This window comes from Neophocaena asiaeorientalis, unplaced genomic scaffold (genome assembly GCF_003031525.2).
Source record: "Neophocaena asiaeorientalis asiaeorientalis breed wild unplaced genomic scaffold, Neophocaena_asiaeorientalis_V1.1 scaffold82, whole genome shotgun sequence".
Classification (NCBI taxonomy): Eukaryota; Metazoa; Chordata; class Mammalia; order Artiodactyla; family Phocoenidae; genus Neophocaena; species Neophocaena asiaeorientalis.
In genome coordinates, this window is record NW_020173068.1 from 3100789 (window position 1) to 3171662 (window position 70874).

A 70874-nucleotide genomic window follows, 5' to 3' on the forward strand; every position below is an offset into this window, starting at 1 on the left:
AAAGTCTCAAAAGGACACATACTGCATGATTCTATTATATAACATAAGAGTAACAACATCATTATAGAAATGGAGAACAGATTAGTGGTTGTTAGGGTTTAGGGTGGAGGGGAGGGAGTGGGTGGGATCCTAAAGGAAAGCACGAGAGAGCAAGTCTTGTGATGGTCCAGTTAGGCATCTTGATGTGGTAGTGGCTACATGAAACTATACATGAGATAACATTGCATCCCAGGAAACTCTTCAATCCCTGGCAAACCAGGAAAGTTGGTCACTCTAGCAGGGGCCATCCAGCAGCCCCTGTAGCTCTGAGGAGGAGTTTGCGCTTCACCTGGAAGAAAAGCCAGGTCCTCTTGGCTGCTTAGGAAGAAGAGCTTGTAGGGGCCAGAACTGACACAGCCAGGAGCTACTACATCAATGGGGCCAGAGTGGCAGACTGGCCAGATGTTCACCAAATGTTTGTTTTCCCCCTGAGCACATGGCTAGACTATATTTCCCAGACACCTTTGCAGACAGATGTGGCACATGACTGAGTTCTGGCCAGTGAGATGCGGGGGGACATGATCTTCGCCTCCAATATGTGGTCCTCCATGCCCTGCCCCTTCCTCAGTGAGCTTTAAGCCATGTACCAGAGAGCAGAGCACAAGCTGGAAGGAACCTCGGTCCTGGCTGTCCCACAGAGAAGGATCTGCTGATCAGGAGCCCACACTGTGAGCATAATGCATTGCAGCCATCATACCCATCTTCATTTATTTGTGACGGTGTCCGGTAGGTCCTTAACTGATGGCCCCTGGTGTGTACACCTCCTATTCTGCCATCAGCACCACCGGTCTTGATGTCCTCCCTGTGTACCTATGTTGGGGGAAGGCGACTGGATGGCAGGCTGGGATTCCCAGACAGCCCTCTACAGCTACAGAGAACCCAAGACCCTCTGAGCAGCTCAAGGTTGGGTGGGGGCCTGAGTTCTGGCTCTTAGAACCCTGGAAATACCAAATTCTGAAAGGATTGGAAGGGCCCTTGGAGAACACAAAATCCCATCCGTACCACTGAATGAATGGGGAAACTGAGGCCCTGAGAGAGAATAGGAGGTAGTTGATGTCCCACAATGAATGAAGGGATGAGTGAACATTCATTCATTCTTTTATTCATTCCACAGATATTTATTTAGCACTTTATGTGTCAGGCACAAGGATAAAACAGAAGATTTCTGCCCTCATGGAATTCACAAACAGGCAAATTACAAACATGAACAGACCTGGTGGTGCTCGGTACTATGGACAATAAAGCAGGACCAGGGGATAAAGGGCCCAGGCATCCATTTTGTCTGGAGTGATCAGAGAGGGCCCCTCAGAGGAGGTAACCTTGAGTGGAGACAGGCCCTGAGGATATGTGAGGAAGAATTTTCCAAGCAGAGGTAACAGCAAAAAGCCGTGCTGGGGACACATGGCAGAGTTTGAGAAGCAGAAAAAAAAGCTGCAGAGCTCTGTGGCTACTAAGTGGCCCCAGCCTCTGCCAAACTCCTATGCACTCTGCCCTTCCCCAGCCCTGCTCACCTGGGGGATGGCCTGCTCTGGACTCTGGAGACTTCAGGACCGGTAGTGGCTGGGTAGGGGCTGACTTTCAAACTTCTTAAAGTTTGAACTTCTAGGGTCACCTCATTTCTCCAAGTACCCAAATTCCCTGTATAAGCTGGGAGACTCCTGCATCTGGAGAACTCATTCATTCATTCATTCTACAAACATGTTGCATACCTGCTCTGTGTCCAGCATGAGCTAGGCTCCAGGCATCCCAATATGACCTCATCTCTGGCCTTAAAGAGTTGACAGTTCAGAGGAAGGGACAGACAAATCCATAGTTACCACCTGCTGTGATACAAGCTGTAATAAAGAGACTGTGGGAGCCCAGAGGAGACACTGGACCTGGCCTGAGAATCAGGGAAGGCTTTCTGGATGAGGGGCATATTCAGGACTGGGTCCTGAATGAGTCAGTGGGGATGGGGATGGGATGTAGACCTACATTCCATGGAGAGGCCACTCATGAAAGGCTCAGGGGTGTGAGAGGCTTGGAGGTGTCTGTGAAATACTGCAAGGAGTTGAGATCTGGGATTAAAGGGGTGAAAGGTGGGGTAGAGGGGAAGACAGAGATCAAAGAAGTCAGAACAAGAGGGCTTTGTAGGGTCTGGTGGATGGGGACCATGCTGGGACACCTGGGTGCCCATCCCACCTCTGCCTTAGACTTGCTGGGCTGCCTGAGCTAGGCACCTCCAATCCCGAGGTCTCAGTAGCCCCATCTGTGGAATGGAGCCATTTTGGGGGGGTGGCTCTGACATTCCACCAAGACCCCTAGGATGTTGTTTGTCAGTATTCGTGGAGCCCTACAGAAGAACAGCCAGGGCAGAGCTGCCTCACTCTCTGTGTTTCCCTCCCCCGACATGTCCTCAAATGTCCTCATTATACTGGGGACCTTACTAAGGATGAGGTCAAGGGGCTGGAGAAGGAGATGCCGGCATTTACCTCCCTTTTTTTTTTAAATCAAACTACACACACAGGATAAAGGAAGGATAATTAGTCAGCAAGAGACTGTCAAGGGTAAGTTCCTCTGTGCCCCAAGCAGTGGCTAAAAGGGTGGACACTGGACCCAGACAAACCACTGACTTGCTGTGTGGCCTTAGGCAAGTCACTTGGCCACTCTGAGCTTCCCTTTCCTCCCCTGTAAAGTGGAGCTAATCAGAATAGAACCTCGCTGGGTTATTTTGAAGATTATATTATGTGTAAAGTGCTTAGAACACCACCAAGCACATAGGCCTCAAAGTGATAGGCAGTATTATTCTTACTCTTACTGTTTTTAGTGGGCAAGGTGGCCGGAGGCAGGAGTGCACCGTTTGTTGGGGAGAAGGAGGGATTTGTCTCTGAAAGCGTTAAAATTGTACCAGCTGCTCCCATCCTGTAGACAAGGCTGGAGGAAACACAGTTCAGGTCCTGGGCCCCTTCACTGGCTAATTTATCAGGTGCTGGTCACTTCGGGGCTTAGGAGAAAGAGGAAACAGACAAAGCGGAAAAAGAAAATCCGAGGCGGAGAGTGGGGTGGAGGGAGATGCTGAGAGGAGGGGATCACCTGGCGTCCGCGCGTCTGTACCTCTGTGTGTGGCGTGGAGGACCGTACCTGTGTATGCCACGGGACAGTGCCGGGCGCGGGAACGACGCCAGAGCGCGCACGGCGTGACAGACCGACCTGGCCGGGCGACCCCCTCCAACCCCACCGCGCGCCTTCCCCAAGCGGGTTAATGCACCGCCCCCGCCTCGCTGGCTCCTCCCCGCCCGCCCCTCCCAGCCCCGCCGACGCCCTCACTAGACCTGGAGGTCGGCCCCTGGGCTGACTGCGGGTCCCTGGCGGCGGGACCGACCCCGCACTCGCGGATGCTCCCGGCGCGCCCCGAGCAAACCCCGCGCCCGCTGTGCCGCCGCCGCCGCCGGTAGCCGCTGGGCCGTCGGGCCTCCCAGGGAGCCCCGCGCCCCCGCCCAGACCAGGCTGCCCAGATGCGGGCGCCACTCTGCCTGTTGCTGCTCGTCGCCCACGCCGTGGACATGCTCCCCCTGAACCGAAGGAAGAAGCAAGGTAGGAGGGGCAGCCGGCAGGGTGGCCGGGAAGACGCCGCGGGATAGTCAGGGGGGTCGCCCTTGGGGCATCTGCCTGCTGCCCGACGCCCGGGGCTGTTAACTCTTCCAGACTGCTGTCAATCCCACTTTACAGATGGGGAAACTGAGGCCCCAGGGCACCCGTGGGGCAAGCTGGACCAAAAGGCTCTCCAGGGAGGGAAGGAGCTGCCAGGGCTCTCTCATTGCCCCGCTCCCTATAATCACAGCATTGCTGGGCGAGGGGTGGGGGGAGTGACTTTTGCAGAGACAGGAAGCCTCAGGTGGCAGGCTAGAGGTTGCAGGGCCTAAGGGACAGAGTTAGTGGCTCAGAAATCATCCCAAGCATCCATACTGAGCCAGGAGGTGACATAAAGGGTCCTGAGCTGGGAGTCCAGATGCCCTGGTCTCAGCCCCATTATAGACCCTGATCCCCCACATCACTTTCAAGAAGCCAGTAATTTTTGGTGGGTTCCCCTCTGGTGAGGGCATGAGCTGCATGAGCTCAGAGAGACCTGAGCTTGAAGACATTTATTCTGGGATGACCTGGAAGACGTCCAGCCCCTCTAAGACCCTCAGTTTTTCCATCTTGACCTCCTAGGGCCACTAGGAGGATGTACCAAGGTTCAGACCATAAATGTACCTGGGGCACAAAGCCAGGGGCTCCTTGCACTCTCACCTCGGGGGTCCTGTGCCACAGCCCCTCCCTGAAGGAGTCAAAACATCCTCAGGAGGTGGATTTGAGGCTGTCCCTGCAGAGCCAGGGTTGGAAGAGCCTGGGGGACCGAGGAAGGTGAGCGAGTCCCATACCTGAGCCGGCAGCCCTTTGGCCTCCGGGTGGCAGTCTGAGAATCAACAGCCAGCCACTGTGCCCAGGGTTTTCTACTCACGGAGGGAATCCCCACTACATCCTCATGACGTAGGGCTTATCCCATTCTAAAATCCAGGTGCCAAGGCTCAGACAGGCTAAGTAACTTTGCTAAGTTGACCAGCAGGTGAATGAAGACCCTGTGTCTTCTTTCTTTGCAGCTCTGGTGTGAGGTCTGAGCTTGTATACGTGCGAAAGAGAACGAGGGTCTTCCCTCTGGGGGATTCTAGTCCACCTGAGTGAAAAAGCCCTAAATGGACACAGTCACTCCTGGAGTGAAACAGGAGGCAGAGAGAGGCTGTGGGAGAATTGGGGCTGGGATTGGGTGGGACAGAGAGACTGTGGCGTGAAGGACTCCGGCTCCAGGTGTGACTGGACAGAGGGATCCAGGGAGAGGAGAGGTGGGTGGGCTTCACATGAGCTGGGGGGCATCTGGGACCTCATGGGGACACTGTTCTGTGAATGGCCCTTGTATAGTAGTTACGGTCATGGGCTCTGGAGTCAGCCTGCCTTGTTAAAATCCCTGCTTCCCCAGTTACCAGCTGAGTGACCTTGGGGAAGTCACTTTGCCTCTCTGAGCCTCAGTTTACCCATCTGACTGTCTTTTAGAAGCTCTCTAAGATCTTTCTCAGTTCTTAAAAAGACCAAAAAAAATAGATAAATAAAAACTGTCTCCTCAGCGACTCCTCTTTAAAATAGAAATAATAATCTTCAGTATCCAACTCACAGGGCAGATGTGGGTAAGACTGGATGAGTTAGTGTGTATGTTACATGAGTAGTCAAGTACAATAGTCATTCTCCTTTCCTGTCCATTGCGTCCTTTGCCTCTCATAACAGCCTAGTGGGGCTGGGGGGATGCTTATTTCCTAGAAAAGGAAACAGAGATTCAGAGAGGAAAATTGATTTGTCCAGCGTTGCACAGAGGGTTAGTAGCAAAGCAGGCTTGAATCTCAATCCGTCTGACATGACGCTGAGAAGATATCTCCTGAGCTGTGTTGGTCTTCTCTTCTCAGAGCCTCACTTTCCCCATCTGAAGAGGAGCTGGTTTAGAAGATCTTTAAGATGCTTCTCAGTCAGTTCTAAAAGACACACACACACAAAGAATAAAGAAAAAGAAAACTTCCAGTCCCTCCCCCCATCCCCAGTTGCTCAGTGAGGTCGGGCATGGCTGCGCCTTACCCATTTGGTGAGGGGGCTCTTGGCACCCCTCCCCACGGCAGGTGATCTCTTGCGTCTGGGACACATGCATGTCCAGCGCCGCATCTTCAGAAAGAGGCTTGTGGCTCCATTTATCAGTCAGGTGCAATGGAGATAGCCTTGGATTTCAGTCCAACCGCCAACCCCTTTGGGTAAGTGGATTCCCCACCACCACCTGCCCGCTGCCCACAGCCTTGGTTTCCCCATTGGCACTGGGGTGGAGGTGGGGGAGGGGTAGCAGAAGGCTTCCTGTAGCATCTTCTGCAAGGTGGTCATAGGAGTCCTGGCCAAATAGGTATGAGAGATGCTGGCTTTAGCAGATTTCTTAACTGTGGGACTTATCAGAGGATTCATAGTGAAGAGGCTGAGGGTAGAAAGTGGGACCTTTCCCAAACCAGTTACAGATTAGAGACCATTTTCCTAAGACAGCTGCTTGGAGAATTGCACATGAGACCCCTGAGGGTCTTACCAGGTTTGACATTCTGGTCTAACTGCGGCAGGAGAATGTGTTCTGAAGGCACCTATGTATTGGCAGTGTCTTTTCCTTCCTTTCCTTTCCTTTTCTTTTCTTTTTTCTCCCTCCCTTCCCCCTTCCTTCCTTCCTTCTCTCCCTTCCTCCCTTCCTTTCTCTCTCCCTCTTCCCCTTGTTCATTCAACAAGCATTACAGGGCAGACCGTGCGCCGGGCTCTGTGCTGGGAACTTTGGGAGTGCCAAGGTGAACAGACCTGGGGCCTGTCCTTGAGGAGCTGCCAGTGTGGAGAGATGCCCTTCCCTGGCCCTCTCCTACCTCCCCTGCGTGCCCGAGTGCTTGGCCCAGCCTTTGGCCTCCTCTTCAAGGTCAAGAGGAACACTCGCTGGGCCCAGCAGCCGCCCAGGCTGAGCTGTCACACTCGGGGCCTGGTTCCCACAGACCCATGCTTCCTCAAGCTCCAGCATCACTGTTTTTTGATGAAACCTAATTTTTCTGTTTCCAAGACAAGAAAGACTAAAAGAAAAGGCTTGAGAACGGTTCTTGGATCTCAAGTGACTCTTACAAAACAACATGTTGATTTATTAAGTATAAATGAATCAGAACCAGATGAGGACGTTTCTCTTGAAACATGCTGGGGTGTCCCCGCAATAGGACAGTCGGGCAGGGTGAGGGGGCCCTGGTCTGTACCCCTACCTCAATACGGAGCTTCATTTAGGCAATGAGGAGAGGACAGGCCATGACTGACTTTCCCAGCGTCCAAGGCCTTCTGGGGAGGGGGCTCGGTGGAGGCAATTGTCACCCACATTCACATGGTGCCTTTAGATCCTTCTAGACCTGAGGCAGCAAAGGGCAGAGGGAGGAGCTCTGAAATTCAGGGCCCTCTCCTTCTCTGGATGTGTGATTTGGGGCAGTCCGTGTACCTTCTGCATTGGTTCCACATCTGTGAAATGGGAACAGTTGTACCTACGTCTTTGGCGTTTGGGACGCTTCACCACAGCCCCAGAGGGAAGGTGTCCAAAGGCATAGAGTAGGTGCTTCATGAGGACTCAGCCACTCCCCCCTCCCATTTTACAGCAGAGCTGGATGCTCCCTGGGCTGGGGGAGGGGAGTTTCATGCAGGTTGAATCTCACCTCTGCCCTTCTCCCCTCTCTGAGCCTCTTTTTCTTTATCTGTAAAAGGACTGTGGCAGCGCCCACTCCAGAGTCCTGTTAGGGGGACTGAATATAATAATTCTCTGTAAACTGAAAAGCCCTATGCGGATGGCCAGGCCAGCAGCACCGTCCCCTGTACACAGACAGAGAAGCTGAGACACGGCAAGCAAGTACCTGAGGCAGGGGTGGCGATCGGGGACGACCCAGGTTTCTAGTCTCCAGGTCAGGGCCATGGCTGGGCCCAGAACAAGGTGTATCCCACAGACCACCCCACCCCTGCCCAGCCACCAGAGGAGACCCTTGAGGCCACTTGGGGCCAGCCACGTGCCGGGGGCTCTGTATGTGTGTTTCGACATCTGACTGACTATGGCGCTACCTGTGTTACACCTATTTCCTAGACAAGGGGTCTGAGGCTCCAAAAGGGGCAGGGACCTGCCCAGGACCTCCCAGAAGCTGAGCTGGTACGTGGACCCAGAGTTTTGGAGGCTCCAAAGCCTGTGCATAGAAAAATAAATGAATTCTGCTAGAGACTTGCCAGGGGCTGCGAGGAGGAGGCATCTGAGAAGAGCCCCATCAGAGGGCTGCAGAGGTGGCAGCCGCATAGGAGCTGGGGACTCTGGCAGGAGGAGGGGAGGGTCTGGCCGGATGGGAAGGGCCGAAGGGGCTGTGTGGCAGAGGGGGTGGAGGTCCGATGGCAGACAGGCCAGAGCCCAGCATCTCCTAGGGATGTCAGGAATGGATCCATCAGAAAAACTGACATGGACAGGATCCCTCAGCGCAGCCTAGAGAGACTGGTCAGCGGCAGTCCTGGTCTCAGCTGAGGAATCTGAGACTCAGAGGTGGGACGTTACTTGGCTGAGGTGTCACAGGATAAGGGGACCTTCTTCCCTTTGTTCCCCTGCCTCCTCTAGTCCATCTGTCAGTCCACTGTCTCTTCATCCATCTTTCCATCCTTTCATCTAGTGAAAAAACTGAAGCTCACGTCGATGCAGAGTTTTTCCATCAGCAGATGAGGGAGATAAATTTAGTAAATGCAGCTAGCGTTTAGAATGCCGAGAGGGAGTAGAATGGATAAAACAGAACAGAACAGTATAGAGGGGTCGGCAAACTGGTTTTGCAAGAGGCCAGATAGTTACTATTCTAGACTTCATGGGATATATTCTTCCTGTTTCGTTTGTTTTTTACAAGCCTTTAAAAATATTAAACCAGGGCTTCCCTGGTGGCGCAGTGGTTGAGAGTCCGCCTGCCGATGCAGGGGACGCGGGTTCATGCCCCGGTCTGGGAAGATCCCACATGCCGCGGAGCGGCTGGGCCCGTGAGCCATGGCCGCCGAGCCTGCGCGTCCAGAGCCTGTGCTCCGCAACGGGAGAGGCCACAACAGTGAGAGGCCCGCGTACCGCAAAAAAATAAATAAATACATAAATAAATAAAAGAAGATTTATTAAAAAAAAAAATATATTAAACCATTCTTAGCCTACAGGCCATACAAAAAGAGGCCATAGCCCAAAGTTAGCCCATGGGCCATAGTTTGCCATCCCCCTTTTTAGACGATATCAGAGTGCATTGCAAGTGTTAAGATTAATTATCATTTTGGGAAATGGGTTTCGGCTTACATATGTATGTGAATGTATGAGTGGGTGCATGTGTGTGCACATGGATGTGGGTGTGTGTGGGAGTGTGTGAATGAATGTGTGTGTACTCCGTGTACTGTGTGTGTACTGATGTAAAAATGTAATTTTTACCATTCCCCCAAAAGTGCGGAACTTTTGGCCGAGCCCAATGCAGTGCTCCTGACAGCTCCGAGAGGCGGGTTCCAGGGGATCCCAGTATTGCAGATGGGGAGACGAAGTCCCCATGCGTCACACAGCCATAGGCGTGTGAACCCAGAGAGTCTGGCTCTGGAGCCCCAAACAGGACACCGAACTGCCTTTATAAGTAGCAACTACCCTCGACACATTTTGCAAACCTCTGTTTCTTATGCTTGTTTCTAAAGGCCCAGGATCTGGCAGCCGCGTCCTTCCCAAGGTGTTTTCTTTTCCCAAGGTAGATTTTAGCCGTAGGACCCATTGGGGGCCTAAGTATCCCTCCTGCATTAGACACCCTCAAGCAGCCAGTGAGCACCGGACATTACATGCTCCTTTCTCACCGACCCTCCCCCAACCCTGCCAGGTGGATGTGGTTGCCTCTCTTCCTTTACAGAAGAAGCAGGCTGGTTCAGAGAGAGAAACTGGCTCGTCCAAGGTCACGTAGCCAGTGTTCCTGATTCCAGAACCACAGGAGCAAATCCCGCCTACTATAGACTGCTCCAGAAAGTCCATCTAATGCTGCCATTAACCATCCTGTCATTTATATAGCACTTTATTGTTTGCAGAGCAGTTCAACTTTCATTTTCTCTCTGGAGTTCTGGAGCACGTAGAATAATGGAATGTTAGGACTGAAAAGGCCAGCTGAGACCTTTGAGACCCACGCTTGTAAAAATGGAGCCTCAAGTGAGGAAGTACCTCGCCCAGGATCATCTAGCCAGGAGTGGAGGTGAGGATGCAGGAAGGCGAACGGGGGTGGTGAGGGTGGCCTTGGATAGGCAGAGGAAGGCAGCTTACTCCAGGGCCTGGAATCTGGTTTAGAGCCTCAGTTTCCCCTGTGTGACTTGGCCATACTCAGTCTGCTTTGCCTTTCTCCCAAGCCTAGAAGAAATGCTAGATGAGAGGACGGAACCAAGAGGGCTTTCACAGCTTGAAGGCTGTCTGCAGAGGTTTCTTAACCAGAGGCCAGCCTGTGGTCCAGGAGCCTCGTAAGGGCCTCCAGAGTTACCTGAGTGCCACATGGGATCTGTGGCCTGGCTGTGTGGTTCCATAAGAGGGACCTGGTGGAGGCCTGGGCCCCACACAGAGCCACCATGGCCTGGAGGGCAGTCCTTCCATCAGAGCCCCAGGCTGTGGACACTGTCAGGACGTAGATCAGCCCCAGACCCTGTGGACACCCAGGAGCATACGCCTCACGTATATATCCACACACATATATGTTCCTAAAAACATTTATTTGTTTTTTTTAAAGTACTTAATTTTCACTGGCACCAAAGGTTTAGAAAAGTCTCCTTTTGATTTAGTTTTATGGTTGAGCATTTACTCTATGCCAGATGTTACCTGTGTTGTTTTATTTTATTTGTCAATGTCAGGTACTATGCATATAAACTGACTAAATTCTCCTAATAAACCTGTGATGTGGGTACTATTATTATCCCTGTTTTACATATGAGAAAACCGAGGCACAGAGGGGTTAAGTGACTTTCCCCAGGACACACAGCCAAGTTCAAATCCTTCCTAGTCCCAGAGCCAAGCTCCAACTACTGAGCTCAGTTGCCTCCCACCCTTATTTAGTCCTCAGATCAACTTGCGAAGGGACTGTTATTATCCACATTTTACAGAAGAGGAAACTGAATTAGGAAGAGAGGAGCATTAGTTGAAGTATGTGAAACTGCCATTTCTGTAGGTTGAAAACAGCCAAATATTAGCGATTTCATATGTTCCCAGTAGCTTGGCAAGTAAGTTTGGCAAAGTCAGGATTTAAACCCAGACAATTGATTCCAAAGGTCGGGTGCATAGCCGTCCTGCCTGGCCTCCTCCCAATTCATCCAGGTGATAGCCCACGAGGTGATTTGATCCTTTTATTCTCCAGAGGCCGTCCAAGCGTAGAGAGGGCAATCGACTTGCCAGGGTCACACAGCCGGGATGGGGAGAGGTTGGAATGTGCCCCCCAGGTCTCCATAGCCAGAACCTCCTTTTCTCAACCCTGTGCAGCAGTCAGCGCCACTCGGGACACATGAGCCCTCGGCCCCACCCCTGGGGATTCCTCCAGGGTCCCGAAGGGAATGGTTTGTTCCCATTGCCTGGGTGAAGCTCACTCATCTTGAGCACTGCTGCCTCAGGCTAGGCCACTACTGCCTGCCCCTGGGATGGTTTCTTGTAATGCCGCGTGACTCATAGGGCCCCTGCTCTGTGTCCCGTGGTGGGGACTCCTCTGTGCTGCTGTGGGTGGGGGGTTCTGTTTCAGCAGCTCAGAAGAAAGGCATTCTCAAGCCTGGGGGACCCAGACTACATAGAGAAACCACTCCCTTTCCCTGCAGCCTGACTGCAGTACCCACATCCGCAGGGGTGGAGACACCCAGAAAGGAATGTCACAACTGCCCTTCTGCAGCCTGCTCTGGTGTTGGCAGGCAGGCACAGCTGTCTCTAGCAAGTGCCAGATGAGCAGTGGGAGGCTGGCTGGCTGTCACGAAGGCCACGGCCTCTACTGCTCACCAGCTGAGTGACCTTGAGCAGGTCACCTCTCCCCTCTGGGCCTCAGCTGGCTAAATTGCAAAATGGGGCATGAAACGCATCCCTAGCACATAGTGAGTGCTCAGTTAGTGACTATGAAGAGTGTCCAGTGCCAGGCAGTGGGTGTGGGATTTGGGCTGTGACAGGCCTGGGCTCACCTCCCAGCTCTGCTACTGCCGTGATTGGGTGAAAATATTTCACTCCTGAATCTCATTGTTGTCTTTCGATACAATGGGGACGATAATAGCATCTACATCATAGGATTGCCTTGAAGGTTAAAATTGTGCATATAACCCACCCGGGAGACAGTAGATGCTAATAAATGGTGATCACAGTAATGCGTCATAGGAAGGTTGGCTCCTTCTAGCATCCAGGACATTCCAGCCTGATGTCAGACGTGCCCCCGCCTGTGTCTAAAAGTCCTCTGTAGACCTAACTCTCCAAAAGGAGGTTATTTTGGGGAGCCCAGATTCAGAGGATAGGGAGGTCCTAGGTGCTCTGTGTCTATGGCACAGTGACTCACCCTCTCTGAGCCTCTGTTCACTCCTCTGTGAAAGGGAACCTCAGAGAACAGCAGTGAGGATGGAAGGATGTGTGTGTGTGTGTGTGTGTGTTGCTGGCACATTATAAGTGTATAAATGATGTGATGGCTGTTTGCGGATGAGGCCATGATGGGGCCTGACATCCTGCCCTCTGCCCATATGGCAGGCTGGAAAAACCCAATCAAATGCTGTCTTTCAGACCCGATTTTCCTTCCTCCTCCCCTCTTGCCCCGCTTCTGACAGGCATCTGAGTCAATCAGACTTAATTCATAGCACATTATCAGCATCAGCCGAGCTGAGTGTACTCTTGTATTATTTTATTTCTCTTTCCTTATTTTTTAAATGGTTACACATTGACAATTTTTAATTTTACTCAAAATTTATTTCACTTATTTAAAATTTTTTCATTTTTATTTTATTTAAAAATTTTATTTTTAAAGTTTCAATTTTTATTAATTTTAATGTAATTTATTTAAATTTACTTTAAAATGTATTTTTATTTTATTCTTACATTTTATTTTTCTAAGTGTTTTTATTTTATCATTTAGTTTTAAAATGCCATTTTATTTTAAATTTTTTATTAATTTTAGTTTTGTCTTTTTTGTTTGTTTTGCGGTACGCGGGCCTCTCACTGTTGTGGCCTCTCCCGTTGCGGAGCACAGGCTCCAGACGCGCAGGCTCAGCGGCCATGGTTCACGGGCCCAGCCTCTCCGCGGCATGTGGGATCTTCCCGGACCGGGGCACGAACCCGTGTCCCCTGCATCGACAGGCGGACTCTCAACCACTGCGCCATCAGGGAAGCCCAATTTTAGTTACTTTTTATTTTAAATCTTTTAATTTTACTTTTTGGGTTTTTTTCATTTTAAAATTTTTGTTGTATTTTTATGTGCCCACTTTTTTATTGGGTTTCCTGAATTTTTCTTGTCAGTTTATAGGACTTCTTTGTATTACCTACATATTAATCCCCTGTTGGTTTTGACATGAAGATATGTTTCTTCGATCTGATACCCAGCTGCTGACTTTGTATGTCCTTTGGAGAGCAGAAATTGTTACTTATACGGTTCATGTGATCAATCCCTTGAAGGTTTTTAGGTAGGAGGGCGTTGCTTCTGCCGTATGTTCTGAGCTTTTTGCTTTTACAGAAAGTCCTCATAAGATGGTCTCACGAGAAGGGTGTGAGCCCCCGATTCTGTATCCCTTGAGCGGATCACCCTTCCCGCAAGTGATTCTTCCCTGACAAGTGTTGACAGTCCTGATGCAGCAGCCCTCAGCCCTTCCTGAGTACATTCCTGGAACTCAAATTCAGGTGACGCTTCTCTGTCCACCCTCATTCCTGGATGTCCCCTGAGTCATCGCATTTCAGCCAGCACACGTCTGCTGAACACTTGCTGTCAGCTGGCCCCTGTCCTTGAGGGCCCCAGACTGATGAAGGTGGCAGTCCCAATAGAGTGAATAGCAGAGGTGTCAGCTGGAGACCCCCGCCCCTGGGACAGGGGACGTTGGCTTGACGTCCTCCCTGAGAGCAGAGCATCCTCACAATGGCTGCCGTTCCCCCAGGGCTGCTTTGGCTGAATAGCTTCAGTGTGTAGACCATCTTATTCCCCTACATCAATAACCCTCCCTCCAACCACACCTCCCCCATTAAAAGAAAAAGAAAAAAACAGAGCACTCAGGACATTTCTGGGTAACAGACTTTATTGAAGGTCTGGGGATGCTGCTAAGGGCTCCATGGTTTCAGACTTAAGACCACTGGGTTGTTCCTGCAGCCTCCCCTCTTCTCCTCCTGTCTGACCCTGCACACAGCTCGGGGCCCCTCTTTGGCCCTGAGAGACGTATGACTTTCAGTGGCACTCCTCTGCCTTTGGAGAGCCACTGGGCATTAGGCAGCAGGGAGGGGCTGAGAGGCCATCAGGGAGGCATGGCTCCCAGCAGTTAGGAGCTAGGACTCTGGTTTGCATCCCACCTGACTCTTCACTGTGGGTTCTTGGGTTAACCACTAACCCTAACCCTAACCCTAACCCTAACATCTCTGAGCCCTAGTTTTCTCATCCATGAAAATGTGTAAATGTAACCCAGCTTTGCAGGGCTGTGATGGGTTTGCAGTGATTTAACACCGGACCTGGTAGCTCAGGATCCTGCATGCTGCAGACGGCATCAGCCTGGTTCTGCCCATCTGCAGACCTGGTCCCTCAGAGGATCTACAGGAGCTCACAGAGACCAGCACCTCTGGCTGTGGCTGCTCATCTTGGTTCCAGCCCTTAATCCTGGTTCTAACTGGGCAAGAAGGATTACGGTTCCCATTTTGCACATGAGGAAACTGGGATCCACTGACAGTGGTTGTAGAATTTCCAGGCCCTGCAAGCCTAGGTCCCTCCAGCTGGCTGGGTTTCGGTGTGGTGGAGACAGTGCCCCAGGACCACGAGAGGTTTCCAAGGTAGAGCCCCACCACATACTGTGCCTGTGTCCCCTTCTTCCATTCAGCTCCTCCCTACTGGCATCACACCATTTCTTGAGCACCTACTATGTGCCGGGTGATTTTTGTGTGCATTAGTTACCCACAACCTTCGAAGATAGGACCCATTTAACAGAAGAGGAAAGTAGAATCCGGATAGGTGAAGCCACTTGCCCAGGTTTCCACAGCCCCCATACAGTCTGGGTTGGAAGCCAAGCTGGGGCTCCGAAACCAGAGCTGTTTTTCACTGTGCCAGGAATTGGTGAGCAGAACCCAGGGCAGAGCATAAGGACAAAGTTGGCTCCCATTTGATGTCCTTGGCATATGAGCTGGGCACAGAGCCAGGGGCTCTGCAGGTTATTACCTCCCTTTATCCTCCGGGCACCCCTTCGATAGCATCATTCTCTTTTGCAGCTGAAGTGTGGGGCTCAGAGAGGTGAAAGAGACTTCCCAGAGTCAAGGTGGCAGAGCTGGGATTCATACCCAAATGTGTGTGACCTGGACTCCCGCCTGCCCAGCGCTGCCTCCCTCCCATCTCCCATTTCCCGGGCAGTTGGTCTGGGGACCTGGCCCGGGCAGATGTCACTGTGACTCACCACTTATTCTCACCTTCGAGAATGACTTAGGGAACCATCCAGACAGGGCCTCGGGTTTCAGTCCAGCTTGGGGGCGGCGGTATACAGCTGGTTTAGGGAGCCACTGAACAGCAAGGCGGCTTAAAGCAACCAGAGGGAACCTTGAATGAGACCTTGTCCTGGTGGCCTGCGAAAGTCGAGAGGACACAGCAGGTCAAAGAGGCACAACCCGAGCCAGTGGCAGGGAGGAGCAGAAGTGATTCAGGCATCTCTGGAGGAGGCTGCGGGGCAGACACAGTCATGGGATTCTTGGGTTAGGTCCCCTGATTGCTGAGGACGGGTAGCTGAGGTCTGCTCACACCAGCTACCTGCTGCACCATGGGCTAGGCCACTTACCTTTTAATTCTCATAATACCCCACAAGCAAGACTTGTCCATCTGCTGCTCACAGCCAGCAGCCTGGTCCAGACCCCCTAGGTGGTCACAGGCCTCCGCCCTGGGCTCCCAGCTCCTGCCCGCTACTGTTCATTGTGCTCAGCCCCAGAGGGAGCTTTCAAGATGGCAGACACTCCTTGGCCTACACCACGCAGGGCCTTCTCATCTTGCTTCCAGGAAAACCCAGCGCCTTCCACACTCCTTCTGAGCTTACCACCCAGGTCTGGGCTGATTTGCCTTTCCGACCAGTCCCTGTGCTCTGGCCTCACTGCTCTCTTGCATGCTAAACCCCTGGACCTTTGTACCTGCTGGTCCCTCTGCCAAGAACGCTTTCCTTATATGTCTCAGCGAGTCCTGTCTTGTGGCCGGGACCCTCCTCTCCTCTCCTCACTCTGTTTACTGTCATTCACTCACTGTCACTATCTCAAATGACCTCTCTCTCCTTTAGGGTGCAAACTCCCTGAGGGGAAGGGCTGTCTTGTCCACTGATGTATCCCCAGTGCCTACAACAGTTCTTGGCACATAGTAGGCCCTCGAGCACATTTGTGAAAGGAACAAGCTTTCCAGTGAGTGGGTGATTGCCTCTCTCTTACATATGAGCAAACCGAGGTTCAATAACGGGCCCAGGGAGTGAAGTGTGGAGCTGGGATTTGAAGGCGGGGTTGTCTGATCCCAAGCCTTAGGTTCCCACCTCTACTCTTTATGCCTCACTGCTGAGCAAGACTGATTGGGAGCCTCATCTATTGTGGGGAAGGGGTGACGATAGTTGTGTCACCTGGAACAGCAAGAGCCCAGCCATCCTCAGTCCCAAAGCAGGTGCAGCAGTGGGTATAGCAGGCCTGGCCGCCCCAGTCAGAGGCCAGGGACCAGGCTGTTCACAAGGCCAGACAGGGAGAGCCAGCTGGCTGGAGATAAAAAGCCAAAGGCACCCATCCAGAGACCAGGGTTCCAGCCCTGCCTTCCAGTGACCCACTGTGTGGCTCTGAACAAGTGCCTGCCCCTCTCTGAGCCTCAGGGCACCATTTGTAAAATAATACTACTATCCGTATACTACAGAGTTCAAACTTTAATAGACACTGCCCAAATCCTTTTTAAAAGTAAGCACTGGATGTTGTCAGTCTTTTAGTTTGCCTTTCTGGTAGATCACAAGTAATATTTTGTTCTTATTCTAAACATCATTTTGAAAATTATTAGTGCAATATAGTAGCTCTTCCTGAGGTTACTGGTCCATTTGTCTTTCTTTTTTGAATTACTTGTAATATTTTTGCCCATTTCACAACCTTGGGTCGTTGCTGTTTTTCTTCTTCTTGATTTCTAAGAGCTCTTTGTATATTAAGGATGGTAATCCTTGGCCTTCTTTTGTGAGGCATAATGATCAGAGTGGACATGTAACAGAGGATCACAAACATGACATTTGCTTTTTTTCTCTCTCTCTCTCTAATTCTATTATATCTCTAAAACCCAATCCTTAATAACTTTGGGTAGATCTCAGAGTTTCTGGTATTAAAAAGCTCAGTTTGGTGCTAAATTTTTAAAAACACAGGTCTAATTCAACGCTGTCTCCTTCCCCATCACTGACGTGGCTCCTGACTCCACTGATCTGCCCTGTGGGGAGATGTGTCGTCCTCCCTCCGTTCCTCCCCTGTGTGCCGGGGAGCAGAAGAGGGATGGGGACAGGGACAGCTGTGTCTTACTTCTCTGGTGCTGCTGTGGCCTCACAAGTCCCAGCAGTGAGAAAACTCAGGGCCGCATCACCAGTGAGCACAAGGAAGCGGATGGGTCTAAACGTTCCTATGCCTCCCTCCATACCCTCCGTGTGTGGCAGGTGCCCTACCTGTGGCACGGCTGTGACTTATTAGGGGAGGAGCATGGCCTCGACCTCTTCGCATATTCCCAGCTCCCTCATATGGGTACCCCATGGTACCCCTACAGCACCTTTGGGTTGGAAATTTTGGATCAAGTTCAACAGCCTCCTTCAGTGTCCACGTGATCCGGACGGAGAATTGGCCCTCCCCTTCTGCATCTCTCATTCATTCTCCCCCCTCCCCCAATAGACATGGGAAGGATCAGCAAGTGTGTGTCCAGTCAGGGGATGAAATGCCCATTTCCATGTCTTATCGGGTTCCCTCCAAACTGTGAGTGATTCTCTTGCCACCCCACCTGGCTTTAGGGAATTGGGGAAGTGCCGTGCCCCGCCGCAGCCCCTGCTAGACAATCCTTCCTGGATCCTCTTCAGACCTCGGTTTACACCAGCTGGTAGGCAGTGGAGGGGGAGAGGATGGAGGGTGCAAAGATATCTGGCCTCCCCCTTGCTAAGTTCTGAAGGGGGTGTCGGGCTCCAATTCCATACTCACGAGGCAGCTTTCTTTAGAACACAGGGGTAAGGGGAGGGGAGGACTCAGACTTTGTTTCCACCCTTAGTCACGGGTTTTGGAGCAGCCAGATACATCTTGTTCCTTCGTTCACCCAATGGACATTTACAGAGCACCCAGTGTACCCCGGCACTGTGCATGGCACTGGGAGGCGTGGGTGAACAAGACAAGGTGCCTGGGAAATTTCCCTTCCTGATCTAGTATCATTTTGCTCATCTTTCTAAAATGTTTCCACAGGTCTGTGATTTGTCTTTTAACTTTGTCCAATAAATCAAATAAAAGAAAAAAGGTTTTGTTTCTTGTTTTCACTGGAGTCTAGACAAGGGCCTGGTATATTGTAGGCATTCAAGAAACACCTACTGAATGGATGGATGGATGGGTGGATGGATGGCTATTGGGCCCTTAGAAACACTGAGTTTAACCATCCATTTGACAGATGGAGAAACTGAGGCCCAAAGACAGGGAGGGACTTGGCTGAGGACCCACAGAACTGGGAAAAGAGTCCATATCTGGTGCTCTCTCCCTTCTACAAGGTTTTGAAAGGGGGAGGGAGCCTGTGGGGAGAGACCAGACTCAGAATAGGGTCCCTAAAGATGTTCACCCCATGTCTGGAGGTTCAAACTGGATTCCCAACTCTTTGTCACTGCTCGGAACCTCCAGTTACCCCGGGTGCTGGATGAGAGGGGCTGGGGCTGTCCCTGGAACACCGAGAGGGTCCAGTGCTGAGGCCCAGCCCCATTCCCTGATACTCACTGGCGGCAGAGCCCCAGGTTTTCTCTGCACTGGGAGCTGATAGTATATCCAAAGCTTCCTTAGGGCTTAATTGTAAGAGGCAATGAGGGTGTTTACATGGGACATATTCTAGGGGCTAGGTTCTCCGCAGTACTTAATAATAGCTACCAGTTACTAAGATTCCCTGGCTTTAAATCCCAGCTTGCCACTATGTGATCCTTAGCAAATTACTTACCTTCTCTGTGCCTTAACTTCCTTGTCTGTAAGAGGAGATAATAATACCTTGTAGGGTTGTTGCAACAGAGTCTGGCCTTGTAAGAGCTCCACACTGCTCACAGCTACCCCATTGTCGTGCACCTGCCATCTGCCAAACCCTGTTCTGAGCATGTCAGACACACCAACGTCCTGAACCTTCTCAGCAATGCATGAGGACGATGATTATGCCCATTTTACAGATGGGAAAACTGAGGCTTAGTTTGTGATTTAGACCCAGGCTGTCTGCTTGCTACACCATGCTCTACTGCCTCTCCTGCCATTGGTGCTGAGGGACTTCGGGGTCTGAAAGTCGTTAGAGATTATCCATGCCCTTAGGGGATGCCCCCTGAGGTGAGCAGACAAAGCCAAGAGGACTGGCTCAAGATCCTCCCCCTCACCCTATGCAAGCCTCAGCCAAAGCAGCTCAACTCTTAGCTGCCCTATTAACCGAACTCCCAGATCACATCCTATCTCGGGAAAAAGAAAGCTTCCTTGGCTGAAAAAAGTTAGAAAGTCCTCTGTCAAGACCAATCCCTTGTTTTTCTGCTGGGGACACTGAGGCTGCCAAGGTCACACAGTGAGCCTGAGTCCCAGCCGAGACGGGAAGCACGGTCCTGGCTCCTAGCCCCGAGCTCCGTTCATTGCGGGTCTTCAGCATGGTGGGGTGAAGGGGTCATTTGTGGAGCAAACTGCGAGACCTGGTACCTCTCAGTCGTGTGCATGTTAGGAATCCTGTGCTCTCAGTTCCTCTTAGGAAGTTCCCCCACCTTCCCTGGAATCCTGGCACTCATCCTCCCCACGGCTCGTGGGGGGCTCCTGGACTGGATTAGTGGGCACCATCCCCCCTACCCCCGGCCTGTGGCATCAGGTCTCCAGATTGGCTGGACATGTCCCACCAGGTCCTGACTGCTGCAGCATCCTCCCCCTCGGCCGAAGCTGAAGCTTTCACCGCCTCCCAAAGAGCCACGGGAGGCCTCCACAGCCATAGAGCGCCCAGGAACCGTGAACTCCCCACAGAGGGAAAGGGAATTAGCAGCTAGTGTTTCCTGTCCCCAGTATTGCCAGGTGCTTTATACACAGCTCTTGGGGCACTTTATAGCACCCAAGGCAGGCTCAGAGAGAGAATCAGAGAAGCAAGAGACCTGTCCGACGCCACACGGCCAGACAGCCCCACCATAGGCAAAGCCAAAACCTGTCTGAGTCCACTCCCCAGCCCACAAGTTCTCACTGAGCACCCACTGTGTATCAGGTACCGGTGCTACAGACATGAACAAGTCAGAAACACCTGCCTCAGAGAGATTCCGTGTGTGTGTGTGTGTGTGTGTGTGTGTGTGTGTGTGTGTGTGTGTGTGGTGTAGCAGGGTCTCTTGAGCACCTACTATGTGCCAGGCACTGTTTTGAGCATAATGCATTTTATCTGCAAAATAGCCCTGTAAAAGTCACTAGAAGAAGAAACTGAGGCACAGAGTATTTCTGCAACTTGTTCAAGGTCACGCACACAGCAAACCTATTCTTCTAACGCAAAAAGAAAAGGAACTGTCCTCTCCGTATTTTTTCAGAATAGCAACTGCACGTACCCAACACTTCATGACAGTTTTACGTGTAGGACAATTGCAAGACAATTCCTTACGCAATTTCACATACTTGACACTTTCACACGCAAGAGAGTTTTGTGACAATTCCACAGATAGATGGATTTTGCGACAGGTTCGCACTCCGGGCAGATTCGTGACAATTCTGTTCATGGATAATGGCGTGCCGAGCTCTGGGGGCGTGGATGCCGGGGAAGCCAGCTGGGGGTGTGTGACTGCCTCCCCTGGTCCTGGTCTCAGCCGCTGCTCCTACCCGCCCCCTCACCCACTGTGCAGCTTGCCGAATGATGAGGAATCCAGTAACAGTTCTTTTTTATTTTTTTTTGAATTTTATTTTATTTATTTTTTTATACAGCAGGTTTTTATTAGTCATCAAAGATTTGTTATAGTTCTGTAAAAACTGCCATTGGTAATTTGATAGGGGTTGCATAGAATCTGTAGATTGCTTTGGGTACTATAGTCATTCTCACAATATTGATTCTTCCAATCCAAGAACATGGTATATCTCATCAGTTTTTCACAATTGAGAATGATGTTTTCTGTGGGTGTGTCATATATGGCCTTTATTATGTTGAGGTAGGTTCCCTCTGTGCCCACTTTCTGCAGAGTTTTTATCATAAATGGGTGTTGAATTTTGTTGAAAGCTTTTTCTGCATCTATTGAGATGATCATGTGGTTTAGTTTGTTCTTTAATTCTTCTAGGTCTTTGTTAAACATTTCTTGCATCTTCTCGATCTTTGCCTCCATTCTTTTTCCGAGGTCCTGGATCATCTTCACTATCATTATTCTGAATTCTTTTTCTGGAAGGTTGCCTATCTCCACTTCATTTAGTTGTTTTTCTGGGGCTTTATCTTGTTCCTTCATCTGGTATATAGCCCTCTGCCTTTTCATCCTGTCTGTCTTTCTGTGAATGTGGTTTTTGTTCCACAGGCTGCAGGATTGTAGTTCTTCTTGCTTCTGCTGTCTGCCAACAATTCTTTTTTAAAGCAGCGAAGATTTTCTGAAGGTCTCTGGCAGCTGCTTTGGGCTGCTCAGGGCCCTCAGTGCTCCCATCAGGAACACAAGTGTGACCTCCCTTAATGAATAGCTAATGAAGGCAGACCATATCTTGTGGATCCAGGGTGGGTCGTTAAGGGTTAAGGAAGCAGATATTTGGGTTGATGCGGGGAGGTATTCCAGGCACAAGCAGCCCGCTCTGGACTGTCCACCCTCCCCCGCCCAGCAGGAGGGCTGGGCAGTGGTAGCACAGCCAAGGCCTTCTCCATGCTTCAACCTCCAGGCACTAGAATCCTTTTGGTATGGGTCTCATCTGTCCACACACACCTGCCACTGTCTCAGAGACACACACATGCTCAGGGCACACGAACCCAGCCCCTCTTCTTGACATGCTGGGCTTGGCAGGGACTGTCCTCAACTTGGGCCACTTGGGAAAATATCCCTCCTATGAGTGGTAAGAGGGGCCAAGTTGCCCCTTCCAAATATCAGCCCAACCTCTCATCCATCGTCACGCCAGCAGGGACAGGCACTGTGACACAGTAGAGTTTGGGGGCTCTGTCTAACTCTGTGACTTATAGTTGTTGACCTTTGAGCCTTAGTTTGCTCCTCAGTAAAGTAAGAAGTAATAACAGCACCTGCCGTCTTGCTTCTTTTTTGGGGGTGGGGGGGTACGCGGGCCTCTCACTGCTGTGGCCCCTCCCGTTGCGGAGCAACAGGCTCCGGACGCGCAGGCTCAGTGGCCATGGCTCACGGGCCCAGCCGCTCCACGGCATGTGGGATCTTCCCGGACCGGGGCACGAACTCGTATCCCCTGCATCCGCAGGCGGACTCTCAACCACTGCGCCACCAGGGAAGCCCCGTCTTGCTTCTTAAAATGAGGTCTGGGGACCAGCACGATCAGCATCCCCCAGGAGCATCGTACAAAAGCAGAATCTCAGGCCCCAGCCCAGACCTTTAGCATCAAAATCTACACTTGAACCCAAGGTCCCTGGGCACTCTGTGTGCTCCTTAGAGTTTGGGACGCCCTGGCTGACCTCACAGAGTGGTTTCTGAAAATCACGCGAGTTCATACACATATGACCCCAGGCACACCAGTGTACACGTTAAACCAACAGCATATATCGAGGGATGGAGGTGTCTCTGCTTTTAATAAGCAGCCCCAAGTGATTCTGATGTGGATTTAAATCTCAGGATCACCACTGGCTGGGAAACAGCAGATGTGGGTATGAACCCTGGCTCCACTTCCAGCCTCCATCTCCCCACCTCCCCAGCCCATGGAAGTCGATGTCTGAAAAGGATTCTATGTGGATTTCAAGCAGGGGCTGGGGCAGGGCACTTCCCCACCTCCCCAGGCCTAGGTAGGTGGCAAGAGAATCACTTGTAGAGAGCTTAGAGGGGACCTGAAGGACGGGGAAATAGGCATGTCACCCCTGATTGAACACGCAGGTACTGATCTGCCCCACATCATGGAAATGAGGGGAGATGAGTACGGGATGAGGAGAAAATGAATGAGAGATGCAGAAGAGGCAGGGTCTGTCCTGCGAACACATGTACTGCCACTGTTTGGCTAATTTCCTGTCTCAGTCAAGGTCAAATGGACATTGAAGGAGGCAGTAGCCTTAGCACAGCACTGGGAACCTAGCAAGGCCTTAGCAAGGGGACCTGTTATTCTGTGTGGAGGATTAAAGGAGGTGCTGGGATACACTGGCAGCTGGGAGGCCGTGTGGCCTCGAGATGAAGCCTTCAGGTTCTGCAGCCACACTGCCTGGGTCCTCTTACTAAGTGACCTCAGGCAAGCAGCAGCCCTGCCCTGGACCTCAGTTTCCTCCTCTCTGAAATAGATATAATAAGTATACCTAAATTAATTTTGCAGCATCTCTATATGGAATGGTAAGCAGCTATAAAAAAAGCATGAGTCAGTGATGTACAACATTCGCCAGGGTAATTTAAGTGAGCAAAGCATGGTGCTAAAGAGTCTGTGGAGTGTGCTGCGGTTTATCCCTGCCCTCCTGGAGCTCACCTTTCAGTGGTGGGAAAGAGACACCAAAAATTCAAACAAACACATCACATATCAGGTGGGGATAAATGCCAAAGAAAAACAAAGCAGGGTGAGACAAGGATGCAGGGATGGGTGCTACTTCAGGCGAGGTGGTCAGGGAGGTCTCACAGAGAAGGGGACGTTCCAGCAGAGACCTGAAGTGGAGTAAGCCCTGAGGATGTATGTGGGGAGGGCATTCCAGGCAGAGGGAGGGGCAAGTGCAAAGGCCTTGAGGAGGGAGTGGTCTTGGCATGTTTGAGGAACGGCAAGGATGAGGCCAGCATGACTGGAGCAGGGCAAGCGATGATTGGGAGGGAAGGGGGAAAACGTGTTGGTGCAGACCAATTTCTGATAGATTCCATGTGGGGCAGGAAGGAAAGAAAAGAGGCAGGGTGACTCCAAGATTTCTGACCATGAGTGGAGTAGCCATTCACCCAGATGGACAGGAGAGGCAGGTTTGTGGGGAAGGAGGGGAAAGGATTACAAGTTTCCATTTTGGATGTGTGCCTATTGTTACTATATTCTGAGGGTCCTACGCATTAACCCCTTGGTGTCATGCAGACACCTTAGCAAGGATTCACTGTCTGCTCCTTGCCCAAGCTCCCTCCCTGCCACCAACTTATATACTGTCATGTACTCACCTCTCTTAAAAACCTTTCTTTCTCCCACACAGACTAGCCCTGCTCTCGTCCCCACATCTGCCTCTCCAGAAAATCATCCCTGATGACTGCAGTCTGTGCCCAGCCGCTGGCTCTGAGCTCTGCTGGGCAGACATCATCAGCTTTCTTTGCAATGTATGAGCCTAGTTCTCCCAACTAGACTGCAGCCTCCCTGAGAACAGTTTTTGAGAACTTTTATTAAGCCATCATTCATTCATTCATGCATTATTCTTTCTTTTAAGAAATAGTGGGCACCTACAATGGGCAAGACTGGAAATTTGAAGGAGAATGAGCCAGGCTGGGCCCCAGCCCTCAAGTGAGCACCTCAGGGTGCCTCTCGTGTATCTCCCATGAAGCAAGTTATGACGTAATGCTCATTCATCAGCCATGAGCTGTGCTAAGTACTTTGCATGGACGAGCTCACAAGTGCCTGGGAGGTGCTTGCTACTACCATTGTCCCCATTTTGCAGAAGAGGAGACTGAGGTTTAGAATAGTGAAGCCACTTCCCTAAGATCACCCAGCCAGAAAATGGTGTTTTGTCATGCTGCAAAGCTGAGATCGTCTCAATGTCCCCACACCTGCAGGAGTCTCCAAACCTGGAGTCATCTCTAGGGCCCGTGCCTTGCTGACGATGGTGCAATCTGCCCCAGAGGCAGGAATGTGCCTGGGGCCTCTGAGCCAGCCTCCAGTGGCAGTGACTGCCTCCCATATGTGGCGGTCTGAGCAGGCGGACGGGAGCCCAGACGTTGTTTATTTCCTCTGGTTATCGGTGACATGCATCCCACACTGCCAGGCAGGGATCCGAGAAGGCACTGCCCATCACTCTCTGCATGGGGCCCCCCTACATGGTTCTGGATCCTTCTCAAGGACATAGCAGGGCCCAGGGCAGGGCCTGGCCCTCCTCAGGTTGCACTGCCTTGGGGCAGGGAGCAGCGGTCTCTTTTTCTTCTTCCCCATCTTCCTCACCCACAGGGAGTCCTTCGGGACAGCTGTGTCAAATCCTTTAGTCCACCATGACACACAATGTTCTCATGCAAAACACACTTCCCTGGGCACATCCCAATTATGAAGAAACTCTACCCCAAAAATGTTGACATCAAATTAAAAGTTCTGCACTGATTGCCAAAGCAAGTCCAAGATCACAAACACCAATGGAGGTGTGGCAGGTGGCGACAGTAACATTACTGAGACCCTCGTTAAGTGTCAAGCCTGCTCAGGTCCTCAAGGTTCTGTAAGGTTGGCCAGTGTGATTTCTATTTTACAGATGGGAAAACTGAAGCACAGAGAGATTAAGGCACTAGCTTAGGTCACATGGGCAAGGATAAAGGGTAGAGCTGGGATTTGAACTCGAGCAGTCTGGCTCTTAACCCAACTCCACTTTAAAGTGGAAACCTGTTAGCAGTGCAAATTCTCAGCCTCCCCGCTGCCCAACCCCAGACTTACTGGATCAGCAGCTCTGGGGGAAGGCCCAGCAATCTGTGTTTTTAACAAGCCCTCTAGGTGAATTTGATGCGTGCCCAAGTTTGGGACCCCCTGCTCTACATTGCCTTCTAATGTGAACGAATGAAGCAGGTACAAGATAAACAGCAGCTCGAGGGGGATAACACATGGCAGCTGACCTTTGCCCTCAGTGTCAGGGGTAGCAATAGGGAGTGGGTGGGGGGTGGACTGACAAACTGGAGAGCACATGCCCCATCTATGGAACTCCAACCAAATGTTGCCCTGCAGGAATGCAGGCCCAGTGTTAGCAGGTATTCATACCTTTTCCAGAGAAGTCCAAATTCCAGCTTCTTATGTGAAATCTGATTTTTTTTAATGTTTGCAAATCTTTTTTTTTGGTTTTTTTAAGTGTGTGCTGGAGTTCTTGGCTTGGGTATTGAGGATTTTTCATTGACAGACTCACTGTGGGCTGCTGAAATGAGCCTGTCTGGGGAAAACAGGTAATTTTCAGGGTCCAAGATGTCTCCCTGTGCCTTTTGACCCCCTCAAGGAAAGCACTGCAGAGTGAAGGTGGGTGGGAGATGTGATAATGCAGAGATGACCCTGAATCCACTCAAATCCCTAAATGAAAAAATGTAGAGATCACTTGCAAACACTGAACCATTGACTCCTATCGAAACAAGGGGCTTGGAGGGCTTCCCTGGTGGCGCAGTGGTTGAGAGTCCGCCTGCCGATGCAGGGAACACGGGTTTGTGCCCCAGTCCGGGAAGATCCCACGTGCTGCGGAGCGGCTGGGCCCGCGCATCCAGAGCCTGTGCTCCGCAACGGGAGAGGCCACAACAGTGAGAGGCCCGCGTACCACAAAAAAAAAAAAAAAAAAAGGGGCTTGGGGTCATTTTCAGGATGTGGATGACTCTGAGGTTGGGAACCCTCGTTTCAAAGAACACAGGTCATTCCCTGATCCCAACAGAAAGAAAAACCTGCCCTTCACCCAAGACCAAATCTGCCTCCTCTGTCTCTTCCCTGAGCCCTTCACCATCCTGAGGATGAAAGACCATCTCCCTGGAGATGGTGGTTGGTGGCTGTCCTCCACCAATGCCTGTGGCCTCCGTTTTCTCACCAGTGAAAGGGGAGGAGGGTCCAAATCCCACCATGTATCGTGACAGTGAGGGAACAGGAAAGGAATTTATATTTACGGAGAAGGACCTACGACATGCCAGGCACTAGCTGCTTGCACACACCTCATAACAAAATGTGTGGGAGTAGGGGTCGTTGCCACAGTTTTTCAGGTGGAGAAACTGAGGCCCACATTGATGAAGGTACTTATCCAAGGTCAGTCAGTGGGTGGTGGAGCCAGGATTTGAACCTGGGCACCTGGACCATAATACATGTCCTTAGGTATTTGAGGGCAGAAAACAATATAATAACAAGATATCCAATTTATCAGAAGTCTGCTGCCAGGCTTTAAGCTAAGAGTTTTCCATGTACCATCTCCTTTCATCACAACAACATTGCAAGTTAAGCATTATCCCCCGTTTTACAGCTAGAATAACTGAGGCCCAGAGAGTTAAAAGTACTTTGCCCGTGATCACACAGCTGCTGCCACATTTCATAACCATCGAGCCCCCAGCACTGGACCTCACAGAAAGTAGGGGCTCAGTAACCGTTGAATGAATGGATGGATAGATCACTCAACCTTGGGCTAATGCACGTACAGAGTTGTTATAAGCCTGCATCCCTTTGTAAACTGCCAACCCCACTGTCATTCTCCGTAACATGGACATCCAAGTCTCAGCTTGTCCCCTGGGTGCTTGGGGAAGGACAGTATGACTCAGATGTCATTCCAAGCCCCTCCAGCTGCTGGAGCAACACAAGGCCATCCTTTTTGATACAACTGACACTTTGACCAGGGGAGGATGGTCTTGATTATGGGAGATACTGATTAAGGGAAATCACAGGGGGTGCCATCCCCTCTGATGCCCCAAGAAAGCTCGGGGAACTTGCAAATCAGAACTCAAATACTTCATTTAGAAACGTGTATCAGAGCTGCTAGAGGGCAGCAAAGAAGGCCAGCATGCAGGTGAGGTGTAGAAGGAGCCAGGGGTTTTCAAACTGTGCTCCCTACAATCCCAGGGTCCCTTGGTGTGCCGTGGTCAGGCTGGGTGGGCAGTGCTTCAGGTCCCTTGGCCTTGCTGAAGCAGAGCTGCTCCACCATGATCTGTTGGGCTCCACCTATCTGGTGAGATACATCTTTTTTTTTTTTTTGCAGTACGCGGGCCTCTCACTGTTGTGACCTCTCCCGTTGTGGAGCACAGGCTCCGGACGCACAGGCTCAGGGGCCATGGCTCACGGGCCCAGCCGCTCCGCGGCATGCGGGATCTTCCCGGACCGGGGCACGAACCCGTGTCCCCTGCATCGGCAGGCGGACTCTCAACCACTGCGCCACCAGGGAAGCCCGAGATACATCATTTTGATTGCAATTTGACAGGAGGAGAGCTAGCTCAAGTGAACTAGTGACTTTCTTTGGAGCTATGGGGTGAGCCAAGCCTTGAGGGACTGGAACCTGGGCTTGGAAGATGGTCAGAAACTCTGACCATCTAGGGCCCATGAAGTTTCTGGTTGCTTTTTTTTCTCTCCCTGCATCTGATTTATTTTTTTTCTCTCTCTCTCTCTGCTTCTGTGTGGTCAGGGGTCTTTGGCTGCACGTGACAGAAAACCCTTCTCAGAATGGCTTTAGAAAAGAAGAGACTTTATGGACCCTCCTAGGGATGGATCCAGGTGCACAGACAATCTCTTGTGTGGCCTCCATTCTCGGGACCCTCGCCCCTCATGCATTGCCCACCAGCTGTGGTCTACACCTTCTCAAATCCAAACAGAGTGCAAACACACACACACACACACACACACACACACACACACACACAGGCAATCCTAAGACTAGCTCTAGCTGAAACATGTGCCTGTGTCTGAACCAGTCACTGCAGTCAAGGGGACCTGGTTCTCTGGTTGCCGAATCCCAGGTTAAATGCATCTGGACAGAGATGGTTGCACCTGAACCTGAAAGTCAAAGATGGGGCCTCTGTTAGCAAAGAAAGGTGCCACAGTTGCCTGTGCTCACCGAAGCTTCTCGCACAGGCCGCCCTGCCCTCCTACAAACGTCCTTAGGGCAAGAGGCCATCCTAGACCATTGTCTGTTGGCCCACAGTCAAAATTCTCAAGAGAGATGGTCTAATTGTCCCGTCAGGCCCTGGTACAGCCTGTCCACCACTGGCCAGGGGACAGGGTCATGCAGTACAAGAATATTTGCCACGTCTGGTTCTCAGGGAAAGGAGATTGTGAGCAGGGAAGACACTTCCACAATGCCAATTACATCTATTTTGGTCTTGTTTAAATGCACATCCCTGGGCCTATACACTTTACAAGCCTCCCTGGGGATTCTTACGCACAGTCAAGTTTAAGAACCATCAAGTTTGGATCTTTCTAAAGCAGCATTGTACAAACTGTAGCTGTCGTCACTCATTATTCATAAAATTAGCATTCAGGTCTCTATACCCGCGGCCTTGGGGAAGTGGGAGGAACAGTACTGCTCTTTGTAGTGAGTTAGAGATATGATGACAAGCCTGAGTGAGGCCATCAGAATGAAAAAGTCAGAGGTGCCATTACAACATAGAGGCACTAGAGGGCACCCTACCAACTGCCGGGACCAAGGATGCAGCAGGAGGCAGAGACAACTCTACAAAACCCCGGTGATGAATGATGCTAGTTGAGACCCATCACCTGTGCGCGTGCGCGCGCGCGCGCACACACACACACACACACACACACACACACACACACACACACACACACACACACACACACACACACACACCGCACCCTCTGAGGTCAGGGGAGGGTCCTTGTTGGGTTCTTTTTTCTGCAGCATGTTCAAATATCACTCCACAAATAGTGCTGTAGCTCTAATTGGAATTTCTTTGCTGTTTGGCTACCTGACCTTGGGGAAGGCTGCACCTCCTCTGGCTTCAGCGTCCCCAGTGATGTGGCATGGGTTGTGCTGAGTGACCCCTAAGCTCTTCCAAGAGACAGTGGTTAGTAAGAGTTTTGCTTTGTCACCATCTGCGTTGCTATTACAGTCACTTCTGTGGGCTTCAGCCCTACTACCAGGCATATCTGATTGGCCAGGTTTTGGTCAATGCCCACTCACTGTCGACTTGAAGGGTCAGGCCTCTATGGATTCTGTTCCTGGGGGCAGGCACCAGGATTTGCCCTTCTCCAGGGCCTCTCACAACAGGGAATTCCTCTGAAAGGAAGATGGGGCACCAATAGGAAGGGGGTGGGGGTGAGGCTGGAGAGTCAAGAATGTCCCCTACTAGGTGGCCATGGGCTCGGGTGGGCCAAAGTGTATAAGTAGTTTATTAAACAGGCTGACCTTGATGGAGTATTAACATACATGAAACAGCTTCATGTTTCCCTAATCGCTGTGTCTAAGAAGCTGCCTGGTCCTCTTCTGTCCCTTAATGACACCTGGTCACTTTCTGACTCTCCCCAAATACCATCTTCCCCCGATGGTCTGCCCTGCTGCCTCTTGCTGGGGCACCCGCCAGCAACCAGCCTTCTTGGGGAGGCAGCAGCCACGGCACTTGAGCCTGGCTACTCCTAGGGGGCCCTTGCTGCTGCGAACCCCCTTGCTTGCCATGAAGGATGTGCAGGCTCTTCTGCTGCCTCCCCCTCCCAACTTGGCCCTTCTCTCTCCTGGTCTCTTTTCTCTGCTCAAAGAGATGTTGGACGGGGCAGACCTGCAGGGCTGCCACACAGGTTCATGTCCAACCAAGGCGTGAGGTGCTGGTCACCCCTTTCTGCAGGCATCCGTCTCTGTGAGGGGTACCCTTGCCTCTCCTCCCTCTTGGTTTGGGGGTTGGGAACAGCGGGAAAGCCACAGCGCTCCGCCTTCCCCAGGCTGACAGCTCCTAAGTCCCCTGAGTCCCCCTCTCTAGGTGGTCAGCTTGATCAGGTGGCGGTCAGACAGCAGAGACTCCCTATAAGCCTCGGAGAAGCTCTCTTTCCAGGGTATTTTCCACCTCTTTCTTCGCAGTTTTGAGCCCTGGTTGCCAATTCTGGAACAACAAAAAGTTCCTTTCCTCCACTTGCTATACTTGATGATTTGGGGAGCCTTTGACAATGGTGGCAGTGAGGAACGGGGTATTGTTCCGAAAGGCAGCAGGAGGGTGAGGGGCTCCTCCACAGGCATGTGAACCCCACACCCAGTCACACATACACACTATGTTAGTGAAGATCAAGTTTGTCTGTGAGTGACAGAGGACTCCAAATAACGGTGGTATGAACAAAATAGATACTGATTTTTCTCTCATGTAACAGTCTGCACAGGCAGAAGAGGGCTGATGCAGCACTTCTACCTTCCTCGAGGACCCAGGATCTTTTTATCTTATTTCTCCAGTATCCTTAACACATGGTCCCTGCCTCATGATCCAAAATAGATGCTCACGCTCCAGCCATCATGTTCACATTCCACCCAACAGGAAGGATGAGGGGATGACAAAGGGTATGCCCCTGCCCTTTAAGCTCTCTAGAAGTTGCACACACTGCTTTACCTTATAACACACCAGATTTTGGTCGCATGACCACATCTAGTTGCATGGGAAATGCAGTCATCTGGGTGGCCATGTGCTCAATTGCTATACCAATGAGACAGTCTGAGCTGCTCACGCATATGGTTTGACTATCTCTCTCTTCCTTTCCCCACCCTCCACCCTGGTCTGGCTGGCAGTGGGCACTGGTCTGGGGGGCAACTGCACAGGCTGTGTCATCTGCTCAGAGGAGAATGGCTGCTCCACCTGCCAGCAGAGGCTCTTCCTGTTCATCCGCCGGGAAGGTATCCGCCAGTACGGCAAGTGTGTGCATGACTGTCCCCCCGGCTACTTCGGCGTCCGCGGCCAGGAGGTCAACAGGTGCAAAAGTATGTGGCCCCTCCCTTGTCCTGTGCTAGCACTGTGCTCCTAAGCATCTCTGGCCCACATCCTACCTCTAGCCCAATGCAGCCCCAGGGGAAGTAGTATATGCCTGAGCCCAGACTCTGAGACACTTGCTTGCTTTCAGGCTGGCTGTGAAGCCCTAAGCAAGTCAGTGCCCTCTCTGGGCTCAACACTAATGGGACAGGGGACCTTCACTTCTACCGTAGTTTGGCTTTGTGGCCTTTGGCATGCTACTCACTCTCTCTGGGCCTAGCTCAATGGGAAAAGGAGCCCTAACTCCTAACTCTAATTTTCACTGTGACCTGGACAAATCATGACCATCTCTGAGCTTTGATGGAAATGGAGTGGGGAGTCCTCACTCCCAGTCCAGATTTACTGTGTGACTTTAGGCAAGTTACTTGCCCTCTCTGAGCCTCAGCTAAAATGAGACAGGAAATCAAAATAACCACGTTACCTTGGACATGTCACCTGCCCCCACTGAGCCTCAGTTCAAATGAGAACAAGAGTTCTTGAATGCAGCCCAGTTTGACCCTGGACAAGTCTGGGCTTCAAAGGACACACTGAATCCAGACCCCAGGGCTACAGAGCTTGGGCTACTCAGAGGCCCTCCCCAGTCCCAGGCAGTCCCAGAGGGTCCCCTCCCTGGGCAGCCATCTCACCAAGGGTGGCCCTGGCTGTATTACAGAATGTGGGGCCACATGTGAGAGCTGCTTCAGCCAGGACTTCTGCATCCAGTGCAAGAGGCGGTTTTACCTGTACAAGGGAAAGTGTCTGCCCACCTGCCCGCCGGGCACCGTGGCCCAGCAGAGCACATGGGAGTGCCAGGGTGAGTGGGGGCATCCCCACCCTGCCCTGTCCCCTCCCTCCCTGGAGCAGGGGCTGGTGAGGGGTGTCAGGAGACCTGGAAGAAATCATAGGAGAATGTCACGTGGTGATGGGAAGCCCAACACCATGTCAGGTACACATATGAACCCTTCAATACACTAGACCCATCATAAGCACCACTATTATGATTACTATTACTACCAACATCTATATCAATATTATTGCCAAGAGAGGCCACAGAGCACAAAAGAAGAGCATTGATTTTGGAATAAGGCCTGGGTTCAAATGCTAGCTCTAAAATTCACCTCTAGTGACCTTGAGCAAGTCAGTTAAGCTCTCTGTCCCTCAGTTTCTCCAAATGTTAAAAAAATTACAATAGAACATAGAACCTACATCATGGGGGAGGGTTGTTGTAAGGGGTAAATTAATACAATTTAAAGCACTTAATATAGTAACTAACACAGCAAACGCTCAATGCATGTCATTATTATTACACATCATATTAGCTGTCATTACTGTTCTGTTTTCCCATCACTCCTTTTCAGACTCCTGTGTGAGCCCCTCCTCTGTGATCTGTCCTTACACAAGGGTATTCTCCAGTGTTCTCACCTAAATCACATATCTCTGCCTATACATTCTCTCTGGGCACATGTTCACGGTCATTCCAAAAGCTGATGGCTCCTAACTCACTGTCCTCAACTGCATTTCTCCATGGGCAGCAGACTCACATCCTCACCTGCTCTATGGATGCCTCCTTCCCTCCCTCCCCATCCCCAGCCTGGGGCTTCCTCTGGGCTTCCTCCATCAATAACCAGCTCCGGGCATCACTGTGGGCTCCTCTCTCTCATCCTACATCCAATCCAATCTCGTTCTTTCACTCAGGAAATATTTACTAGAGCATCTTCTACGCTCCAGGCACTTTCAAAGTTGCTGGGGACATATCAGTGAACAAAACAGACAAAGCTTCTGCCCTTATAGACGTGACATTTTAGTGGGGAGACGGAAGACACACAAAAATAAATACAGATGTTAGGTGGTAAAAAGAACTCTGGGGAAAATGAAGGAGAATAAAGCCCCCAAACCTGCCCCACCCCTCCTTCCCCCTTTTCCGCACCCCATCCCCACACATCCCTTTCTCCCCACCCTCTGCCCATTGCTGGGATCTTGGCCACAGCCTCTTGCCTACCTGCCTGCCTCTGGTCTCACTGCCTCTAGCCCAGCTGGCTCATTTCAGAAGCAAGAGTGATTGTTTCAAAATGACAATCTGATCAGGCTTCTCTTCTGCTCAAGGCCCTTCAGTGGCTCCCATGGTCCTCAGGTAGAGTCCCCAGGCTATGGGCAGTCTGGTCCCCATCTGTCACCTCTCCACCCCTATCCTTTTTTTCATTTCCCATTTGAGTCCGTGCTCCAACTTCTCCATGAGGGCAGAGTCACCCTGGGGATTTTGCTAGGGTTATTCCTTTCACCTGGAGCACTTCTCCTTCCTGCCCCTCCCTGAGCCTGGCTGACCTCCCCAGCCCTACTTCAAGACACAGATCAGGAGTCTCCTCCTCCAGGAAGCCTTCCAGGTCACCCAGGCTGGGACCCTCTGGTCTCCCACAGCTGCCTGTTTTTCCCCATCACTGTCAGAGCACCCTGCCTTCCAGCCTGACCGCTCTAGACAGTGAACTCTGGGAGGCAGACCCAAGACCAGCAGACAGACTGGCAGGGTCTGTCTGGTTCCTGCTGCACCTCGGCACCCAGCACGGCATGTGGCACACAGTAGGTGCTCAGTCTTTGCTTCCCAAATGAATGCATCTGTGAAGGACCATCATTCTAAGGTCTGGAGAGCTGGTTTCTGGGCCCAACTGGATCTTAAACACTTGCAGTTCTGTTTTGTGAGCTCCTTCTCTGTTCCCTTAGCAAGCCCCTCACCTGCTCTAGACCTCAGTGCCCTAATCTGCAAAATGGGGTATTAATAGCTGCCCGACCCTCTGCCTACCTTTCAGGGGCTCTTCAAAGAGTCAAATGGGAAAGAATACTATATATGTTCATATATTTTGAAAATTTCTCCCTACTAAGACCTTTTATGTCCGTGACTTCATTTTTCCTCACAACAGTCCAGTGTAGCTCCCACCTCGTACAGCTGATCAAAGGCACACGATCAAGTTCAAAATCCAGGTCCTGGCCCCGAGGGCCTCCCAGCTGACCTTGAACCTTCACTCCACCCCCACTGTAGCTCCCTCGACCCAGACACAGGGTGGCCAGGCCCCCAGGCTGTGCACAGCTGCCCCGCATGCACTTCCTTCCATCACCACCTGATGAAGTCCTCTCTCCCTTCAGCTCCTTTGTCACCTCCTCAGGGAAGCCTTCCCCTTTAAAGCCACACAACCGGTCCCTCAGGCTTCTGGCCCGCAGCAGCCTCTGCTTGCTCTAGTACAGCTCTCATCCCAGGCTCTTACAAATAGCTGTTTAAACGTCCCCCTCTGCTGCTTGTAATAGCCTGTGACTCCTTTGCATGAGGAGATGGTGTCTTCAGGGAACTGAACCGCTCAGACCCTGCCCTTGAGCTGAGGAACACTCACTGCCGGCTGACCCCATCTGTCTGTCTGTCTCTCCACCTCACAGAGGAGTGTGAGCTGGGCCCCTGGGGCAGCTGGAGCCCCTGCACACACAACGGGAAGACCTGCGGCTCAGCCTGGGGCCTGGAGACCCGCGTGCGGGAGGCCGGCCGGGCCGGGCGGGAGGAGGCAGCCACCTGCCAGGTGCTATCTGAGTCAAGGCAATGTCCCATTCGGAGGCCCTGCCCAGGAGGTGAGCACCAGGCCGGGCACGGGGGGCAGCAGCAGGCAGGGCCCAGGGTGGCTCTGAGTGGCCTTGGGACACAGCCCCCACAACGAGTCCCTGTAAGGCTGCCTGAAAGCCCCTCACTAGCCACATCTTTCTGTGTCTTGAGCATTGCCCCCTCTGGTGTCCTCCTACTGGGGTCAGTCCCAGACCCCCTGGGAAGATCAAGCTTGCCCTTTCCAGCGGGAGTTTGCGACCCTTTCAGACTGACACCTCCTGTCAAAGGACTTGGGACGCCCTCTTTACACTCTGAAACAAAGTCATGGATAATGTGACCCACTGGCACTGGTCATTTTTTAAAAGATTCAGTGTAGTGCTTAACTATAAAAGAGAAATAAAAGAAATTTCATTACGGCAGCGCTGGGGCCCAAGGCACCAGGGAGTACTGACCGAAGTCAAATCACAGTGAAAGTGGTAGCCATCCACGGTCAGGGCCTCACGCACGGCTGTGTTGCCATCAGGGACGCAAATTCCCAAATGGCAACCAGCTCTTAGTAAAGTCCAACAAAACTGTCTGACTTCTCGATTGACACCACGCTGGCAGCCCTAGAATATTCGGTAATGGACAAGTGTTCGCAAACACTTGGCATTCACACAGGAGACAGAGTTCAACTCTGAGCTCCCTACGTGAGGCTGGAGCAGCCGTTAGAGAACTGGCTGGGATGGGGCCTTCTTCCTGGGGGACTGTCCCACGCAGCACCCCCCCATCCCTTCCACTGAATGGCCCAGGGAACCCCTTCATTGTAACAACCGAGATCACCACAGAGTTCCAGAATACCCCAGTGGCTATGAAGAACCACTGATTTAAATAGAAGAGAGGCCACAGAGTGTGTGGGTAGGATGTAAACAGTGAGTGGTAATAATGTGGCATTAGCTGATATTAACTGTGCACCTACTATGCACAGGGCACTGTGATAATTCTCTACGTTCATTAAGTCATTTAATCTGCACAATGACACTATGAGGTGGGTATTGTTATTCTAGTTTTACCGATGAGGAGATTAAGGCCCAGAGAGGTTGAGCCACTTGCTCAAGGGTCACACAGCTAGGGAAAGGTGGACCTGGAATTCAGACACAGGTCTGTGCGCAAAGAAGAATCTACAGCCACGGTAAGGGTGAGGGCCCTGGAGCTAGGTCACCTGGGGCTCACTGGGTCGGGGTGGAGTCAGGACTTAAACCCAGGGGCACCCCTGGTTTCAGAAGGGCTTGTGGTGTCTGGGTTGGGGGCGCAGATAACAGAGATGGAGGCACCTCGGGGCCATAGTGGGCAGTTGGGGACAGAGGATGAGTTTGAGATGGGACCAGAGAAACTAAGAGACCCCAGACCTGAGGAAGCACCCACACAGACGGACAGGTGTCCGTAGCACTGTGGCCACATCTCTCATGGCATCTGAGAGCTAGTGGCTGATTGGCTGTGGAGGGATTGAGAGAGGAAAGCTGTTCCCCCAGGTAATAACAATAAGAATAGTAACAACAATAGCAACAGCAGCGAACATCCACAGAGCGCTGACCACGTGCTGGGCACTGTGCTAAGTGCTTTGTAAATATGATGCCTTTGATCCTCACAACAGCCCTGCTGTGGGCTCCCTGCGGCATCTGCTCTAATGTCCCTCCTCAGGGAGCCTTCCATGAGCTTCCCCCAACCAGGAGCCACTTTCCATCATATCACGTCACAGCTCTTAAATCTTCCTGAAATGGTCATACACATCCTTTGCTTGTTTAATGTCTGTCTTCCTCGATAGAGTGGGACCTCCAGTGAAAGCAAGCTCCTTGCTTTATTTCCAGCTCCCTCTCTAGCACCTAGAACAGGGCCTGGCACATAGTAGGTGCTCAGTCAACACTTGTGGATGGCAGGTGTGGGTGGGTAGGCAGGCCTAGGGAAGAGGTGGGGACCCAAAGCCTCTCACCCCATTTCCCACCTTCACAGCTGGCAAGGGCCCCTCAGGCAGCCCCCCACCCCATCCCCCAGATGCTGTCCTCCCCTGAGGGCTGACACAGTCAGCGGGAGCTTAGAGGGGCACCTGGCTTCAGCGCCCCTGAAGGGCCCAGGAGTGGGTGTAGGGGGCCCCAGAAGCGGGCAGCTAGGTCTCAGGGGATGACCCTGAGAAGGGAGGAGCCCTGACTCCAGAGGAGGTGGGCACACAGCTGATACTCAGGTAATAAAATTGCCCTCCCCTTGCCACTCCCAGCTCTCTAACTGCCTGACCCTGTGACCTTGGGAAGTGGTTCCCTGAGCCCCGGTTCCTTCATGTGCAAGGGGGCACACAGCTCCTGTGGGAGAAGAGTATGGGGCCAACGGTGGGTGAAAACGGCCTGGATGTGGAGACACTTTTAAAACAGAAATTTAGGGCTGGCCCTGCTCCCAGCCATGCCTCAGTCTTCTCACCTGTTGATAATAAAAATGACAAAAACAATGGGAAGAGCATTCCAGGCGGAGGGCAAAGCCAGTGCAAAGGTGTGGAGGTGGCATGACCCTGCCAGTGGCCAGGACGGTGTGAGCAAAGGGGCTGGGGCGGGTGCGGGGAGGCCACAGAGACAACATGGTCTTTTCCTCCAAGTGAGTGAGGAGTCACTTGAAAGTGATGCCCAGAACTCCAGCCCAGGCTGTGCCACTGAGTTAAGTGAGGCCCCCGCTGGGCCTCAGTCACCTCACCTGAGAAATGGGACTTGATAAGATGTTGGTGTTAGAAACTCACCCCAGCTCCACGGGGGATGGGGAGTGGGGCACAATGGGGTCAGGATCCCGAGGCAGGTCTGGGGTTTGCATCCACTCCCCACGGTGGGAACTGGGTGAGGCACAGACCCCCGTGATGGCGTCAGATGGGGCAGTGGGCCTGCGCCTGCTTCCCAGCTGTTATGCGGGTGACATACTCAGTGGGAGCATCAGCTAAGTGCTGACGTTACTGTTGTCGTTTTGAGGGCAGAGCTGGGCCCAAGCTGAGTGGGAAGGTTGGTGCCCGGACCCGGGTGAAAGGTGTTGAGTCTCCAGGGAAGAGCCCTGTAAACCTCACAGTGAGTGCACGTGGGGGTGTCATGGGCGCCCCCTCGAGGCCACCCTACGTCCCAACTGGGGTCCCAACAGTGGACCTGCAGGCCTGGCGGGGCAGATGCCCAGCATGGGTGGTGCTCAGCAGGTCAGCGCCCTCCCCACCCCGCGCCGAGGAACTGAGGGGAGTGTCCGGTTTGGGGTAAGTGATGCTGCCGTCCCAACTCCAAAAAGGAGTGATTGTCAGGTCAGCACCCCCATGTCATTCCGAGCCTGCTGCGGGGAGTGGGGGGCACCCTCGTCTGTCAGGATGGCCTCAGCAACAACGCCCCGCTCTCTCGTTGCAGAGAGTAACCCCAACCAGAAGAAGAGCGGGAGAGATCGGCGCCCGCGCAAGGACCGGAAGCTGGACGGCAGGGGGGAAGGGAGGCCCCGCCCAGCGCCCGCCTAGGCACGGCCCCCGCAGCCAGGCCGCCGGCAGCTCCAAGCTTTGTCTCGCGCGCTCCTCGCTTTCTTGCCGCTGCTTTCTCTTCCTTCTCTCTTCTCTTTCTCACCCACCTCTCCTCTCTTTTTTTCATTTTTATTTCCTGCATTTCTTCCACTTGTGTTTTCCCCTTCTCCCTCCCCTCCTTTCTCCTCTTTCTCTCTTTCCTTTTATCTTTTTCTTTCCTCCTGTTTTTCTTCTGTTCTTCACTGCGTCCCCCACCCCCCGACCCCCGACACACACACACTAAGACAGACACCAGCTCCTGTGCACTCCACCCCTCACCCCCTCGCTCTCTGTCTCCTCCTTAAAGAAAGAAAACATCTTTTTCTAGGCCTTTCCCGGACCCTCCCTGACCCCTTTGCAGAGAAGGTGTTTCTAAGAGCAGGGCCCAGGCCCCAGCCCAGGCAGGCTTACTGAGTCCTGAGAGACCCGCTTCTGCTCCAGAGGAGACCCCGGAACCCGGAGCTGTGGGTGCCTCCAGCTCTGGCCAATCCCTGGAGGCATTTCCACAGCCCTCAGCCACCAGCTCCCCTGGGAACCCCCTGGAAGAGTCTCAGGGCTTCCTGCTGCCCCAGCTGGCCACGGAGGAGCCACGACAGGGCCTCTGGCTGGTCAACCAGCCCGTGCCCTCCTGTGTCGCAGTCACCCTCCTGGGAGCTGCCTGCTGCACTCATCAGTGCTCCCTCAGCACCCTCCCTCTTGCGGTTCCCTGGCCTCTGCGTCCTGAGCCCACGGTACATCCATGTCCTGCATCAGGTGGGGCTGTCACCCCTGGAGGAACCACCAGCCCATCCTAGAAGAGGCCATGGAGGCTGAAAGGAATGTTGAGATCATCCAGGCCACTCTGTCCCCCCGGGTCCTCCTGCCTGTTGTACCGCTGGGGAAACTGAGGCCTGAGAAGGGACTTGCCCAAGGTCACACAGGGAACCCAGGGCCTGTGTCTTCCACCTGTTGGTTGCCCTGCTCAGCACACCCACGGCTGAGAGGGAACTCAGGAGCCCTTGGGGAGGTGAGGAAGGAAGTTGTCGGATCAGGAGCAGGGGAAGATCCCCCCACTCACCCACAGCACCCCAACACCCCAGCCTGCGACCCCTGCACGCCAGCCGGGAGAGCAGGAGGGATCTCCTCACTGCCTGTCGTCCTGCCGTCAAGTGCCTCCTTCTTCCTTTGCTCCCCTGACTCCCCAGGAAGCGGTGCTCCCAATTCACATTGGCATTTCCAACAGCCAAGAGCAGGGAGAGCGTGAGACCCCAGGGGCACAGGGTGGCCTGGGAATTGGGGCTGTCAGCTGGCTGGAGGAGAGGCTAAAGGTGGTGAAGTGGCACATCCCCACCCGAGACAGCGCCCACCCCCAGGCCTCCCTCCACCTGGTGCATGGGGATCCCCTAGCACTGCCTCCAACAGATTCAGAGGAACCTGCCCCTTCCCAGGCCTCAGTCCCCCTCTCACCTCCTTGAAGTCAGCAAGAGCCCCTTGCCTGGCCAGGCCACCAGCTTCTCGTCTGCAAAAGTTTGTACCTCTGAAATGCTCTGTTGTTGTTGTTGTTTCAATACCCCACTATTTTTTTTTTTTTTTTAATAAAGGGAAAAGAAAGAAACTCGCAAATGCTTCTTGGGCATCAAGCAGGTGTTAGGAAATCATGACGCTGATGAGTTTGGAGTAGCTGAATCTAAATGATGTGGGGTGGTTTTCTCTGGAATGCCCGGGGCCAAGAGGGCCAGGGTGTGCCGGGGACTGGGTGGGGGGCGTGGGGGGAGAGGAGAATTGGGCCCTCAGCCCCTCCCGGCCTCCTGTAAGAAGGGGGCTCGGCCAGAGGCAGAAGAGAGCAACCCTGCGCCTTTCAGCCCCAAGATTACAGGAGAGACCCCAGGACCCTATCTGTGTGCTATGTGACATGTCTGAGGGGTCAGGGACACCTAGGAGGTGTGACAATTGCACGGAGTCGTCTAAACCTCCTGGGCTGCTGGTGAGAGGGGCCTCAGCACTGGGAGGCACAGGTCCAAGTCCCAGCCTGTCATCAGCCATCTGCGGGGCCAAGGCCAAATCATTTCCTCTTTCTGGGCCTCATTGCCCCGGTTTGATGGATGAAGAGGAGGCATAACTGGATTAAATCCATTGCCCAGCCTGGGTGGCCCAACAGCATCCTCTGGGTGCTTCCTAAAAATTCAGGCTTCAGGGCCCTGCCCAGACTTACTAATTGTGAACAAATTTCGGAACAGACAGTGAGAGCAAACGTTCATTCCAAGACGAGATCGGGGGAGAGGGCAGCTCTCAGATGACTTCCAGTCCCAGATCACTGGGTCTAAATTTGAGGGGGCTGCACTTTTGACTCTGACCTCGAGGCTCATTGATCTGATTCTACAAAGTTTATATTCTACATGGAGTTTTCTGGTAAGATTCAAATTCTAGGATGCTGAATGTTCTAAATTCCACAATTCTAGGACACAAAGATAGGAATAGAAAGTTCCAGTCCTGCAATCCCCTGGCCATGTGCTTTCCCTCAGGGGGCCTGGTCCTCTGCCCCAACTGGGGGCTGTGGACAAGATTCTTTCTAAACGTTTTCAAATTAGGAGATAAAGTTTCTTCAGGGCCTAAGCCCCTCCTCTAACCTTTGGATCGCAGATGTTTCCCTGACCCCCAGCTCCTAACCCTCACCAATCCCAGCCTCTCCCACATTCTCCCGGGGATTTAGGCCCCTTACTGGGAAGGAGACCCTCCCAGGTAACCACCTCTTAGAGGCCAAACTCAGAGAGGAGCTCAGAAACTGATGGGGCCACCCAGCAAGAGAGGACTGTCAGGCAGAGTACGGGGAGGTTCCGGCTTCTGGCCCCTCCGGATGCTACCCCAGTGGCAGAGAATTAACAGCTTAGCCCAGGTTTAGGAGCTCCCGCCTGACCCCTCCGGCGGCCCACTCCAGCTAGGCCCGCTACGGCCCTCTCGCTCCGGCTGTGCATCCACCTGGGCTCACTCCGCACCTGCCTGTCGGGGCACCACGGTGCCCGTCCTACCCACGTTCTGTCACTAGAGGGCGTCACCCAACCAGGAACAGGCTCATAACCGAGCAACACCGCTTGCGATGGTGGCTTCGGATGACTGGCGTTCGCAGCAGCGCGGAGAGGGTCAGACCTCAGAGGTCCAGGGTCCAGGCCGTTTCTTGCACAGAAGGGAAACCGACTCAGCGGAGAACCCCCGCCCAGCATCCCATAGCCAGTCTCCATGATGGCGGCAATTATGGTCCTCCTGCCAAGACACACGGCGCCCCTGCCCCCAACTCGTGGAGCTTCATGTATCTCCATTTCCACGTATATGAAAACCATCCTATGTGGTCCTTCTGGCACAGGAAATGTGCATTCTTATAATAACGAAAATAATAGTAATGATGATAATGGTGACTAATAATGCCAGACACTGCTAAGTGCTTTAGGGACAGTATCTCATTTTCCTCGCTTTTCTCTCGCGGTGTACTAACTCCCACTTTTCTGACTGCTGCCTATGCACGTACATTTTCACATCCTTTATTTCCTGCCACCTTCACAGCAACCCTGAAAGCCAACTTATAGAAGAGGAAATTGAGGCTCAAGTTAAAGTCATTCAAAAGTCATTGATCTCATCTCTTCATCCACTCAATAAATATGTATAAAGTGCCTGGGACTGTGCTGGGTGCTGGTGATAAGGACCCAGACCTTGTCCCTGGAGCTGTCACTCTGTGGACAAGTCCATACAACGGTGTGATAAGGCCCCCCCGCACAGGGGACAGGATCTAGGAGGAGGAACAGCAAATCTGCCTACAGCCTATGGGGATCAGGGAGCTCCACCCCCAGCACCAGAGAGCCAAGCTGGGAACTGAAGAATGAGGGAGTGTGAATGAGATGGGTGGGGAGGGTCCCAGCTTGAGGAAACAGCAGGTGCAGAGGGGCCTAGACTTTCTAAGCCTCTTAGGCTGTCAGACCCTGGAACACAGGGACACAGCCTTGGGGTCTGCTGGCTCCCTACCCTACAGTCCATGACTCCCAGCCTCACCTGTAGAAGTGCTTTTTCATTCAACCTGCCACCCACAAGGCAGAATAGATCATCCAGCCAGACCTGCCGGTAAAGAAGCCATCTCCGGAGCGGGTTTGCCAGCCCTGGCCTTTCCAGCCCCAGCTGTAGAATCCTCCTAGCCAAGGCCCCAGCAGAGATAAGCCGGGCCTGCTCTGCCCTGTCTGGACTCTGATCCTCAGAACTCATGAGCACAATAAAATGGTTGTTGCTTTCCGCCTCTAAAGTTGGGAGGTTTTGTAGCAATAGACAACAGGAGCAGGGGTTGACAGTGGGACCTTTCTCCTAGGGTGGAGGGGCAGATGGCAAGGCCACAAATCCCATCTCCATCTCTGACCTTCAGGCACGTTATGAGCCTTCAGGCGAGACCCTGTACTCTCTGTGCCTCAGTTTCCTCATCTGTAAAAGGGGAAAATAAGAGTATCCCTCCTGTTACCACTGTGAGGTTTAAATAAGTTAATATATGAGCAAGGGTTTATATACACAGTAAGTACTCAATAAATTTTTTATTATGACATATATTTTGTTTATTCACTCAACTAACATTTCTTATGCACTAAGTCTGAGCCAGGAACTGTGCCAGGCACTTAACCTTAAAAACTTAAATTCATCCTAGGTTCCTAGAGCCCTCTGAAGTAGATTTTATTATTATTCCTATTTTTTACAGACAAGGAATCTGAGGCTCAGAAAGTAAGTAGTGGAATGGGAACTCAAACTTTTGCCCTCCACCAGGCGGCCACTTCATTCATGCACAGACACCCACGGACGCATGTCCCACTCATCATTGCTCCCTTACAGCAAAAACATTCATCCAGAATAAGAATTCCAAATGGCTCTTACCTACACACTGGAAAAGATGGTCCACCTCACTCAAGTTAAATGACAATAAAATTACACAGAACTACTATTTTTCACCTGATTGGTCAAGAGCCAGAATTTCAAACCACAGGGCCTCAGCCAGGCTGTGGGCAAGCCTCTGGAGATCTCTCCTACCTTCCTCAGGGGAGGACATGGCCCAGCCTCTGCAGAAGAGTTGACGACCTCTATCAAAATTACAATGCGCGTGTCCCCGACCCAGCAATCCACTTCTAGTGATTTATCCTCTAATTAGCCTCGTTCACGTGCAAAGTGACAAGTGTACATGGTACACGGCTGTTCCCTGCAGCCTGTGTGTGATCACAAAAATCTGAAAACATCCTGAACATCTCTAGGAGATCTGTTTACCATATAATGGCAGAGTTTGTGATGGAATGCCATGCAGCCGAGAAGCCTGAGGAAGCGGGTGGGGTGCTGGCCTGGAGCAAATCCCAAGGTACATCGTCACCCAGGAAAGGCCAGTTGTACAGCAGGGTGCAGCGCGCACCAGGGCTGGGGTTGAAGGGCATGGAAAGGAGACTTGCTTTTCTCTTTTGTTCCTTTTGACTTTTAAGATATGGGAATATATTACCAAGTCCAAAAAATAAAAATGAAATACTTTGGAGACATTTTGCAAACTGGTCATTAAGTACTCCTAATAAAAATTCAAATGGCTTTGACATAAATTCTGAAATGAAGCATTTTTCAGACAGTGTCTTGGAGACACATCATTGAGTTCAGAGAGTGAGGCCCCACCTTTCACCCACAAGTGTGGGCGCCCCAGCTGCCTGCCGAAGAGCGAGAGCCAGCTTCCGGGGCGAACCCCTGCACACCAGCCCACAACCAGCTTCCCCCTGTCTCTGAGGGTTCCATTTCCATTACTTGTGCAAACTTAGCGTGAAAGTCTGCTAAGGAGTTTTTCATACCAAGATTCAGGAGTGAATTATGCCTGGGCTCACTGAGTTCTTTGATCCACCCCAAAGTGGGGATGATTGAACATACCAGCAAGTTACACAGACCTGGGTGCGGATCCCAGCTCTGTGCCTAGCAGGCTGCAGGACCCTGGGCCTGTCACTTTGCCCCCTGAGTCTCCCTTTCCACAGCTTCAAATGAAGCCAAAAGCAGTAACACCCACTGCCAGGGTGGTAGAGGATAAAATGATATCAGGTATGTAAAGTCCTGACACACAGAAGGACTTAGTGATGGTAGCTTTTGATAATATAACTCCATACAATCTTTCATTTGCTCATCAATATCCCAGACTCCAAATAGTATCTCTCCTTCAGCATACATGCTCCTCCTCCAGGAAGCCTCACTTGATCCATCCTTCCCCAATTGGAAGTCCCCTGCCTCTTGTGATGCCCTCCTCCTTCGCTCTTTCCACACCCTTGTCTGTCTGATACCCTGGGAGCGGCCTGAGTCCTATAACTGTTTTGGCCACGAGAGGGCAGCACTTCCCAGGAAGACAGAGAAGCAAGGCCCCGACTTCTAGGGTCAGTGGCTGGAAAGCTCACACCTATGAAGCTTGACTGTGTGCCAGCACCGCGCTGAGTACCCTGCCCGCTTTATCTCATTGCAGGAAGGTGTTGCTATGGCCATCCTTCCATCATGCCCACTTTATCTTCTTTTTCATATTTTCTTACAGTGTGGGTGCCAAGGAAGTTGCATTGATCGTTCTCCATTCCTGCAAACCCCTCTCTTTCTTTTTTATTTCCCTCTTGACGCTCCTGCCCTTCCCCTTCCCCTCCCACACAGGCACCCACTCTCATGAGTCCGGTCTGTGTCCTTGAATACTCATGAATCCTTGTGAACCACATGGGGATGTTTTGTGGTTTCTGTGGTTTTTCATTTACAGAAATGGCCTCGGGCTACAGATTTCTATCTTCTTTTCTACCTGTCATCCACCTGGTGTTTCATAGCTGCATCCCTGCACCTCACTTCCCCTGGCATCAGACGTAGGTTATTGTTGACTGCCCCCTTCCTCACGTCTCAGCACAGGAGAGAGACCCATCGCCTCTTAGTGTCCCCTCCTAGGCCTGCGGGAGAATCTCTCTGGGCTTTATACGCAGAAGACGGGTGGCTGGGTCTCTCCTGCTTACTGTCCCTAGGTACTGCGCCAGTCCAAATGCCAGCAGAACATGAAACTCCCATCTCCCACACCCTCACTAACTTGGGAGTTCCTGACTTCCTAATTTTTGCCAGTCGGGTAGGTATAGGCAGAGGGGATGTGTCCCTGACCATTTAACCTGCAATTCTGTGATTACTACTGAGGCTTACAAGCATTTATTCACACACTTGTTTGCTACATTCTCCCCCATTTTACAGGTCATACAATTGAGGCTCAGGCGCCCAGGAAGTAGAAGGTGGAGCCCTCCCTTGGGCCACCTCTCTAACAATGGCAACAATGCATTCATCGCCCACTCAGTCAACGAATGTTTGCTGGTTCCTTGATGATCTTGGGGGACTGTGGTCAGGGGCGATGGCTGTGTTAACTCAACAACAGGCAAGAGGATCGAGGAGCCTATGAAAAGGGGGTTCGGGGAGGGTGGGCCTCACTGCTGGATGAGCAGGGCGGGTGGAGGGGCACTGGAGGGATCTGGGGACAGCCAACATGTCCATTGACGTTGACAAGAACAGAGGAGGACGCAAGAGATCAGGAGTCAACCAGGAACAAGGATCCAGAGCGCCCCTTGTGCTATGTCAGGGCTGGTACAAACAAGCTCACGGTGGCCACAAGGCCCAACTTATTGGCCCCCATGGCCCCTCTGACCTTGTCTCCTACCCTCTTGTGCTTGCCCACTTAAACCACACTGGCTTCCTTTGTTCCTTCAACACACCAATCTCATTCTGGCCTCAGGGACTTTGCACTTGCTAACCTCTCCGCCTGGAATGCTCTCCCTCTAGATCTCCACGTGGCTGGCTCCTTCTCTTCCTCTAAGTCTCTCAGTTCAAATGGCACCTCTTCAAAGAGGCCTTCCCTGATAATCTTATCTAAATACCATGCCCCTCCCCACAAGTCATTCTCTACTTAGTACCTTTGAAATTTTTCTTCATAGCCTTTACGGTGATTTAAAGGATCTTGTTTATCTAATTCTTGACCCCTTTACATCTTCCCCCTCACCTGGATTCTGACCCAGTTTCACAAGGCGGCCACCAGACTTCCCCCTTCTCCCCATCCTCCAGGCCCCGTCACTGCTGCAGCCCTAACTGTACATCAGTCACTTTACACATAGTCTCTTGAATCATCTTACCCACTTTCGGAGGCTGGGTGACGGCCCCATTCTCCAAATGAGGAACCTGACCGCAAGGGAGAGCAGGCAGCCGGTGGCCACAGAACTTTCCAACCAGGCCCTGAAGGCCCCACCCCGATCTTACCCCTCTCCTCCTTCACACAGCTGTGCTCTCTGCCCGCAGCCCCCTTCCCCCTCCTCTTCGCCTAGCTAAAGCCATCATCCTAGAGGTTTCAGCTCTCACTCTGCCTCCTCCTGGAAGCCTTCCTGAGAGCCCCCCAGGCAGGCCAGGTGCCTCTCCCATCAGCTCTGCTCCTACTTCCCTGTGAGTTTCCTTGCTCTATGTGTCTGTCTCGCCCCTAGACTGGGAGCCCCGTGAGGGTAAGGCCTGGGTCTGACTCAGCTCTGAGTCAGCAGCCACTGCCTGTGCCATCCATGGGTGGCAGCAGATCAGCGTGCAGCCACGGCCCTAAAGCCCCAGAACACAGCCTCGTCCGGTCAGTGAACCCCCGCTTCCCAACCCCTACTGCCCTTTAGAGCCCTGCCCTCACTCACACTGGGAGGGTAAACAAACCAGTACGACCTCTGTCTCTGTGGGGCATTTGGAAGTACTTATTAAGTTTACAAACACATGTATGGTCTCCTTAGATATTTTTCAATACTAAAATATTCAATATTGAATTTATTACTGTCTTGTTGGAATATAACTTATTCCAGGAAATAAAACTCATCCCTTTGAGATGTAAAGTTTATTGCGTTTTAACAAGCAGATAGTCATGTAACCACCACATCAGGGTCTAGAACTGTTTCATCACCCCAGAAAGTTCTTTCCTGCCCCTTTTCAGTTGATCTCCTCCCCCTCCCCCACCCACCCCGGGCAAACACTAATTGGATTGTTCTCTGGCCGTTTGGTTTGCCTTTTCCAGAAGGTCATGGAAGTGAAATCATGCAGTACATAGCTTTTTAAGTCTGGTTTCTTTCACCCCACATCTTGCCTTTGAGACTCCTCTGTATTTTGCAAATATTTTCTCCCAATCCGTGGCTTGTATTTTCATTTTCTTAACAGTGCCATTAGAAGAGAAGTTTTTGATTTTGATTAAGTCAAACTTTTTTTTTTCTGATTCGTGCTTTTTGTGTCTTGTCTAAAAAATCCTTGTCTAACCCAAGTTCACAAAGATTTTCTCCTACTTTTTGTCTGGATATTTTATGGGTTTAAGTTTGACATTTAGATCTACGACCCATTTCAAGTTAATTCTTGCGTATGGTGTGAGGTATAGGTTAAAATAATTTTTTTTACATATGGATGCAGAATGCAAATGTATAAAATGGATATTCAATGCAACCCTGATTGGAAAAGTAAAATATCGGAAACAGCCTAAGTGCCCATCGCTTGAAGACTGGTTGAGTACATGTTGACACACTCATGCAGTGAAAACACTAGCAGACTCAGGGCTGGCACTAGCCACCAACACCGTACAGGTGTAGGGGCTGTGCACTGCTGGACTCCGTTCCGATTTGTCAATGTCCATGCTAAATAGTTGCATGATACTTTGACTATCACCTTGGTCAGGCGTCAAAAGGAAGGGGGGCCTCTTCATGGAGCGTGTAAAAGACCTCTAGAGGGAGTTTTAGAGAACAAAAGGACAGTGCAGAGTACTGTGTGAAGTCTGCCATCACTGGGTAAAAAAAAGAACCCCGTGTATTTCCTCACAAATGCATAAAATACCTCTGGGCAGATTCACGAGGAATTGGTGACAGGGTTGCCTTGGGGAAGGAGAGTCTGGGTGTCTGGAGGACGGGGGTGGGAGAGAGGCTCACTTTTCACTATGTCCCCTTCCTTTTGTACCTTCGAGATTTTGTACTATGGGTATGAATTATACATTCAGAAAATAAGTATGAATAGAAAATAAAAGCCAAACTCAAAGTCCTTACTTTTCCAGGGGTGCTCGGTCTGGAAGATTCTGCCCCAGGTGCACAGCCCTTCACAGTTTGGGAAACCCTCTCATACTCCTCCTCAGGTTTCCCAGCACAGGACATCCCTGCCAGGCCGGCGTGATGGAGAATGATTGCTGAGGGAGAATGCCTGCTTCTCAGAAGGAGAAACTGAGGCTCTGACCAGGGCCAACATTCCTGAGGTCACCTGGCCCAAACCAAGGTACATTGTCAGGTATCTACCAGGACCAGAGGGGCTGAGAGCCAGGGAGGAGGACTGCAGCCTTGCCCCGGAGGGACCCAGACCGAGTCACTTAAGGTACTGCTCGGAGCGGAGCCCATCTGGAAGCCATTACCACCGCCCACCCCGGGCTGCAGCGGCGTGTGGGCGGGGCCCGGACTCTGAGTGCATCTGTTCCTCATCAAGGCGCAAGCTCTGGACTGGGCTCCAGCCCTGGAAATCCCATTTTCCAGCCAGGCCAGGCCACCCTCACACCAGCCACCCTCCCCACCAGGACCTGAACAAGGGTCCTGAGAGCTGCAGGAGATGGGTTTCCAGCTCCAGGCTGCATGTCCCATTACCTCTCAGAGCTTTGGGTTCCTGTCGCTGTAAGCCAGTTCATACAGAGCACTCGGCACATCAGCGTTCAATAAACAGTAACTGTTCTTGTCTCCTGATACCCCTCCACGTTTCGTTCCTGTACGGTAGGGGCTCAAATATCAACAGCTAACGTGCCCAGCACTGTTGTGAGCACCGTGTATGTACTAACTCTTCACAACAACCGTGAGACCTAGATGCACCTACTAACTTGGCTTTTCTGATGACCCAGCTGAAGCTCAGAGATGTTGAATAACTTGCCCAAAGTCACACAGCCAGCGATGGGCATAGCCGGGATTTGAACCCCAGGCCACCTGGCTGCAGAATCCCCACTCCAAAGCGCTCCCGACACCACTTCTATAGACCCAAACCTCTTCTCCACTGATCTCTGATTCCTGTGGGTGCCTGTGACAGTGTCGCCTGAGATGGAGATGAACACTGATCTCAACGCATGATGGCTGACTGAGAGACGAGAAACCACAGCACAGCCAAGGGAGGATGCTGGACCTCCAGTCACCTTGAAGGAGGAGGAGAAAGCCAGCGAGGCAGGGAGGCTGGGGCCTTCCAGGGCGGAGGGGTGGGGGCGACAGTCACCCTCACACACAGGCTGGGCGAGCGAGTGTGCTAGTCTAGAGCAGCCTGCTGGGGAGGCGGGATTTGACGGTACCCGCACGCGTTAAGAGCACGTCAGCCTGGTGTCCAGGGATCTGCCTTAGAGAAACGGCGCCGTGTGGATAAAGAGGCACGAATGAGGGCTGACCCTGCAGCCCTTTCACAAGTGTAAGGATCTGGGCTGCAGCCCAGAGGTCCACCAGGGGCACTGGCCCCACTGACCGCGGCCCAACCACACTGCGGCAAACGACACCGTGGTGGAAAAGCCTGACACAGGGGTCCCAGCCCCGCTGTGTGCGCTGGTCAAAGGGGCTTCGGGGCAGCGTGCGCCGGGAACAGCGGAGGGGTGGGGTCTGTGGGCACAGAGTTGGTGGGGGCGGGAAGGGGGCCGTGAGCGGACCGACTGACAGGATTTTAACTCTGCTTTACACCCTTCTAGAACTTCCTTCACTGAATCAGTCATTGTTTTCTCAGAATAAGAGAAAGAGAGAGCAGGCAGCACGGTGCCTAACACACAGAGGGGGCTCAACTGAAACGGGCGGAGGCGTTCTGATCCCCTGGCGGCTGCTGAGCAGGGAGAGCTGTGAAGAGGGCCGGCCCTCGGCAGCCCCTCCCTGCGCTGTGGCCCCAAGTGCCTGATTGAGAGCTGGGTCTATGGAGGTGGCAAAATGGCCAAGATGAGGGGACAGCAGGAGTCTGAGGGCTGAGGTCTTATGGAGGATTCATCGACGCTGGCAGTGGGTCAGGTAAGGTTCTAAGCATGAAATCTTACATTATCATCCCCATTCTGCAGATGGAGAAACTGAAGCCCGGGAGTGACCCATGGGCTGCCCACCTCCCCCTCCACTCACACCCTCTGCTCACAACCCTCCATTCACAGCCTCCATTCCCACCCAGCCTGAGCACTGAGCCAGGAGTCTGAAGCCTGGCTTGTGATCAGCTCAGGCCTCTGCTCCCTTGTCGGTAAGCCCCTTCCAGTGCTGGGTGAGGGCAGCCAGAAGCCGGGGGCCAGTCAGCCAAGAAGACTGGAAGCCATTAGGGTCTAGTCTCATTTTTAGACAGAGGTGCCTTCTGCATTTTAATCAAGCGGGGCATGGAGAGACTAGCCCGAGTTTCTGCTCTCCAGTGGGGCTGAGGCAAGAAGGAGCATCCCCTCAGGAAAGGGGAGGGAAGGACGGGAGGACGGGACTGCAGCCAGGGTCGGGTAGGGAAGCTCAGAGAATGTGGGGAACCTGGTCCCCTGGGCCCTGACTAAGACCTCCCAGAGGCAAAGCTGGGCTTGGGGCTCATCTTCACTTCCCCCCCCTGCTCCCTCCAGGCTCTCAAGAAATTGGCCTGAATAGTCCTTTAGGCCTCAGGGATGATTTTTGGTCCTGACTGCTCCTCGTGGTGGAAACAATCTTGGGTCCCAGCAGAAGGGAGTTGGGCAAGGAGAGTGGCAAGGCTGGAGAAGGAAGGGAGGGGCTGGGTCCCTCTCGTGGAGAGGAGGTCAAGCCCCATTCCCCAGAGCATCAGTGAGGTAGGTGAACACTGCCCCTTGACACTGGCTGAGGTGTGGAGGTATAGGCAACAACCAGGTCAGTCTGAAAGCTGGAAGGGGCCTCAGAAAGGATCTGCATTGGTATTAATGCAACAATAACAACAGCAATAGAATGGTAAAATATAGTAATAACAGTCGTTCCTATCAGTTACTGAGCACCAGTCACTGCACATTTAATCCTCATCATAACCCTGGGGACTGGGCCGTCCTCATTGCACAGATGAGGAGACTGAGGCACAGGGGGTTAAATAGCTTGCCCAAGGACAGACTGCTGGAAAAGTGTGGAGCCAGACCAGCCCCCTCCTCAAACAGAGGAGAAAGGGGAGGCCCAGAGACAGGCAGAGACAAGCCCCAGGTCACACAGCAAGCTAGAGGCAGGGCAGAGGCTATGAGGGCTTGACTCTCAGGGCTGTCTGTCCCTGTCCTCTGCTCTGTGTCAAGATCTCCAGGAGGGCAGGAGGGTGGCCCTGTCATTCCAAGGGCCTGTAGATTCAAGCCCGGGCCTTGTTTTCCCAAGGGATCCAGCCTCCACATGTGACAAGAAAAAGAGAGCAAGAGAGAGAAGTCAGGTGGAGCAGAAGAGATACAGTTGGGCTGAGATCCTGTCTTCTCTCTTCCTTTGGATACCCCCTCCCTGCAACCCCAGAGCTGACACCCAGATGAGCCCTTCCAGGGGAGTCCTCTACCCTATCCCACCACTGCCCACCCAAACCTATCCTTTGTCCCATCCCAGCCCCCTCCACAGCCTCATAAACCCCTCCCTCTCCTGCTGACTCCACTCCAACTGCACTGCCTTTCTGTTCCCTGAAGGTGACAAGCTCATTCCAGCCTCAGGGCCTTTGCACTTGCATTTTGCATGTGCTGTTCCCTCTGCCAGGACACCCTTCCCAGGTCTTCAGGGGCCTCACTCCTTTCGCTCTCAGCTCAGCATCAGGAAGGTTTCCACTGACATTGAAATTCAGGGCACTACCTCCTCCCCTCACCCACCCACATCTTCCTGACTTCCTGTCTTCCTGTCACTCATCCTTATCTGAACTCATCGTTTATCTATTTGCCTATGTGTTTATTGCTTGTTTCCCCCATTAGGATACCGGCTCCATGGGGTCTGGGATTTCCCCCTATTTTGTTGCCTGCTATGTCCTCAGCTCCAAAAATATTGCCTCTCACGTAATGAGTGAAGGCACAAGCTCCAAGGAAAGGCCGTGCTGTGGGAAGGAAGCTTATCTCAGAAAAATGCTGCACTCCAAAGACGCTGCCCTTTGCAAAGCGTCCTGGAATGTCCAATGAGCTTCCATTTTCCCATCTGTAAAATGGGGCAGTGCCTTCCTTGCTGGGTCATCATCATGAAGATGAAATGAGATCAGGCTTATGAAGCAATGAGTCCAGCGCCTGGCAAGCGGCAGACGCTCTTGAACACTGGCAGCAACCCTCATTATTGGGGTTATTAGTCTCTCACCCCGACTCCAGGCTTGACGTCATGGGCTGCTGTCTGGTGGTCAAGGGAGGAGGACCCAAGGAGATTCTGGTCTCAGCACAAACCATGTGGTCACCGCTGGCTCCTTGGGCCTCCTCACGTGCCCCACCGACTTTGCTGGTGCCCACATGGTGTTCCCTCCATGGCTGGCCGTCCATCTCCCACCCCACAAGACTTTACAGGACCCCCAGGCAGTGGATGAGGGAGGGCAACACTAGTAAGCCCAAGAGACAGAATGCACCAAACACCATAGAGGTTTATGTCTCACTCACCCGAAGTCCACCATGGGTGCTCCCAATGAGTGAGCGGCTCTCACCAGCAATGATTCCAGGACCCGAGCTCCTTCCATCTCGTGAGCCACCATTTCCACCACGAGGTCTCCAGGCCTGCGTGCATCAAGCCCACGGAAGGGGAAGGCGTGCGGTGGAGCGGAACTCAGTGACACGCCCACTGCTACCCGCAAAGGAGGCTGGGGGATATGGCCTCGCCACCTGCCTGGGTTTGCTTACCGCCGTGTGGTTCCTGCCTCTGGTGGGAGCAGATTTTCTACCTGGGATTCTAGGATTGTTGGGGAAGGCTTTGCAGAGAACGCAGCCTGGCTGTTGCTGCTGGCACAGGGCCACTGGAGCCAGCCACTGTCTCTCATGCCGTCCTCCACCGGATGGCCATTCTGTCCCCCATGCTGGAGAGGCAGGCGCTTTGAGGTGAGGCCCAGGGCCTGACTGGCTCAGAAGTCTTACAGGGAAAGCGGAGAGGACTGAGGAGGGAAAGGACTGTCTTCCTCTGCTTTCAGGGTCGCAAGGATTGTGATGTGATAGGATGAATTCAGGAAGGTCACAGCCTGGTCCTGTACACGCTTTACGGCTTGTCCTTTACTCCCAGGAAGATGCCCTATCTGGACAGTTCCCCCTGCATTATCCTCCCTCCACCTCCCCAGTAAAGCATCTGCAGGATAAATGAGCTGTTATCTCCCTCATTGTCCCAGGAAATGATGGACGGAAACTCAGACCAAGAACAAGGAGTCTGTTGTCTCCCTGGATCCTGGGGTGTAGGGAGAGCAGCCACCATTTCCCTCCTCTGCTGACAGCACCCCCCCTCGCCCACGGGGGAGCCATTGCTGCCCACTCTCATCCTGTGTGGTGAAGGTGGCCTCCAGGGTGGTTAGCTGGCATATCCCATCCCTGCGGCCACCACAGTTGGTCCAGCAGTAGGAACAGGACTCCATTGAAGCCAGTGTGATGCCTTCCCAGAGATTTTATGGGGACTTGACAGAGAGGTGCAACAGTCAGGAATGCTTTCTGCTGCAAGTAACAGGGAATTTAATGCAGTGGCTTAAACAATAGAGGGCTTATTTTTCTCTTCAGGAAGAAGTCTGAAGGTAGGAATGCAGCTGATTAGCAATGTCAGAGCTAATGTCATGATAATTTTTTTGCCCTTTCCCTCGAGGTTGCAAGATGGTCCATGCTCCAAGCATCAGGCTTGTTTTCATTGACCTGAAGCAAACAGACAGCTAGGTATTTCTCCCGCAAAGATGGGTTTATTCAGAATCGGCAGAGAATTGCAGTTTGGGGTCGGCAACCATGGTGAGCCACGTGCAAGTCCCTGCATGACAAGGAAAGGAAGACACTTTTATAGAGAGGAGAAGGAATTGAGAGGGCTGTAGTAAACAAAATGTCCATGGTTTTTCATTGGCTGAGTCCTTGCCAGGAGAGAAGAGGAGTCTTTCTTCTTCCTGTTGCTCTGCTACCATCACAGGCTGTGAGGGCTCCCTGTTCTGGTCTCTCGACTCCCTTTAATCGAGGTTTCTGTTAATTAATTTTTTTTTATGTACAACGCAAGACAAAGTGAGGAAAGGCAGCTCCAGCCACTGCTGCCCTTGTTATTGGAGTAGCAAAAACTCTCTTCCTGCCAGCTGGCTTTGGCTTATGTCATATTGACCAGCAGTATGTCATGTGTCCCCACAGCTGTAGAAGAGGCTGAACAGGGGGATATTTGGCTACACAGCCTCTGTAGTGGAAGGAAGCCGATGGGAATGGGCACTTGATTAGCCAAGCCCAAGGACTGCGATTAGACATTCTTCTTCCCTCAACACTTGGTTCTTTGGGGAGGGGAGGAAGGAATGGGAGGGCTGCCATTGCAGGCAGCCATCTTGCTACTATGACATGAGAGGCCATCTGAGAATGGAGCCAATTTTGATGGTGTTGTTTGAGACCTTAGATCCAGCCATGCCTGAAGGCTACCCCTCATGGATATATTTATTACATGAGCAAAAATTAACAATGAAATATTATATTTCTATTTAAAATTTTATTAAAATTTAAACTATAAAAATATATCATATAAAATATTTTATAAAGTTTTTTTTTTTTTTTTTTTTTTATATGAAACAGTATATATATTGTTTTTTTTCCTGTCCCCTTAGGCTGGACTTAACTTTTTTCTCTTCCATAAGAAAGGCCTCATGGTAGAAGAAACAGTACTCAGAGTTCAGAATCAGGCCACCCAGTTTCCAGCTCTGCCTTGAGTCTGATTTTCGCCAAGTCATTTCACCTTTCTGAATTCCCAATGCTTACTCTGTGAAGCAGGCTATCGTGTGAATTGAACCAAATGAGGTCCTGTCCCAGGTGCGCCTCAGCACACAGTAACTGCCTTCCTCCCTCCTTCCATTCAGTTTGCAGAAACTGGAGATGAATTTCCCAGCTATGTTTTGCTATGGCATCTGTCCAACTTCCTCTTTTTCCTTTAGACCAAGTGCTCCTTGAGGCCAAGGACTATGTCTGATTTATTTTCGTATCCACAGCCCATAGGCTTTCGATGATGCTCAGGAAACGTTTGAATTGGAGACTACAACACTTCACTTATCCACTTAACAAATACTTACTGAGCACCTACTGTGTGCCAGGTACCCAATGGGGAGACGAAAGTAAATGCCTTAGACATAGTCCATGCTCTGGGGACCTCACAATCTAATGAAGGAGACACACAGAAAATAGATAAATAAAACCCGATGTCAGATAGTAGGAGTGCCATGAAGAAACCACAGAGGGGAAAGGGATAAAGAGTTTGTTTTATAGGCTGCCCAGGGAAGACCTCTTCGAGGGCAGATACTGGAACCTAGCTAGAATGATAAGATACCCACTGGGAGAACAGTGATCCAGGCAGAGGGAACAGCAAACACAAAGATGCCCAGGTTGGTCCTAGGTGACCCACACGTAGGAAAGGTCTAAATGAATGAATGAACCTACGTACAGCACCCCCCAGGCCAAATACTCCTCTCACCCCAATGTGGAATGAAAAATGATCCACTTAAGAAAAGAGGCCAGTTTGAGAATGTCTGTCACTGATGGAACTTCATCTAGACTGCCAACTTCCAGAGAAGCATTTCTGCCGAGGAGGTGATATCTGTGAGGGAATCTGCTTGTCCTCCAGGATTTCCAGGTCTTGGGCTCAGCCTTCACATCCACTCACTCACGTAATCCTCCCACAACCCCTGTGATGTAAGGAAAATTATCTCACGTTCCACAGGCAGACCCCCCCCCCCCCACGCGCCCACCACCACCCCCCCAGTTCAAGAAGGTCACGTGGCTCGCCCAGGATCACTCAGTGAGAGGGAAGGATGAACCCAAAATGTCCCAGGGCAGAAGCCAGTGAGCCCGGTGCCCTCCTGAGGCCTGTGTGTGCAGCAGTGTGGACTGAGACAGCCCCCCACCCTCAGGGGCTCAGAGTCTGCTCCGTCAGGGCCCAGGCCTTGCTGTCACCCTCCTCTTTGATGCACTGCTGGCTATGCATGCCCCAACGTTGTATCTTGGGCAATGATAATGAAATAACGTCAGCAACAATACCAGCTATCGTTCATGGAGAGGCTTACTGTTTGCGAGGTGATGTGCCCGGCACGTGGCTCTCACTAGCTCCTTCACTCTTCCCCGCATTGCTGAGAGGTGATATCTGTGACACAGCAGTTTCTGGAGCGTATGCTGTGCCAACCTCTGTCCTGACTCTTTCATGTGTATTCGTTCATTTCGTCTTCTCAAGACCTCCATGAGGTAGAAACTACAGCATTTGGAGTGGTTTGGCTTAATCAACAGAGAAGTTTGTTTCGATCTCAGTTACCAGCCAGGGGAAGACAGTCAGGTCTGGAGCCCAGGCTCCTTCTATCTGCCTCTCTGCCATATGTGGCCTCAATTCCCACATTCAGCTCATGGTCCAGGATGGGTGCTCCAGCTCCAGCCATCACATCTGCATTCTAGACAGCAAGAAGGAGAAAAAGGGCAGGAGAAGAAAAGAGCCCCATCCCTACCGCAGACGTTATACAAATCTTGGCTTAGATCTCATTGGCCAGAATTTAATCACAAGGGAGGCTGGGAAATTCCATCTTTAGCCCAGCTAAAGTTCACAGTTTGTACAATTGATGAAGAAGAGGGATACAGATGTTGGGAACAACTCATGGTCTCTAACTTTATCTTACAGAGAAGAATGCTGAGGCACAGAGAGGTTAAGGATCTTGGCTAAGGTCACACAGCTGGTCAGCAGGGCAGATGTGATGAGATCACAGGCCTATGCTCTGCTGCCTCTCTGTGCTGGCCAAGGAGACAGTATTACTAACTTCTCTGTTTTTCTATTATTCTCTTCTTCAGAGGAGGAATTGGAGGCTCAGAGACATGAAATGACTTTCCCACTGTCTCATCATTATAGTGGGAAAGTGGGAACTCGAACCCAGCTCTGTCTGTAAAGCTGAGCTCAAAACCATGGCATCATGCCACACTCCCTCCTCTCCTGCAGACACACTTCCTCCCTACCCGGGGCATCCCAGGCCTGGCGGGGTCCTGCCACCAGCTCTCCATTCCCGTGCCAGCCCATGTACCTGGTCCAGATTTGAGCCGAAACCGTAGCCTTATCGGGCCTCCCTGAGGTCCCCAGCACCTCCCTGGCTCTAACTCCCCCTGCTTCTGTGGTAGGTGGGGGTGGGGTGGGGAAGTTACTGGACAGAAAGATGGAGAGCAGCCACCCTGCCCGCCCGGCCAGATCCCAGCCCTGCAGGGGGATGAAGTGACCGAGGGGCCATTCCATTCTCATTTGGAGCCCAGATCTTCCTGACACACATACGAGGGAGGTCTCCCTTCTTCACGCCTTCTTCCCTGTGTCAGACCTTTGCCTCTGCCGTGCCTTCTGCTGGAAGGAGCCTCCCGACCCCATGCCTGAGCAACTCCTCACCACCCTCTAGCCCGACTCAAATGTGCCTTTACAAGGCTGCATTTCCCAACCCTGACTAGGTTGAGACCCTGTTACACTGGCCTGGGGTTCCCTGGAGCCTCCTTCCCAGCGTTCGTCACAAATGGATTCATTTTCTGTCTATTTTTGGCTTGGCATCACTTTCTTGCACTAAAATATAAACCAACAAGGATAGCATTTCTCCTTGTTTGCTCCTGAATCCACAGGGCCAAGCGTAGTTCTAGGCAAGTAGCAAGTGCTCAATAGATATGTATTAGATGGACGAGTGGATGGATGGATGAATGGACAGATGGAGGCATGGGTGGAGGCATGGACGGATGAATGGACAGATGGAGGCATGGGTGGAGGCATGGGTGGATGAATGGACAGATGGAGGCATGGGTGGAGGCATGGACGGATGAATGGACAGATGGAGGCATGGACGGATGAATGGACAGATGGAGGCATGGGTGGAGGCATGGATGGATGAATTCTTAGTAGATGGGGAGAGGATGCTTAGGCTCCTTAAGGAAACTCACCCATCCTTACGTTTATTAGAGGTAACAATCTTCACCATTCACTTACTATGGTCTTTGGGCCTCTTTTCCTGCATCATTTCCAATCCTCACAAGGGATCACACAATGAGGCAGGTGGTGATTCCCATTTACTGATGAGGTACAGTGCCTTGCACTTTGTTTCAGAGGCAGGCAGTGTTCCAGCACCTTGGTGATCACCAAGAGTCAAGCGTCTTCCTACTGACACTACCTGTTATCATTTTAATCAGCTTCATTAAGGTATAATTTGCATACAATAAAATTCACGCATCTATGTTTATAGTTTGTTGTGTTTTAACAAATTTGTACACCTGGGTAGCTACCACTCCGATCCAGAATAGAGCACCTCCATCACCCTAAAATGTTCCTTTGTGATGTTCCTTCCCAGTCAATCTCTACCTTTCAGGCCCCAGCCCAGGCAACCACTCATCTGCTTTCTGTAGCTATAGGTTAGATTTGTCTTTGCTAGAGCTCCATATGAATGGACTCACTATGAATTCTTTTGTGGTTTTGACTTCTTTCACTTGGAATAATGCTTCTGAGATTCATCTATGTTGGTCTACATAATTCGTTCCTTTTCGTCGCTAAGTAGTACTCCACTGTTTTGCATGTACTACAATTTGTTTATCCATTCACAAATTGTGACATTTGGTTGTTTTCATTTGGGGGTAATTTTTAATTACGAATAATGTTATTCATAGGAATATTTGAATACATATGTGTAGGCATATGTTTTCATTTCCTTTGGATAAACACCTAAGCAGAGAATTGCTGAGTTGCACGGTAAGTATATGTTTAACTTTATGAGAAACTGCCGGATTGTCTTCCAAAGTGGCCGCACCAGTTTGCACTCCCACCAGCAGTGAACGGGAGTTCCAACTGCTCTGCATCTTCACCAGCCTCTGTTGTCAGTCTTTCTGATTGTAGTCATTTGGTGAATATGTAGTAGCATCTCACTGTGGCTTTAATTTGCATTTCCCTAATGACTTTTCATGTGCCTATTTGCCATTTGTATCTCTTTCTTCATTGAGAGTTTTTGTTCAAAACTTGAGCCCATATTTTTGGGGGGTTGTTTGTTTTTTTATTCCTGAGTTTTGAGATTTCTTTATATAGCCTGGATATAAATCCTTTATCAGATATTTGTTTTGCAAATATTTTCTCCTCATCTGTGACTTGCCTTTCCATTATTTTAATCGTGTCTTAGAGGAATAAAAGCAATTTTAACTTTAATGATGTTCAGTTTATCAGTCTCTTATCTATATGTCTGTTTTTGTGCCAATACCACACTGTTTTGTCAATTTTTCAAGCTTTTCTCTTATGATTCATGCTTTTGGCGTCCTTAGAAATCTTGGCTGAAGTTGTTTTTGTAACTTAATATATCATGGATCTTTCCAACAACCTCACTTTTAATAGCTCCTTGGTTTTTCAGCCCACGAACTTGCTACAGTTTCTTATTCCCCTTCTGGAAGAGGAGTCCAGGCAGAGGGCCTCTAAATCCCCAAAGCTGGACCTGTGGAGCCTCCTTCCCATCTCTACAAATGCCATCTCCTTGGAAAAGCCACACACACATCCCCCCAGTCAGCCAGCTCTGTGAGGAGGGGCCGTTTTGTTCACAGTCCTTCCTCGTTGCCTAGAGAGAAGTGCTGGGCACACAGTAGGCATGTGGTAAATAAAATAAACAGGAAAATAAATAATAAAAATGAGTGAATGAATATTGTATGTGGAGCACTGAGCAATGTGCCTGGTGTACAGAAAATCTCACTAAACAGACACTGTGATGACTGCAAGAGGGAACCTTCATTGGCTGTTGTATTAGCTAGTGTAAGTTGGTGAATTCGTTTCCTGGGGCTGCCATAACAAAGTACAGCAAACCTGGTGGCTTCAAACAACAGAAATGGATTTTCTCACAGCTCTGGAAGCTAGAAATCAAGGTATCAGCAGGGCCATGTTTCCTCAGAGACTCTGGGTAGATCCTTCCTAGCCTCTGGTTTCCAGTGATGGCCATCAATCCTTGGCATTCCCTGGCTTGCAACTGCCTCACTACAATCTCTGTCTCCACCTCCACATGGTGTTCTGCCCTGGTATTGAAGCTGAGCAGGACCCTGCGGGGCCTTTGCAAGTACAAAAGCCCCTCTGTGCTCCCCGCTTCTTATTTGTAGAGAAAAGGCTTTAGTCTCCTAGGCCTTCCCTGAGTTCCAAAGAGCAGACACATTCGGTTAATAATTAGGGAAGAGAGGGAGTGCAGAAACAAGGCAAGCAAGAAAAGTGATGATAGCTCAAACAATGGTTCAGTGATAAAACAGAGTCCTAGTTCCTCCTCAAGGGATGTACATAACAATCTGAAGACCCCCCCACACAGGTGGAAGATGGTGACTACATGCTACCCCAGACTGGTTGGAAACAGAAGGTCGATGATTCAGATTCCTGCAACCCTCACCCCAAATGTTGCCTTTAAAAACCCTTCCCTAAAAGCCAGTGGGGAGTTCGGATCATTTGAGCATGCACTGCCCATTCTCCTCGCTTTGCGCCCTGCAGTAAACACTGTACTTTCCTTCACCACAACCCAGTGTCAATAGATTGACTTTGCTGCCCAGGGGCTAGCAGACCTGAATTCCATTTGGTAACAGTATCTTCACGTCATCTTCTTATGAGAACACCAGGCATATTGGATTAAGGGCCCACCCTACTCCAGTATGACCTCATCTTAACTAATTACCTCTGCAATGCCCCTTTTTCCAAATAAGGTCACATTTTGAGGTGCTGGGGTTAGGACTTCAACATATATTTTGAGGGACACAGGTCAGCCTAAAATAGTTATTATGCTGCCATAACAAACAGCACAATACAACAAAGGTTTTCCTCGTCTTTCTCCTCCTTCTTGTCCCCAGTGGGGAGCATCAGGTAAGCTCATGGAAACCTCACTGGGACCACGAATTTTGACCATTTGATGTTGCTGCTGTCTTAACACAAGGCTTCAGTTTCTCTGCAATAAGGAAAGGAAGCAGAGAATCCCACAGTGGTTCTTAAAAGCGTCCAGTCACATTCTGTGGTCAAAGCAAGTCACGTGGCCATGCGTAACTTCAAGAAGGAGTGTCCTGGAAGGAGAAGAGACCTGGAAATCTAGCACCAGGATATTTACTTAAGTGATCATCAAATACTTAAATTATCACGTTTGCCTTTACGTTTAGATAGCCATACCCTCCAGAAAACCTGCAAGGATGAGGAAGTTTTGGGTAAAGAGGGACAGCAGGGAGAACAAAGGGGACAGAAGAAAAGTCACAAGTCTAAGACCACCAGGACACGAAAGAGGACCTGTCAGGTACCAAGTCCTCACTGGGTGATCCTGACATGCACCATCTCATTCAATCCTCACAACGACTTTGAGGGATAGATATTAACCCCCATTTTACTGAAGAGGAATTGAGACTCAGCAACCTGCCTAAGATACACAGCCTTAATGAGCTGAGCAAAGGGGAAACCTGACTGGATCTGCATCAGCTTTTAGTATCTCACAAATCATTCCCAAATTCAGTGGCTTAACACAACAAATATTTACTATCCCCACCTTCCTGTGAGTCAACTGGACAATTCTTCTGGTCTGAGATGTGTGGTCTAGGATGTCTTCAGCTGGCCTGGTGGTCAAAGATGGCCTCACTCATCTGGGGGTTGGTTCAATGTCAGCTGAGGTGATAGGATGACTTGACCACATGTCCATCATCATCCAGCAGGCTAGCTGGGGCTCACTCAGACTGTGGTCCCAGGATTCCAGGTGAGTGAGAGAGCAAGCCCCAGGGCGTAGTCTCTTTCAAGCTTTGGAGCCTCACCTTTGAAGGGGTCCCATTGGCCAAAGCAAGTCACATGACCAAAGCCAGCTTCGAGGAGTGGTAACATAGACTCCACCTCTTAAAGGGAGGAGCTGGGAAGTCACATTGCAAAGAAGCGTGCTTACAGGGACCGGAATCTGTGGCCAGTTTGGCAATCTACCCCAAAACAAAGCCCAGTGTCCAACAACAGAGAATGAATTAAGAAAACCTTGGCTGCACCAGTGGAGGCTTACGCCACCGTTAAACATGTGCTTATAGAAGAACCTTCTGCTGTAGAAAGTACTTCATAATACATAGCGTGTTAAGTAGGAAACACAGGCTATAAAATTACGTGTACATAATTTCGCATTGATTTCACAGGCATCAGATTGCCACAAAAGTAAAGCCTGACGATACCAAGGGATGGCAGGAGTGCGGAGCAGCAGAGACTCTCCTGCCTGCTGGTGGGTGGTACCTCAGTGCAGCCTCTTGGAAGCACAGACTGGAAATCTCAGGCTGGCAATGCACACACCCCACATCCCAGGAGGAGCACCCCTCCATTAAAACCCTAGAGAAATGCTTGCTCATGGTACAGGGCTAGTGTATAAGAAAGCCACAGAACTCGTTAGGAACTACAGAAGCATTGAGTCAACCCAGATGTCCATCCGCAGAGGCTGAATAAATAAAGAGTACCGTGATCATTGATGCCATGCTGCACAGCAGTGAAAAGAAGATGACCCCAGTCACGGGATCTATCTGTGAAATTTGTAGAGATCTGGAAAACATGGTGTGCACGCAGGACATTGCTTACAGCTTAATAGCATATGTTTGAGTTTTGGAAACAAAGAAATAGTATCATTATTTATGGTTACATACATATGGACCTGTGGGCAGGGAGAAGAGAAAATGAGACTGGGGAGGAGGATGTAAGGGATGCCAACTTAACCTGTAACAATATTTCATTTCTTGAAAAAAATCTGGGAAAATTTGCAAAATGTGGACAGGTACCCATTAGGAGTGATGGGTATATGGGGTTGTATTATATTACCCTGTGCACTTCTTATATTTTGTTTTTCAAAAAGTAACACCAATGTAAGTAAAACAAATTTTTAAATGGCTTAGAAATGTTCCTTTGAGGTTCTGGAAGATTTTTTGTTTTGGGGGATTGCTAGAAAACCACCCCAAAATATACGTGTCTGTATGTAGAGAGAAATGATTGGGGGAAAAATACTCCAAAATGTTAGCTGTGGTTTTGCCTTTGGCTGGTGAGAGCACAGGCAACATGTATTTTTTTTCCCTCTTGCTAAGTATGTATTTTCTGACTTTTCTATGAGGGACATACTGTGCTCGTTTAATAAAAACAAACAAAATACAGAGGGGCCTGTTTGTTCTCTGGGTCACAGGCTCCCCTGGGCCTCCGGGGGGTGCCAGGTTCCAAAATAGATCTGCCCTTCGACCTGGCAGCCTCACTCTTTACGTCCTACAGCGAGTGCCAGGCGTGGGCTCAGAGGCAGTGGGGCTCCCCAGGCCTGAGAGAGGATGGATACAGATAGTGGCCCAGGCTGAGTGGCACAGCTAAGAGGTGCGTGTCCTCCACCCTGGTCCCCTCAAACTCTGGGGTAGCAGAGTCAGGCCTGCCATCGTTCAGAGGGAAAGCCGAGGCCAGAGGGGATACCCCAGGGAGAGGCAAGCGTCGCTAACAGCAGAGAGAGCTCTGTCCAAGGCCCGTCTGGCTGAGACTGGACTGGGTGCTGATATGCTGGGTGGCTTTGGACAAATCCCAGAGCATTTCTGGGCCAATTTTTCTGGCAGCCCCGATATAAATAATCCCACTTCCTGCTGCACCTTTAGCCATTAGAAGGGCTGAAGGACATTTTCATGCAAAGAGATGCTGGATCTTTCCCATAATAGCAGGGATAATAATAACAGCTACCAACTATTAAGCACTTTTGTGCTAAACACTTAAATGGCATTTTCTCATCCTGCCCTTCTGTGGCAGATTATATTTTCCAAAAATGGCCACACCTCCCGACCCACATGCTCTTCCAAAACTTTGCCACTCTCCATTAAGAGGTAGTCTATTCCCTTGCTTCTTGAACTTGGATGGGACTTTGAGAGCGGGCCTTGCATGATTCACGAGGCTAGGTCGTAAAGGTCATATGCCTTCTGCCTGATTCTCTTGAGATGCTCCCCCTGGACAGCCAGCCACCACGTCGTGAGGACCACCCCGCCCCCCGACATGCGGAGGCCGCACGTAGTCTTTAAGGCTGACAGCCCCAGCTGAGGTCTCAGCTACACGAATGGATGAGCTGTCAGGTGATTAAAGGCTCTAGCTTTCAAGCTGACCCAGCTGATGTCGAATGGAGTCATGTCAAGCTGTCCCTGCTAAATCTGGCCCAAACTGCACATTTATGAGTAAAATAGGTGTTGCCATTGCTTTTAACCACTAAGTGTTGGGTGTTTTATTACACAACCCTGGGAACCGGAAGCCACCCACCCCCAAATCACCTTGCTAATGAGGGACGTCTTGCTCATTATATAGATGAAGAAACCAAGTCTCACCTACTAAAATGGAATCAAGATTCAGTACCATGAGTGGGGAGCTCTTAATTGATAGGTGTGGGTCACAGGAGTGACCTCAATACCTAGCCTGGGCCCTCCCGATCCATCAGCTGTGTTGTGGCTCTAGGTTTGGGGTGGCAGAAAGCAGAGGCAGGGAACAGTTGACAGACTTGTCTTGAGTGGAAGGTCTCACGGGGGGCACCATGATTCCTGCTCCGAAGATCCCCCCCTTGGCCTCCTGGGGACACTGACAGACCATCCCCCCGGTGGTCAGCAACCCCAGAGCTTCCTGCCAAGACTCTCCCCATTGCACTCAGCAGCCCTAGCAGATGCCAGGCCATGTTCTCCGGGATGTGGAGAGTAGAGAACAAGAGGCTTGGGGCACTTCAGGCTGCCCACTTGCAAGCCTCAATTATCACCCTGGGTGTTGAAATGTAGGAAGCTGAAAAGGGAGGTGGGTGGGGGAAGTGCTGGATTGTGGAGATGAAGCCAGGAGTAGGAGACTTAGACTTGTGACTAAATCCTCTTCTTTGGATCCAAAATCAGTAAGTGACTCTCCAAGAATGATCCCGTTTTCCCCACCTTTGTTCCCCGGAGCAGAAAGAGCCATACTTTCAGGAGAATTGACCCCAGTGTGTGACTTGGGGCAAGTCACCTCATGAGCTAAATGCAAGGTGAGAACCCGTGGTATCCCTGGTTATGCCAAGGCTCCCCTGGCTGGGGAGAGGGGGGCAGGAATCCAGTTCACATGGTGAGTGACTAAGATGCGGAAGCAGTGGGCAGGTGGTCTGTGCCCATTAACATCCATCTCCCTTCTGGTCTCTCTACCCCAGGTTTCCTTGAGAGCCACCCTACCCTCCCCTCAATCCCTTTGGGTCCCATGAGGTTGACCCGTGAGGCACATGGCCCAGCCTGACCTACCAGAGTACCTCATCCCTCTGGCTACAGTACTTGGTTCAGGAATGCCCATGTGACCCAAGCCAGAACTTTCCCAAGAGTTGTCAGGAAAGGGGTACTCCATTTCTGGGGGCGTGGCTAAGTTGATAGATTAGAGCTACCCTCATCAATGGTAGAGGTGATGGTGGTGAGAACTGTCTGGCGATAAACTAACAGAGGAAAACAAGAGCTTAGAGCTAGAGAAAAAGGGGAAAAAAGAATTCCTAATATCACCTGAGCACCTGGATCCAGGCTATGCCTGAAGCCAGATACCCCTACACTTTTCAGTTACATCAGCCAATAAGTTCTCTTTTTGCACAAGACGTTTGAGCAAAAGCCAAAGTCTCCAGAAGGATATGAATATTTTCTCCACGTTCTGGCTCCACGGCAACAGCAGGCCAACAAAGGGAAAATAAACTAGGGGTAGAGGGGTTGTTTTAAGTATTTGGAGGCAAGATACTTGAAATACCCCAAACAGAAACTTCCTGCTTCCCTTGCCCTGGAAAGGGTGATTTCCTTAGTCTCCACCTTGGGACTGCAGCTCCAGTCCCCACACCAAAGTGGAGACTATTCATTCAACACTCTTTAGAACTTACCATGAAGTTGACCTTAGGAGAGGCAACAGACACAGAAATGGAAAGTGTGGCTGATGCCCTGAAAGAGTTTTCAAACCAGAGGGGGATAAAGGCATACAAACAAGGCTTTATAATACAGGGTGAGAGCTTTAATGGGGAAGCACAGGCAGGGGGCCCCGGGGTCCCAGAGGAAGAGGGCCTATTTCCACCAAAGGAGGGAGGCTGACGGGGAAGGCTTCCCAGAGAAGGTGATGCCTGAGATAAGACCCAGAAGACAGGTAGAAGGAAGCCAGTGAATAAATGTGAGGAGGATTGTTCAAGCAGAGTGACTACAAAAACTAAGGAGTGCCGAAGATAGCAGACAGAGTGTTGGAAATTAAAACCAATTCTTCATCACAAGGTACCAAGTCCTAGGATAAGAGCGGTGAGGCTGGAGGCCAGATCCTGCAGAGATTTATAAACCATGTAAAGAATTTGGAGTTTAAAACTGAAGGGTCTTAAGCAAAGGAGTCAAGAGCTGGATTTGTGTCTTAGAAAAATCACTGACTGTAGCATCAAAGGTGGATTAACAGGAGTTCAGTTCTGAGGCTGTTATTCTCCCTTTGGCAAGGGATGAAGACACTGGGCTAAAAGAGTGACAGTGGGGGGAATGATGACATCATCGCACTGCCATTTATTGAGCCAGACTGTATGTGCCAGACTCTGTGTTAAGCCTTTACAGGGATAAGCTTTTTAATCCTTTTAACAGCCCTACCAGATAATTGCTAGTATCAACCCCATTTGACAGAAGAGAAAACTGAGGTACAAACAGGTTAAGCAAATTTGGGAGATGGGAAAGCCAGAATTCCAACACAGACAGGCTGGCTCCAGTATGCCCAGAACAGTGAAGAGGGGCAGAAGGGAGAAATATTTAAGGGATCATGTTGGCAGAACAGGTCTGATTGGATGGCAGGTGGGGTTAGGGGGGTGGTGGGGCCTTGTGTCTCCCTGGCAGGACCGGCTACATAATTTGAGGGGCCCAGTGCAGAATGAAAGGGCTGGACCCTTTGTTCAGAACTTATTAAGAATCTAAAGATGGTGACAGCAGAGCATTAAACCAAGTGTGGGACCCTTCTAAGCGTGGGGCCCTGTATGACTACAGGGGTCACACACCCATGAAGCTGGCCGGCCCTGCTTCCAGGACATGTGCCTGGTCCAGGTGCCTGGTCAAGGTGGGGCAATTCCCAGGGATGGAATAATCCAGAAGAAGTTCACTTGGAGTGGAGTAGGGGAGGAGAAAATGAGGAGTTCCGTTTGAGACCTAGGAGGTCACGTCCAGAAGGTGACTGGGTCTGGTGCTCAGGAGGGAATTCGGGGCCAGGAGTCCACAGCACAGAGCACGCTGGTTACCAAAGACCCTTCAGGTCCAAAGTTCAATGTTGCCTCTAGGCTCCCTGAGCTCGCTAACCGACCCCAGATGGCATCTTTCCAGTTTCCTCTCTGGGTCTAGGCACCAGCTCCCCCTGCCTGCTGCCACCTGGGTACTTGCTGCTTCTTGTGGGACTGGCTGGTTCCCATTTCCCAGAATGCCAAGAGGCCACTTTGTAAAACCTCCGTCTCCTGGCTAGACCTATGCCCAGACTACCTCCGACACTGGTCCTGAGGCCCTGTGTTCAAAGATTCTCAGCGGCCTGACAGTTTGTAAACTTTCCCTAGAGCTCTCCTCTGCAAGATCTCAGGAGACCTGGTGGAGCCTGTTTACGCCCTCCGCCCTCCGACTGAGGAGGAGGTAGCTTTGGCCCCAGATGGTGATCTGCCCGAGGCCTCCCAGCGTTGTGCCAGCTGGGACTTGCCCTGGTGCCACAGCCCCATGGCAGCTCCACGGCATCCCACCTCCTGCCCCTCATCAGTCCGACAGAGAGAGCCTGGCTCAAGCATTCATTCACTCATTCATTCATTCATTCATCTGACAGATATTTATTTACTGAGAACATACTGTATATCAAATGCTGCGAACAGAGGGAGATAAGTAATTACACAAGTAATTAACCTCTGAGCACCTTGAGGAGGGTTAAGATAAAGGGGTAGGGCTCCAAGAGGGGCGGGTCTGGTTTGAACAGGGCTGAGGGGGGCGTGTAATCATGTGTCAGTTCTCCGGCCTGTAGCATTTCCCAGAGGTGGCTACACTAACGCATTTCCCATCTTGCAAGCTCCTCTTGTGACGATGACACTCCTCCATCAAGGGATGGTGTCTACATTCCTGCCTTGAACCTGGGCAGACCCCATCCAATAGCATAAGGCAGAGCTTCCACTGAATGCCTTGCGCGGCTAGGTCATAAAAGGCGATGTAACTTCCACCTGGCTCTCTGAGGACATGTGCCTTTGTAGCCACCATCTGATTTCAACTTCATGAGAGAATGGAACAGACTGTCCAGCTGAGCTGCTCCTGAATTCCTGACCCACAGAAACCCTGAGAGATACTACATGGTTATTTTTGTTTTAAACCACTAAGTGTTGGGGTCATTTTCTGGCAGCCACAGTAACTGGAACACTGATGAAAGGTGGGGGTAAGGGCATGTAGACAGCAGTGTTCTGGACAGAGAAAGCAGCATATGCAAAGGTCCTGAGGTGAGAAGGAGGTGCTACAAGGAAGGTACAGAGGTTGGCAGGGCCATCTCCCAGGCTTTCCAGAAGTGTTCTTTTGATTCTACCTGCATTTCTCCTGTGAACAGACAATCCTATTTGCTCTTCTGTGCAGAGAGGCATTCTGTGTTAGTGCAATTATGGGGCCCATGTCTATTTAATTAAGCTCTAGGGAGTGGTAGAAATTAACATTCATTCTTTCTTTCAATCAATAGGATTAAACGCATTGCCCGTGCCAGGAGTTTCTCTTGTCATATTGGTGCCCACGAGGAGGTGTTAATGCTCCCTCCAGTGCACAGATGAAGAGGCTGAGGCTGAGGGGCAGGCGTCCTCACACACTGCCTTGACAGGTACGTGGGAGGAAGTGGGATGGGCTCTGGGGCCAGCATGGCTGTCGAGCCTGCCCACCTTTGCCACTTCCGGGTCAAGCCCCTCCAGGCTGTGTGGCTTTGGACAATTCACTTTCCTTCTCTGGGTTTCAGTTTTCTCCTCTGTAAAATGGGGAGGCTAATAATGCTGGCCTTACTGAGATTATCTCGAGGCTCAACCTACACAATCTTAATGATAGCTGCCCTTACTCTGGGCTCATCTGCGCCCAGCACTGTGATTAAACTCCTGACTTACATTAACATTCTTCTTTCTTGCAAGGGCAGAGGTGGTGTGACCCCCTTTACAGTGGAGACAGTGGAGGCAGAGGTGGGCAAGCAGGGCTCAGTGAATGCTGGTGGCTGATGACCAGCTGCCTTTCCTTTTCCTGCCAAAGCCTCACACACCTGGTTTCATGTTCTCAGTCCCCCGGATGAGCCCCTACTTTGCTGCTGTCCCAAGCGGCCTGCCCATTTCAAAACGCCATCAGGATTTGGGAAGACAAAGGGAAAAAAACAATACCAAACAGCCGGATAAGCCCCCACTCTGGGAAAACAAGCAGAGAAAGCCAGAAGGCAGCCCACACAGGAAGGGCCCAACCAACTCCTGGGCACCTTCTGTCCAGCAACCAGGTCCCCCAAGGACAAATCCTTGCCCCTGTGGTGTTTACGTTCCAGCAGGGTGGGGGAGGGGAGGTACATAATAACTGAGGACAACAACAACCAAAAACATTTATTTAGCGCTCACCTTGTGACAGTATTGCTGTAACTCAATTTTCACATCCTGTGAAGTGCATGGTATTATTTCTCTCTGTTCACCAAGAGGAAATGGAAGCACAGAGAGGTTAAGCGACTTGCCCGAAGTCACACAGCTGATAAGTGGTGGAGCCAAGATTTGAATCAGTAAACAAGTTAACAAGTAAATCAAAAATTCCTCAGTCCCCACGAGCAGAACTCATATACATTCCTCATGCAAGAGATGGGATTTACCCAGCTTACACACCAGGGTATGGAAGCCGAGAGAGGTGAAGTTGCCCACCCAAGGTCTCAGGGCCAGTAGTTGGGGCAGGAGGATTTAGAGCCAGCTGCCGCTAACTCGGGCACTGCTGCACCCCAAGCTCTTCTCCCCAAA

The 70874-nt window shown here is 51.3% G+C and overlaps 1 protein-coding gene across 1 annotated transcript; it reads left to right on the top strand.

Moving 5' to 3' along the window:
* Nucleotides 1–3533: 3533 nt before the first annotated feature.
* On the top strand, nucleotides 3534–38801 carry RSPO4 (R-spondin 4). The gene is made up of 5 exons (XM_024743049.1): nucleotides 3534–3612; nucleotides 31509–31697; nucleotides 32399–32539; nucleotides 35146–35331; nucleotides 38698–38801. The coding sequence occupies exons 1-5, from the start codon at nucleotides 3534–3536 to the stop codon at nucleotides 38799–38801; spliced, it is 699 nt and encodes a 232-aa protein (XP_024598817.1).
* The last annotated feature ends 32073 nt before the right edge of the window (nucleotides 38802–70874 follow it).

Coding starts and splice junctions, on each gene's coding strand:
- RSPO4 (XM_024743049.1), top strand. CDS start 3,534: ATGCGGGCGCCACTCTGCCTGTTGCTGCTCGTCGCCCACGCCGTGGAC. Junction 3,613..31,508: donor GAACCGAAGGAAGAAGCAAG/GTAGGAGGGGCA, acceptor TCTGGCTGGCAG/TGGGCACTGGTCTGGGGGGC. Junction 32,540..35,145: donor GAGCACATGGGAGTGCCAGG/GTGAGTGGGGGC, acceptor TCCACCTCACAG/AGGAGTGTGAGCTGGGCCCC.